At 45.5% G+C, this 70,803-nt stretch overlaps 6 protein-coding genes across 6 annotated transcripts; 2 read left to right on the plus strand and 4 right to left on the minus strand.

Moving 5' to 3' along the window:
• Nucleotides 1–1,934: 1,934 nt before the first annotated feature.
• LOC119391349 (ubiquitin-conjugating enzyme E2 Z) lies at nt 1,935–3,817 on the minus strand. Its single transcript, XM_037659032.1, has 2 exons — nt 3,809–3,817; nt 1,935–2,786 (listed from the first exon to the last, which is right to left on the minus strand). Exons 1-2 carry the CDS (start codon nt 3,815–3,817, stop codon nt 1,935–1,937), a joined length of 861 nt encoding a protein of 286 aa, XP_037514960.1.
• An 848-nt stretch (nt 3,818–4,665) lies between these two features.
• Nucleotides 4,666–5,601, plus strand: LOC119391350 (ubiquitin-conjugating enzyme E2 Z). The gene has a single exon (XM_037659033.1). It carries the CDS (start codon nt 4,666–4,668, stop codon nt 5,599–5,601), a length of 936 nt encoding a protein of 311 aa, XP_037514961.1.
• Nucleotides 5,602–16,919: 11,318 nt separating this feature from the next.
• On the minus strand, nt 16,920–31,948 carry LOC119390320 (transport and Golgi organization 2 homolog). Its single transcript, XM_049414746.1, has 8 exons — nt 31,755–31,948; nt 31,403–31,545; nt 30,348–30,473; nt 24,283–24,397; nt 24,107–24,180; nt 23,627–23,783; nt 20,880–20,987; nt 16,920–17,309 (listed from the first exon to the last, which is right to left on the minus strand). The coding sequence occupies exons 2-8, from the start codon at nt 31,542–31,544 to the stop codon at nt 17,180–17,182; spliced, it is 852 nt and encodes a 283-aa protein (XP_049270703.1). The 5' UTR covers nt 31,545; nt 31,755–31,948; the 3' UTR covers nt 16,920–17,179.
• Nucleotides 31,949–32,283: 335 nt separating this feature from the next.
• Nucleotides 32,284–41,205, plus strand: LOC119390321 (protein HGH1 homolog). The gene is given in 7 exon segments (XM_037657916.2): nt 32,284–32,471; nt 33,286–33,709; nt 34,366–34,487; nt 39,916–39,944; nt 39,946–40,107; nt 40,967–40,979; nt 40,982–41,205. Coding segments are annotated over 7 exon segments (1,056 nt in total). The 5' UTR covers nt 32,284–32,386; the 3' UTR covers nt 41,203–41,205.
• A 1,086-nt stretch (nt 41,206–42,291) lies between these two features.
• LOC119390322 (N-acetylglucosaminyl-phosphatidylinositol de-N-acetylase) lies at nt 42,292–51,271 on the minus strand. Its single transcript, XM_037657917.2, has 7 exons — nt 50,802–51,271; nt 49,549–49,648; nt 48,134–48,224; nt 47,475–47,542; nt 46,937–46,968; nt 46,713–46,843; nt 42,292–42,689 (listed from the first exon to the last, which is right to left on the minus strand). The coding sequence occupies exons 1-7, from the start codon at nt 51,031–51,033 to the stop codon at nt 42,567–42,569; spliced, it is 777 nt and encodes a 258-aa protein (XP_037513845.1). The 5' UTR covers nt 51,034–51,271; the 3' UTR covers nt 42,292–42,566.
• A 397-nt stretch (nt 51,272–51,668) lies between these two features.
• Nucleotides 51,669–58,272, minus strand: LOC119390323 (Fanconi anemia group J protein homolog). Its single transcript, XM_037657918.1, has 4 exons — nt 58,242–58,272; nt 53,273–53,403; nt 53,062–53,126; nt 51,669–52,272 (listed from the first exon to the last, which is right to left on the minus strand). The coding sequence occupies exons 1-4, from the start codon at nt 58,245–58,247 to the stop codon at nt 52,013–52,015; spliced, it is 462 nt and encodes a 153-aa protein (XP_037513846.1). The 5' UTR covers nt 58,248–58,272; the 3' UTR covers nt 51,669–52,012.
• Between the last annotated feature and the right edge of the window lie 12,531 nt (nt 58,273–70,803).

The following is a 70,803-nucleotide window of genomic DNA, read 5'->3' on the forward strand; positions in this document are numbered from 1 at the left end:
AAACAGATACTGATACACACCTGGCAAAATGCATCGCAATACAGATACAAGATGCTCAGAATATCTAAGATAGTATTTAAGGTACATGTATCTTCGATACTTCCCAGCAATAAGCCACCATTTAAACAGTAGTAGCGAGTGGTAATCCAACACTTGTCAACGTTACCAGGCAATCCACCACATGCTAATAGCCTACATGATGCAGTGCTATAGCCAAAAGCCATCAACTAACCACTAATGCAGTGTACTAGAATATACTGCATATTCTCGTACACTGAACCACCACACAGCTAAAATTAGCCCATGCTAGCCAACTCCATCCGACAGTTATCTACCACAAGCCGACATTAGCGATGCGCTAGCCAAAACAAGCCAGTTATTAGCCAAGGTTGTTCAAAGCTGGTCAACTGACGTCAGGCACTATTACACAACACTATATCCAAAATTTTGCCATCTGCTGTTCGTTTTATGCAAGTCAATACAGTACATGTCATGGCGTGTGCTACATCGTTTACGCAGTGTCGTGCATATTGAGATATGTCAGCTTCACAGGTGACTGCTGTGATGTCATTAATGCGGTTGATGACATCACATTAATTACACCATTTTTGTGAGGCATGCATGCACGTTCTGGCATACGCGTTGATGCGTGGCATACCATGTTATTGAACCAACCACGAACGCTTCACGGCGTATATGCGTCATGTTTTTGTCCAATTCACGTCATGATACAGCTAACACGCATGGCGCGAATGTTCGTGTCACGACCCGTCTCTCACGTTTGCCAAGTGCGCATGTCATGGAATGCGCATTCTGGTATATAGCAAGGCAATGAAACGACCACCATGGCATCACGGCATCGACTTTTCGTGTACAATATGACGTACGTGACATGCATCTCATGATATTCGTGCTACAACGTACTAATCTATTCATCATGCACCATGTCATACCATCCATGTCAACTTTGGCATATACCACGTTAACTAAACGACAATGCGAGCACGTAGTCTTAGGCGACTAGATAGATATAGATACGCTCAATGTGCATGCCTTCGGTTCATTGTGGGCGAAGCGCAAAAAACATAGACGGAAAAGAGGAGAACGACACAAGACAGCGCCTGTCTTGTGTCGTTCTCCTGTTTTCCGTCTATGTTTTTTGCGCTTCGCCCACAATGAATCCCCACCATCTAGCCCGATTTTCAGTTTTGTTATGCCTTCGGTTCGCCAAAATATGCTTCGCATTTAAAAAGTACGAGACACTAAATCAACACATCGCTTCCAACAGTTGCTGGAATTCAACTTTCTCTTTCAAATGCAACGTGTATCTTATTCCAATCATTCCAGTGGGTTGGCTCACGAGATTATTGTTGTGTTTAACATTAATTTCACAGGGAAAGCGAAGTTGGCCCAGAGCTAAATGCTTGGAGGATGCCATAATGCTGAAAGACGGGTCTCGTATAAATGACCACACGCTAGGGCAGTCCACGGTAAATATCTTCACGAGAACGGCGGATGATTACACATGCGCTTGCAAGCGTAAAACGCGTTTCTTACCGCTCTTGCTCTTCTTTGAAGCGTAAAGTGCAGAAAGACGTGAGGTATAAGGTGCTGATCGAAGAGAATACACAGCTAACTATGGAAGAAGTTTCTGAGGATGTGGAATGTCGTACACTCGGGTCAATGTTTATGCGTATAGCCTTCAAATTTTTTGTTTTCTAGGGATGGTTGGAGCACGATGTACGCCATTCTCGTCGTTAACAGTGAGAATATATTTGCGAAAATGGACATTCGTACATCGAGTGTCGTCAATGAATTTCGTTTTTGATGGCCGAAATTATCGGTTTACAGGTGGCACGTCCGAGAATGGAAGCGGCCATGCAGCTGCCAGCGCTAGAGGATTAGTACGCAGTGCAGCACAAGGGGCGGGAACATTAATTGCCCGTGCCCACCCTCTCTTGCAGGTCCTGCAGACGCGCCAGTAGCGTCTCGTACTGGTACATGGCGACGCCACCGTCAAATGCGTCGTTCATGAAGGAGCCCGTCAGGGGTAGCCGCTCCTTGACCACTTTCTCGTACTGGCCGTATAACTTCCGAAACTGTTTCAACATCTCGTTCCTCAGAGTGTCCGGGCAAGGGGAAGTACCCTTGAGGCAGTGTTCGACCGCGTCGCATACCGCAACTCTTACAGTTTCGTGCTGCAAGACGGTGTTGTAGCAGATGCCGCTGTTCAGCCACGTCCCTACGGCTGGTAGCACACCGAAAGCCGACCCTTCGGCGATGGGATTCTCTTTGTCCAGCAACGACCTGATAATGGTCAGCACGCTTCCGATGCTGCGGTAGCGTGTCCAAGCAGGCCCGACAGTGTCTGTGCCCAGAAGCGCCAGACAGACCTTGCCGTTTTCGTATAAGCTCGGGTGGAAACGTACCCTACCCGAGTCCGTGGTCATCAGCCTCACCAGCGGCGGCCTCGAAGGGTAGTCCGAAGGACACTTGAGCACGAAGTGGAAGAAGCCTCCTTCGTAGGGCGTGCCGGCGGGTCCCAGAATGAGGGCGTGGATCTTGGTCACGTCGTCGTCCTCGGGCTCGACGAATACTCCGCAAGGCCGGTTCTCCTCCAAGTCCGCTATCTGTCGCACCACAGTCGAGAGGCATTTCTCGGTCGGTTCCTTGTCCGCGTACTGGATCGGGTCCCAGAAGGCTGTCGGAGCCCGCGCTGGCGGCTTTTTCTCTTGCCCGTTTCCGGTCTCTTCGTCGCGCGCTCCGTCATATTTCTCAACAGGCCGCTGACCGATCAAAACATGGCTTTTGCTGTAGATGTAGATTTTGAGCCAATGTCGATGCCGGATGGTAGCTTGATTGTTGTTTATCCCACGGTGCTTACCCACTAGGGGGATGGACAAAGAAGATGGCTATTAAAGAGAAGGCGAACAGCAAATTTATCAAGCAAGGCATGCTAAGTTAAAATTCGTTGACACTATTTGGAAATAAATTGTAGAGACAGGAACTTTTAAAACGAAATTTTTTTTTAACTTCTTGGGGTTTTCCATGCCAATGGCTGCTGCTTTCTTGTCATGAGGCTCTTGACCGATCCCTCACTGATCGTTGAGTGAGTGAGTAACGACTTTATCGATCGAAGGGAAGGGGTGAGGGGTAAGGGAGGCTAAGGCACGTAGGCTATCGAGCCCATTCTTCTTCTTCTTCTTCTTCTTCTTCTTCAGTGGTTATTCAGGAAAGGAAAAAGGCACCCTAATTTCTGTCTGCCTATAGGCGACACGGCGCAGTGCCTTGTAGGAATGGGGGGTAAGGAGGGAATAAAAGAATAGTAGGAAAATAGAGAGAAAAGTGAGAGGAGCACATCCATCCAACGAAGAGAAAAGAGGACAGGAAAAACTGGGAAAACCGTCACGGGAGTTCAGGGACGGGTCCGCGAAACACAGCTAGAGGCACAGTGCACAACATCGACGAAACGGAGAAGGTCCCGACGATGAGCGGCGCACGGCATAGCGGGCGAGGAGTCCGTCACGGGGCGCCGGTCAGCGAGAGGTACGAGGAGTAATCCAGAACATCGCGGCCGGCACGTCCGTCTTGCTTGAAATCCAGCGAGCGAATCCCCCATTCACATCTAACTTCGCCTACAGCAGTGGAAGGTGGAGGAGGGAAGTCAGACTGCGCAGGCGCAGGCGGGACGTTTGATGCTTATGGGCGAGGGACCGCGATGCAGCCCCATTATGTGTCTAGGTGGTGTTGCCCGACGGTGAGCAGCGCTGAGACAGGAGATAGTGCACTGGAGGAAGTGGCGCCTCACGTTGCTCATGCGCTCTGCTGCCCGTCTTGACGTCGGAAGCCGCGTCGGCGCTTCCGTGTCCTCGGCTTACTCAATGGCAAGCCGAGTACGCGAAGAAGGGCACAGAAAGCTAACTTGCCTCTGAAACAGTTTCAGGCTGTTTACTTTTAAAGGTCCATTACCGTCCTCGCCGTCAAGTGACCTAAACTATATCTGACAGAGAAACAGAAAGCCGAACAAAAGATATGCGTTGCATCAAGTGAGAACAAATTCGATATGCTGCGAATCGAAGCTTCGATGTATGTAACAGGGCGTCTTGGATGTGCTGTCATTTTTAAAATGATAACCGCGTATATAAAGAAGATTTTGTGGTATTAAAATAATGTCGAATAAGTGACCGTCGGTATGATTATCGACCGAATTATCGAATCAGAGCAATCAGGGTATTATTCGCCTAGTACTGTACACGGCTTCGCAAGTGGCCGTGTAGACGTTCCTACGGAATAAGCCCAAAGAAAAAGCCCAGAAAGAGAAAATATTTTAACGTTTGCTGTAACATGACTAACGTTCGCAGAGAAATTCGAGAATACATTTAGACCGATAGCTCTACTGCCCCCGGTACAAACCCAGAAAACAACTTTGTGCATGCATTTGACCTTGAATCTCAGCCAACGTCCATTTCCTTCTCTTGCTAATAAAAAGAGGAAGAAGTTGCGTTTTCTTTAAAAGTTTTATTTAAGAATTCCTAGGCGATTTATCTGATTCTTTTCCTTTAAATGTTTCGTGTCCTTCTCTTTATTGATTTAGTAATCATTTATTTTAAATGTACCATCCGCTTCCTGGCCTATCCGTCACCCGTTGTGGGTATGTGCCACAAAATGAATATAATCACCAGCACCAACATCATTGCCATCATCACGAGCACGATCAGTTCGCTGCCCTCAGCACAAACGGTCAACGGAATGCAGCGTCGTCCGCTCGCAGCCGCAGCCGCCATTGCCTCTCCTTCTACTAGCGACGAATCGCGGCGACGTGCAACCGTGTACGGTTTGGAGCCCGCGTTATGCCAGCACGAGCAGCCGTCGGTGCAGTGCCTGCTGAGACTCAACCGTGACCTCGTGAACATCTTCGACGACCCGGCGCCTGGGGTGTTCGTCGAGCCCGAAGAGAACAACATCACCAACGTCCACGCCGTCATCGTGGGTCCCGACAACACGCCGTACGAAGGAGGCTTCTTCCATTTCGTGCTCAAGTGCCTCCCCGACTACCCGGCCAGGCCGCCGCTGGTACGCTTCATGACGACGGATGCCGGAAGGGTGCGCTTCAGCCCGAACCTGTACAGCAGCGGGCTCGTCTCGCTCAGCATCCTGGGCACGTTTCCTGGACCCTCCTGGACTCCGGACATGACCCTCGAGACGGTGCTCGTTTCGATCCAGTCGTTGCTCATCGAGCAGCCTTTGGCCAACGAGCCTGGACTGGGACGCGAGTTTGGAACCTGGCTCGAAAAGACGACCGGCTACAACGCCAGCTTGCGCTTCCAGACCCTCAGGGTCGCTATTTGCGACGTGCTCGAGGACTGCCTCCTGGGAAACTCGTCGTACCCGAAAGTCCTGCAGCAGGCTGTGATGAAACACTTCGTCGAGCAATATTCCAAGTACAAAACTGCAGCCAGCTCCCAGCTCGGTTTGAACCCGAGCCCTCTGACCGGCGTCTTGAAGGGCTCTCAGCAGTACGAAGCGCTACTCGAGCGACTGCAGGACTTATACGGTCGAATACTGCAAAGGAGCTCGAGTCTCACGCTGAGGAAGATGTGACAATGCGACTACAACGGCACCTTGAACTGCTAAGGTTCATGTAGAAGTACCAGCATTCCTTTTTGGAGCATACTGGATACCCATGCGACAGTGCAGGATCAAATGCATCTGGTGCACATCTCGCGCACGACAATTACGCCTGTGTGACAAACTCCAAGGCAGTGAAAACGTTACATTTACTGGCCTTGCACCCACAGAGTTATAAATGCGCTCAGAAGTGTTAACAAACGGCACAGCTGCGTAATTTCTATGCCGACGAAATAGCGCTGGGGTTATCTGCATTCACGTGCATTCTACACTGGCCTCCAGTTACTTGCCCTGTTACGCACGCCTGTCTGTCAAAACATGACAGAACAGCGAAGGGCAGCGAAGCGCGTGCGCATTTAGCAGCAAATGGTATGCTTTTAATTAATTTGACTGCTTTCCGCATTCATACGCATTTCCTGCAGGAAGGACTTTCGGCACGCAGTGGAATAAATTTCAATTCGTCGCCACTAGCTCGCTCTCTCCGAATTGTCGTCCCGAGGTGCTATTCTGTGCATCGGCGAATTCCGCCATATTTCCTCATTCTGATGGCGCCATTTTTAGGCAATGAGAGGTGGCAGCACCACCGTGGACCAACGAGAATGTATACAATTGAGGATTGGGTTCGTCATCAGGGGTCTTGATGAGCAGCACGGTCTCCCACTGCTCCCCATCCTGAATTTTTCGGCCCTGTCGGGGCGCCTATGGGCAGGCCCGAATAATGTGATGTAGGTCCGCCCTTTCTTGACAAAATTTACATTTGGCCGAATATTGTATTGGATGATTGTCCCGGGATTGGATACGTATTGGTGTAGAGGAGGCGCTGTGCCATTCCTGCAGCTTATTGATTGATGTGCGACGGGGAAGCAACCCTCCCCAGTCTGTAGTGGTCAGTATCACCCTGCAGCTAGCTAACCATCCGGTCTTCACTCAGCCCCAGCCGCGGCAGAGAGAAATTTTATTGCGACACATCCCAGCCTATATACATTTTGCTTGGAGGTATTCCTTACCTACCTAGTCTTGCCCAGCACCTTGAGCAGAAGAGAGACGTCAGATGTAGTGCAGAGGCCCTACAACTCTGAGGCAGTCCCGTATGGTTTGTGTGAAAGACGAAATATCCACAGCGAAGGTACATGTGTGTGTGTGTGTGTGTGTGTGTGTGTGTGTGTGTGTGTGTGTGTGTGTGTGTGTGTGTGTGTGTGTGTGTGTGTGTGTGTGTGTGTGTGTGTGTGTGTGTGTGTGTGTGTGTGTGAGTGTGTGTGTGTGTATCACCCTTACTGTCGCAAGGACCCCACCGATGGGTCCTTGCGATGGTAAGGGTGATACACTTTAATTCCTTTCAATTTAGGTCAAAATCATTACATTACAGTTTAATAAAAAGACAAATTAAAGCACCTTCGCACTAATGGTGCCAAGCTGAACGAGGTGTGGAGCTGGGCGGCCTTCTTTGTTTCTCTTTATGTTTCTCTCTCTCTTTCTTCATCTCTTTCCTTATTTTTCTATCCTCTCTATTTTCCTGTGTCCTTCTAGTCTCTGGTTATTTCTATTTCTTTCTTTCTCTTTATATACATTTCTTGCCGTTTCTCACTCCTTCTATACGTTTCTTGCCGTTTCTCGCTCCTTCTATCTTCCTTTCACTTTCTTCCCTTTCTTTCTATTTCTCGCTTCCTCCTCCTTTCTATCTCTTTCTGTCTGTGTATTTCTCTCTATTCGGTTTTCTCTTTCTGTCTTTCTCATTCTGTTTTTCTTCCCTTTCTTTCAATTTCTCCCTTCCTATGCTAAGCTTCACTCTCTCCCCTCCTCCTAACCCTCACTTCCCTTTCCCACCCTCTTGGTAAGCTTTAATATACAAAGCTGTGTTCTGCTAGCGTGCCTGGATAGCCGAGCGGTTACGATGCTCGCCTTCAGATCACGGGTACGCGGGCTCGAATCCCTCCTCAAGAAATCCTTTCGCCAAGAATTTCTCTTTCTTTATTTATCTCTCTCTGTACTCGTTCTCTCACCCATCAGAGTTACTGCAGGCCATGCCGGACAAATCGGAGCACGTGTAATGGGAGCGAAGCAGATGATGACGAAGAGGATGAAGAGAGCGCGTGCCGTTTCATGATGGTGATTATTGCTGTTCACCCGTCACGTACCTATGCTAGTCTTTTAAACACTTCCGCTGTTAAAGAAAGAAAGAATGTCCCCTATGCTTCCCTTGGACCCGCCACGGTGGTCTAGTGGTTATGGTGCTCCACTGCAGACCCGATGGTCGCGGTGGCCGCATTTCGATGGAAGGGAAATGCTAGAGGTTCGTGCACTTAGACTTAAGCGCACGTTAAAGAACACCAGATGGTCAGAATTTCCGGAGCCCTCCACTACTGCGTCCCTAATAATCATATCGGGGTTTTGGAACGTAAAACCCCAACAATTATAATTATGGTTCCCTCGGCTTTAATGTCTGTTTGTTTCGTTAGTTGTGTCTAACAAAGAAACGAGCCCCTCGAACAATTCCCCTTATTTCGTAGCTTACAAATTACGGAGACGCGCTCTAAGGTGACCACCAGTCAGAAAAGTCATGTCACAACGACTGATGATCCAAAGAACCACTGACACCAAAATTACAAACTCGAGATGTTTGTGTTTGATTGTCCTGCATACGTGGGCAATTCTGACCAATTATTAGCCGCGAACGCTGCCCTTAAGACATTTTAATTTGGTGCTAAAGTAAGCCTGACTGCTCATATGAATTGGCAGCACCTTGCGACATCGCCACTAGTATGACGTAGGTTGGGGACCCCGTGACATTCCACGAGTAAAGCGAGGCTACTGTTCTTCGCCCCCCTCGGTCTGTTGTCGGGCTGCTCTCAAGCTGGTTCTGACTGCCTTTTTTTTTTCCTTCTGAGGGGGCGCTCTGCTTGGAACGCAGGCATGTCGCATGCCGTTTTGAAGAACGTGCCTGGTGCCTCTCACCCTAATGGCACCGCAGCACCCACATCGTCTCGTTCTTTCCCGCACGCGGGACCCCAATTCAAACAGCGCGCTCTCAACGTCACCAAACCTTGAGCGCACGTGATCTCATGGCTCCACCGCGGTGGGTCGCTAGTTGATATTAGGCGGGCGTTTTGAAGTGATCAACGCAAAAATTGTTCATAATAAACGACGCTGGCGATAATTACGCGATACATCAGAGCATTTACGATCAATTTGCAGAATTATCAGACACAAATCTACCAATTAAAGCATAAAAGCCAGAAACAAAAATCTGGCCGAGTAAAAAGTCACACGGTTCCGTATTATGAATTTGCCCAAGACGCATCGAAGGTGAAAGCCATCTTGTGCGTTTTCTTCTCAATCAATTGTACTGATCCCTGCCCGTCCCCTGCCCCCGAAAGCATTCTGCACCAAAAATGGTTTTGCAGTGCCCTTCGGGATCGGCCCACTTTTGATGAAGCGACGACGTCATCATGTGACGTCACGGTATGCGACATAAATTTTGGCGTCCTGTGACGTCAAAACATAATTTTTGCATCAGTCGTGTTGACGCAGTGGACGCCGACGGTATAACTTTTCGCGTTTTAGCATCTAAGGCTTTCGCCTTACTAAATAAATATTAATATACAGATCATTCTAACAGCGGACATCGCTCGATCAGTAAGACCAGATAAAACCCCCTCCCTCTATTTACTTTTTCATCAAGAGTATGCCGCTTTTTATCACGCCCAAGAGAGTTGCGCATTATTTGTGGTGCAGTGTCTATTTTTTCTCCGCATACAATATGGTTTTAGGGAAAACACTCCTACAAGTTCGTTTTACCTTGCACTGATAAGGCGTCTTTGCCGCACACTGAATCAATCGAAGGCAAAGCCAACTTTACAAATTACGTTGCCTTTGTGAGCGCGAGAGCATGCCAGAGAGAAGAGGACAGTGTGTGCTGCCACATGTTCGCGCTTTCGAAACAACACGGCGAGCCATCGACTCTGCCACTCTGAAGGCTCCGATTCTCGTCAGAACACCGATTCAAATAAACTTCGTGGGACAGACCTCACTTGGGTGATGGAAATGTATCGATAACCTAAACCTATTTCTTAGGAAATTGAAATGCTGACGGCAGCAGTACTCGGAAAGCTTACTACGTCGGCACTTGCAATCTTCCAACAATTTTAAAGCCCGCCACCCTCCCTTTGAGTCTTTTTATAAAAATTTCCCTAGGGTTAATTACATAGTGTAGGTTTCGGGAGAAGGAAAACAAAAGCGGTTTCTACAGTGGATAGCCGACTGAAGAACACAGAGGGGTTGTATGTGCGTGAAAATACTATAGATCGAGAACTTCTGCTTTATATTGTAGCGGGGTTGCAGCTATGACTATGGTGAGGTGTGCGAAGAAGAGGCAGACGACGTGTCGGAGGTGGTTCAGACCAAACTTTCGTGTGCTGAGGCTATTCGTCTGCCACCACAAGCCCTAACTTGCGTCGCTGTTGAACCCTATCCCAATGTACCGGATGGTGATTACGTGGTTTCTCCTTCTCCCAGTGTTCTACTGGCCCGCAGCGTCTCCTCTCCGTACACAGTTGTAACTGTTACAGCGAACAAGACGTGCCTTCCTCTTCTGAACTTCGGATTCAGCCCTCAAGTCCTACCACAAGGCATTGCTCTTGCTACTCTGTCACCGTCGCACGAGTGCCAGATCTCATCGGTGTCACCTGAACTGCCCGTTGTCGTCTCTCCGAACCCGCATAGAGTCGACGCAGTCACCTCTTCTACACTGCACAACAACATCACCAAGATGATTGCCTCAGAAACTTTTGCCCTCTCATGTTAAAGACCTCACTGATCTCCTTATGATCTACTCTGACATATTTGACTTCGACGGTAGGCCCTTAGGTCAAACCTCGCAAGTCAAGCACCGCATAGATACCGGTGATGCAGCTCCAATTCACAGGCTTCCTTACCGAGTTTCACCATCAGAAACGCCAAGTTATTCAACAGGAGGTCGACAAGATGCTCACAAAAGGCATTATTGAGCCTTCTTCGAGTCCGTGGGCTTCCCCTGTAGTCTTAGTTAAAAAGAAAGACAACACCTGGCGTTCTGCGTGGATTATCGGCATTTAAACAAGATCACCAAAAAGGATGTCTACCCGCTTCCTCGTATCGATGATGCCCTGGACTGCCTTCATGGTGCGACCTATTTTTCTTCGATAGACCTACGCTCTGGTTACTGGCAAATCGCCGTAGACGACCTCGACCGTGAGAAGACTGCCTTTGTAACGCCTGACGGTCTCTACCAATTCAGAGTCATGCCGTTCGGCTTGTGCAATGCGCCGGCCACGTTCGAGCGGATGATGGACACGCTTTTGCGCAGCTTTAAATGGTCTATCTGCCTGTGTTACCTGGACGACGTCATTGTATTTGCCCCCACCTTTGAGTCTCACCTCGACCGACTTTCGTCCATTCTTCAGTGTTTCGTGCGGCTGGGCTACAACTTAATTCATCGAAATGCCACTTTGGCCATCGCCAAGTTGCTATTCTCGGGCATCTCGTTGACTCATCTGGCATCCGACCCGATCCCGACAAAGTTCGCGCTGTCCTCGATTTTCCCGTACCAACTTGTGCCAAAGGACGTTCGAAGTTTTGTGGGCCTATGCTCATATTTCCGACGATTCGTCAGAAACTTCGCAGATATTGCCCGCCCCCTCACTGATCTTCTCAAGAAAGATGTGCCATTTTGGTGGGGTCCTGACCAAGCCAGTGCTTTTTCCCGCCTCATTACGCTGCTCACCACACCGCCGATCCTCGCCCACTTCGACCCGTCTGCTCAAACCGAGGTCCGCACAGACGCTAGTGGTTACGGCATTGGCGCTGTGTTAGCCCAGCGTCAATCCGGTCATGATAGAGTACTTGCGTATGCCAGCCGGCTCCTCTCCCCTGCCGAACGCAATTACTCTATTACTGAGCGCGAGTGCCTGGCGCTTGTATGGGCAGTTGGTAAATCCGCCCTTATTTATATGGTCGACCTTTCACCGTTACCACAGACCACCACGCTCTATGCTAATGAGAACTAACAGACAATAACGTCCCTGCCGGCGGCAAGTCATCTTTTTCGTCCACTTACTTTCTTCACATTTATGTTCTAAATACTACAGATAACACCCCCTATACTTTCCTTGGCGTTATTGTCTGTCAGTTCTCATTAAATATTGTGTCTAACAAAGATAAACGAGCCCTTAGAAAATCATCTCCCTTCCTTCATTCATAGCAAGGGTCTCGATCTGGCAGACTTGCTGCCCTTGAGGTTAGTATGCGAGGATATTGGTCAGCTGCCAGCTCGTAAAAAGATCAAGTGCTACGTGACGCCACCAGGCAAAAACTGAGTGTTCTACACTCGCCGCCATGGCTGCGATTGGCGCTGACTAACACTCCTACGTTTAAATCAACATATATACCCCAAAAAGGGACGGGAGGATGACCGCCGCCGTAGCTCAGTGGTAGAGCATCGGACGCGTTATTCGAAGGTCGCAGGTTCGGTCCCTGCCGGCGGCAAGTCATCTTTTCGTCCACTTTACTTTCTTCACATTTATGTTCTAAATATACAGATACACCCCCTATACTTCTTGGCGTTATTGTCTGTTAGTTCTCATTAATATGTGTCTAACAAAGATAAACGAGCCCTTAGAAAATCATCTCCATTCACTTCACGCTCTATGCTGGCTTTCAGCACTCAAAGATCCACAGGGCGCCTAGCTCGTTGGGCTCTGCGCCTCCAGGAATTCACGTACACAGTGGTCTACAAGTCCGGCCGTCTCCATCAAGACGCCGACTGCCTTTCTCGGTACCCGTTGACGATCCAGACCACGTAACGGATGACACGTCCATCTGTATCTCCTCGCTCTGCTTTCGGCAACATCGGTGACGAGCAACAGCGTGATGCGTCCCTACGAGATCTAATCACCCGCCTGAATACTGACTCGACGGACAGTTCGCTTCGCATGTTCGTCATCATAGACGGTATCTTATACCGCCGGAACATGCGCCCAGTGGGACAGGAACTACTAGTTGTAGTACCCACTCATCTCCGCTCGACCGTACTTCAGCAACTACATGATGTACCAACGGCCGGCCACCTTGGTGTTGCCAGAACGTACGACCGTGTCCGCCGACGCTTTTTCTGGCCCGGCCTCTACCGTTCCGTACATCGTTATGTCGCTTCTTGCGAGTCGTGCCAACGCCGGAAAAGGCCAGCTGTACACCCCGCCGGGCTCCTTCAACCCATAGACATACCTGCTGAGCCTTTTTTTCGTGTCGGCCTCGACCTTCTGGGACCTTTCCCACTTTCTCACAACGGTAACAGATGGGTCGCCGTCGCTACGGATTATTCTACCCGTTTTGCCATTACGAGACCTCTCCCGAGCAGCTGCGCTACAGACGTCGCCGACTTTTTGATACAAGACGTCATCTTACATCACGGCGCTCCTCGTCAACTCATCACGGACCGAGGCCGCTACTTTTTATCCAAGGTAATCGAGGACCTACTTCGCTCTTGTGCAACCAAGCACAAGCTTACAACGGCCTATCATCCCCAAACGAACGGACTCACAGAACGTTTGAATCGCACGATCACTGACATGCTCGCCATGTATGTCTCGACTGATCATCGCGACTGGGACATTGCTCTACCCTTTGTCACTTTCGCTTACAATAGCTCGCGCCACGACACTGCTGGATATTCTCCCTCTTACATTTGTATGGAAGAGAACCGACCTTGCCGTTCGACACGCTCGTACCCATCCCTGACCACATCTCCACCGAATATGCTCGCCACGCTATCAGCACAGCCGAAAAGGCCCGTCAGATCGCCCATCGACGCCTTTCGGACTCTCAACTCAGCCAGAAACATAGATACGACAGTTGCCACCGGAACGTTCGCTTCAGTCCGGGTGACCTCGTTCTCCTGTGGTCTCCGTCTCGGCATGTTGGCCTGGCCGAAAAACTTCTGCCCAAATACTCCGGCCCTACCGTGTGCTACGCCAGGTGACTGAGGTTACCTATGACATCGCCCTCTGGACCCTACGGCGCCCTCTACATCTTCAAACGTCGTCCACGTCGCTCGCCTGAAGCCGTACCTTTCGCCCATCACCTGCTAACAGGCGCCGAGTCGGCGCTTTCGCCGCCGGAGGTCGATGTAGCGGGGTTGCAGCTATGACTATGGTGAGGTGTGCGAAGAAGAGGCAGACGACGTGTCGGTGTGCTGGAAGTAACAACCGCCATCTTGACTGCTGGACCATCCTACACTGTAAATAAGTTATAAATATATTCGCAACATATTCTGAATTTGATGTCGTCGAAACACAAATTTCAGATTTATGACAATCGAAGTCAAATATAGCTGCCCAAGTAACAACAGAGCCTATAACTTCCAACTAGTGTATACTACGAGTAACATGTCAATGGTACAATGTCAATGAAACAGGTTATCAGATACGACTGAATCGTGTGCTTCACCACATTTCAACCACACAGCATGGCTAGAAAAGCCTCTATTTGTCATGCACACGTTCCGTTGAAAACTAATTTATCTTAGCACACATTTAGTTTCACCATAACCATATAAAAATACCAACTTCCTTGGTACAAAGCAAATGAGGTGGAAATTGTCTTGATTATTTCTTCTTTTAGAATTTGCCACAACTTGGCTAATTGCCTGTTAACTCCAGGTTTTCCTTGACCTTATGACACCCCGATTTCTGCTGTAGTTCTCAACTGGCTGCGAACAATGCAACTGCTTTGCTTAAAGGGACACTAAAGGCACATAACAATTTATGTCAGAGTGAAAGCCCAATGTATGGCAACTTCTAAAACGGCAATATTATCAACAGCAGCGCCCTACTTACCGTGAAATTAAGCTAAATGTATCACATGATGAGCGCCACGAGTGGGACATTTTCGAAGTGATCCCGATGACGTATGGAAGTCGGCCTACAATAAATCACTAGTAATCAAACTAGCAGCAGTAAAAAAGAACATTCCGAGCATCAAAAGACGAAATAAAATGCTGTTTGTTCGTTTCCGCTTGATTCATGGAAAACAAAACCTCCGTGGCGTTGCCATGGGGAACGGCGCGCGTGGTTCAAAGGTTCCGTTTTCGCCGAACTGCGCCTCGCCCGTCTCAGTGGTAGTTTCGGTGATCGCGTACTGCCCGTGCGTGTTTTGCGCGCTCGTGAAAGTCGCTCTGACAGAAAGTTCGACAAAATGCCGCATGCGTGATATTGCCGGATGCCCGAATGGTGCACAACGCCAGTGCTGCAGCAAGGAAACCGGTGTGTCTTTTCACTGGGTGCCGCGGAATGAACCCTTACGCTCGAAGTGGCTTAGTGCCATGCCATAGCGCCAGTGTGCTAAACAGTCAAAACCTCTGCGTGTGTGCTCGCTGCACTTTCGTACTGAGGATTACGAGACCAACCGCAACTTGGTGAAGGCTTTGAATGTGCCCATCCGAGCAAGTCTTTGCCGCAGCGCCGTTGTTGCTACTGTATTCCCGCTACTTCCGCTCGGCTGCTACTAGTGTCGGCGGCCGCGCAGTAAAAGCGTGCAACGTTGGGCACGGCAGCAGTGACGTATGGAAGTCGTATTTTCAGGCGGGAGATTTGAAGCGCGCTAACGCGATGCGGACCACTAAAAACGTGATTTTATTTCAAAATAAGCACTTCCTTGGCACAAAAGCAGCACTACGAGGTTTCTGGACCGCTATTTCAACAATCAACGTCGACTTAATATTTGCCTTTAGTGTCCCTAGTAACTGCCTTAAGAGAAGGAAGTCAAAGTATGAAAATGGGAAAAGAGAGAAAAAGAAAACAGTACTTTATAAAACGAGGCAGTGTGCCAACCAAATCCCCTTGGTTTGTAACAGGTATGGCACGCTTAACAGTGCAAAACTGTTGCAAAGAAGATAGTTAGTTAACATTGTTTCATCACATAAGCCAGTAAAGAGCACAGCCGTAAATCGGGACATCTTCAGGTGCAGTACTAATGGCTTCGCCTTAATGAGAACCAACAGACAATCAAGCTAAGGAAAGCATAGGAGACGTTATTTGCAGTAGTTATGATATAAATGTGAAGAAATCAAAGTGGAAGAAAAGGGAACTTGCCGCCAGCAGGCACCGGACCTGCAACCTTCGGATAACGCATCAAACACTCTACCAATCGAGCTACGGCAGCGGTTGTCCTCCCGTCCACTTTATTGAGTATATCTGTGCATTTAAACCTGACACTGTTCAGCACCGTTCATAGACATGGCTGTACCTGTATGACAAAGCGATGCATGAGTACTGTCCATGTTGAGCCATCTTGTTCAATGACTCGGTCTTCGTGACATCTAACTTTGATGGAGAGTGCAACAATAACCACTTCTGCAGTAAAACTGGTTCGACTAACTGAAGTGTAATGAACAAGTTAGGGGAGCATGTACGCTAAGCCATGCTGCCTGGGGAAAAAAAAAAACAAAAAACGCTAATCGGAGGAAATGGCAAGTGTGTGCCGACTTCAGCAACATGGCTCAAATGATGCAGGTTTCCCTACAATGGAACAATGGCGCCACCTGTCATCATGAGGTGTGCCATGTTTTGTCGTATCAGTGACCTATGCATAGCTCCACTATTCTGTTGCAGTGATATTGCAAGTGATATTGCTTGACAACTGTACTCGTGGCTGATGTCATGCTGGACAATAACGTGAAACCACAAACCGATGTGAACTGGCAAATTCTTTCAGAGCTCTATCGTGGTTAATTTGCAGGTCATATTGTGATGCGGACGTGAGCTGTTCCATGACAGCATGTTCATTATTAGAAGAAAAAAACAAAGAACAAAGTTCCCATTTTATGAATATGTGCTGAAACTTCAATGTTATTACATCGGTGTGACGCTATAGATTCAGACTTTTTTTTTTCATATTTTGGGCAAAGTGATATAAACAAAAATCACAAAAAATCCAACTCAATTACAACACAATGCCATTAATTTTCACCGATAATGTTACTTGTGCAGGCTTAGCAGCAAATCTATCACGCCACAGCAAGCTGGCATGGGAATATTGAGATGGTGCCACCACCCACATTTCCTGGCTTAGTGAGTCTTTTCAACGCAAGAGCCCCGTTTGCTATTCCAAGATGATATTCACTTATACAAGCGAAATATATTTTTTTTCCTTAGAGTTTGCTAAAGTGACCGCTTATTTTTTTCTTCACTTCCTCCCATTTGCAGTGCCTTACTTTTGCACTATCCCGACGCAAAGATAGAAAAGAAAAAAGGTGCAACCACTTCTGGTTCAACAATACACATTTATAAAATCTTTAATCACCAGCATAACAGCAAGGATCCATATAAACCCAGGCTCCAAGCTTCACGTATAGCATCTCTTCCCGGAGTATTCGGTAATATCTAAAAAAAGGGAGTCTGCAATTTCACCGTAAAAAGGAGTGAAACACGATACGAATGACTACGTACGCTGCAACACATCCAAGAGAAAAAGAAAAAATGGTGACCAGATTTTGTGTCTAAGAACTAAAAATATCCACAAGTCATGCAATGTCAAAGGTGAAGGTCTTTGTCTCCCACACAATCTTGGATGTTATGTCGATGGGCTCCTTCATAGTCTTCTCGATAAACTCGGCCTTGCCCGCACCGTTCACAAAGAGAACGGTGTGTGTCCTGAACAAATAAAAGGCAAAATAAATGTGTGCAAACTGCACGTTCATCAACACTTTCCCAAATGTTACCAACAACGTACTCACACAGTGTAAACGCACAGCTAACAGAGAAAGTGCAAAAGTAAAAACTTGCAGTGGCACTTAACGCTCCTTAAATGCATTGAATATGGAAGCACTGCGTGTCTGGGTGCGATGACTATATAGACGACCGTGACACGTGGCTTTATCACTTCACATCACCTGTGACGACATCATCATCACCTGGTCAAGCAACTTTTCCTGCAGTCAGGTGGTAACACCAACATTCACAGGACAAATGCTAGGTGTTTTGCTTCATGAGCCATATAATGCTTTAAAATTTTAAAATATTTATATACGTGGTTATCAAAAGTGGCTACATTTGTGCCTAGCTGATGAGGATTTGTGCCTATGACAATCTAAATGGGTGGAGAGCTACAGTGCCATACCTTGTTGGCAAGATGCAACTACTCTAGCAACAAAATTTCTTTAACGTAACAAAAAATTCAGCTCTTCTCTGTGCGTATCTGTGGAAACTGCATTTTCACTGTAATCTACACTTTTCAACGTCATTAAAATTTTACTAATGCTACTTTTTCAGTCATCTCAATCATCCTTTATTCCCACCTGACTTTTTTGACGTGATAAACTTTGCACTCACATTTTCTGAAACCCAAACACTTTTTAAAATTAAGCTACAGCTGACCCACAGGCGGATTTAAAAAAATGATGCACTAGTAAAGCTGAAGACCCAATCCATAAAAAACTGTGGAACCTTTTGTGCTGATATAAGTTTCTTGGTAGTTTTTCTTTAGAAGCAAGAAAACAGTTTGAGCATACAGAATAGAGAAGACCCAATGTGGGTGCCACGTCATTTACATAAGGATAACGTGCTTGTATATTCCAGTAAGTTGTGTAGCAATGCATTCCGCTGCATTTATTTATTATGCCAGAGAAAACACAAAAAGTGCTGCATTCAAATGACCATGATAAATGGCACAATTTGTTATACTCTTTAATCTGTTTAGAGATTCATAAATAAAGAGACATTAGAGAGCCACATGCTCACTACACAGCTCTGATGCAACATATACAATTACAGCATTTCACACTTCGCGAAAAATGCTGTAGAAACTACGTAAGTGGTCACAGAAGTCTCACTTCCCACTTTCTTGCAGTGCAATTGTTCTTTACTAGTGATGCTTACTATGGAATATCTATAACAAGTTATATATTGCAACAACTAATTGTAGATTTAAGCTAACATTAAATTTGTAGTTTTTTGCATGTTTTCATGCTCCCATTGTGCGATGTACATTTCAGTCACAACTACAGCACTCAAATGTGCTGTTTGTCACACAAATGTGTCACTCGCTCATTGATGGTAGGCAGGTTCTGCTCTGTGAAGCTTTCCGTGAAATAAACACATCACATTTGGCAGCATCAAAGGAGGACCCTTAATTTTTGCGATGAATGACATGATGCACAGCTAAATCTTCAATTCCGTAGGTGCATCTGGACACGAATGCGAACGGTGTGCCTTGTAGTGATGCCTACCACACAAGCAACAAGTATGCAAATCATGAGCTTCATCAAATCCTGTCGCAGTCTTTGATTTTACATTCTACGCACCCTTATGTGATGCAACTATTGCACATAAATGATAAGCTTGAAAAATAAAACTTGTCTTTGGATCACTTAGATACTAAAAGTGGCTTTTAACCCCTACAATACTTCAAACTTAATTGTAGCGAATGTGATAACTGCCCAAAGTTTTCTCATGCTGTGCAGGTTTTACAGTTTCCATGGCAAACTTAACCCTTTGAGGGTTTTCGCCGTAAATGTACGGCACTGCCTGTATGTTTAAAATGCGCACCTTTTTTGATCATTTCTCTTGCTTGGCATGTGCTGCCACACTTCGGGAATACGTGGAATTTTTTTTATGCGCCGATGTCTCTCCGGTGTTTTTTTTTGTTTGCTTCCCAAAGCAGCGCACCAGCTATCGCTTGCCCATCCGAGCGCGTTCGTGGTGCAGCTGGTTTAAAACGCGCGCCTTTTTTGATCATTTCTCTTGCTTGGCACGTGCTGCCACGCTTCGGGAATACGTGGAATTTTTTATGCGCCGATGTCTCTCCGTTGTTTTTTTTTTGTTTGCTTCCCAAAGCAGCGCACCAGCTATCGCTTGCCCATCTGAGCGCGTTCGTGGTGCAGCTGGTTTAAAACGCGTGCCTTTTTTGATCATTTCTCTTGCTTGGCATGCGCTGCCAGATTTCGGAATACGTGGAATTTTTTTTCATGCACCGATGTCTCTCCGTTGTTTTCTTTTGTTGTTTGCTTCTCAAAGCGGTGCACCAGCTATCGCTTGCCCATCCGAGTGCGTTCGTGGTGCAGCTGGTTTAAAACGCGTGCCTTTTTTGATCATTTCTCTTGGTTGGCATGTGCTGCCACATTTCGGAATACGTGAGATCTTTTTCATGCACCGATGTCTCTCTGTTTTTTTTTTTTTTGTTTCCCAAAGCAGTGTGCCGGCTATCGCTTGCCCATCCAAACGCGTTCGCGGTGCGGCTGGTTTTAAAATACACGCCTTTTTCGATCATTTCTATTCCTTGGCATGTGCTACCACTCTTCGGGAACACGTGGAATTTTTTTCATGCGCCGATGTCTCTTTGTTGGTTTTTCTTTTTTTTTTTGCTTTCCAAAGTGGCGCGGCAACCTTCACTTGCGCATCAGAACGCACGTACGCGGTGTGGCTGGTTTCGGTTTCGTCCTTCGGGTGGTTATTGCTTCTCGCGCATGCAATGCTGATGGCTGTTTGGTTTCTAATTTTTCAAAGGGTGACCGCTTCTTACTCTCTTATTTATTGCTCCCCAGGGTGCGATTACACTTCAAACCTCATTTGAACAAACTCACATCTGACACGAAAATAACTTCGTTATATCCGAAAATTCGTTATAAACGTCTATTTTTAGCAATCTATGACAAGACTATTCTTCATTTACTTCGTTATAACCGTAAATTCGTTATATCCGTGTTCGCTATATCGAGGTATGAGTGTACATCTGTTTCCGTGCGGCACTGAATTACACAAACGCCGCCGCCGTGGTTGCGTTTCCTGTTTTGTGGAGCACGAACATTTTTCACCGGAAAAGTACTCTGGTGCGCTTATTTTTGTATGTCTCTGAGCTATGTTTAATACAATGCATAATTTTTATTTATAAAAAATCATATAAGTATCTTTTTTACGATTTTGCTTGATGTTACTACGAATAAACCATGTGTATGTAACAACAAAAATGATTTTTTGTCACTTTACAGTCACGAACAAAAATTTCAGACAATGTTTTTCTTAAATAGAATTGTCTGAAGAATTTATTTCAGCTATAGAAAAATTACACATTTTTGGACTGCATTTCGTGAAAAAATTCGACCCTCAAAGTTTGCGAGAGTATTTATCAGGTTATTATCATGAATGCTTAATGTCGCGCTAGCATCATTCCTGTAGGCATAATCCATAATGCCATGACAGAATTGTTTGTTAATTAAGGAGTGGTACCTTGTGCCGTAGTTGTAGTTAGGCAAGATGTACTTCATCTGGTTCATCAGCCGCAGGGTTGACTCGGGCTCTTGTGACTGTTTTCTCATGGCATCATCCACCGGGTAGCTAGAAAATGAAATAAACCGACGCAACTTTTCAACAGGTAACAAAGCCTCGACATGTGAACTTGACAGCTCAACACACTAACTTGAAACAGAAATGCCTAAAATACTATGCCATTCAACTGAAAAATATGAAGTGTTATACCTCTGTCACATGGGCACTTCTGAAAGGCCATCCAGTAGATGGCCATCAAAATGCTACAGCTCAATCAACTAGATGGAGTTGTCGTGCTGCTACATGGCAGCTTTGAATGGCTATTGAGTGGTTCAGGCATTTCTTGCAAAACTGTGTGCCGCTGCGGATCTTTCTTTTGGTAGTTACATCATCACCTAAGCTTAAATAATACAAATCCACTTAAAAGCATAAATACTATGTGTTGTTTTTGTTTAAACATTTCAATAAATTGCTTATTTGTGGTTATGAATGCATATTAAAGGGGTCATGAACCACTTTTCCAAGTAATGATCTAATGACCTCAGTATCGGAGTGTACTGCCTCGCGAATCGATGGCCGCAAAAATTTCTCAAATCCGTCAAGATTCAGCGGAGTTACGGGGGTTTGGCGCACGCTCCCAGCGCTTTTTCTCTTTTCTCGTGCCGACGAGCGCACTGGAAGCTAGACAGGGAGGGATGGCATGGGGGAAAGAAGTTACGTCAGTGCGCGTCATGAAACGCGATCACTCTCCCGCTGTGATTCGCTTGCGGGAGTGCGGCTACCGTGTACTGAGGAGTGCGACGCTGGCAAGTGGCGGCACCCCGCGGCAAGAAGCGCATCTGATCCTGAACGCCGCTCTCGATTTACGTCGGCTATCGGCCAATAAGCATGCTATATCTCTTGCGAAGTAAACGGACAGATCCGCGACGTAAACGGACAGACGCCCCACCCACCGACGAGAGTGAGAACCGGCCTCTGTTTGAAAAGAGGGTGCCTGGGGAAACGGCAACTTCGCGCTCCGCTTGTGGCCATTACGCGGCGCGCACGATTGTAATATTTGGCAGAGCAGTTCATAGCCGTGTCAGCTCTCCGCAGGATGTGTTTTTTCAACAAGCCCAAGGGGTGCTTCATGACCCCTTTAAACTTTTCAGCTATTGAGCAGCCAAACTCTGGCGAGCAATAGTACACAGCAAGACAGTATACAATGAAGACGAGCACGTTGCTGTTGTTGAGAGTATGTGCAGTTCGCACATTTCAAGTGGCGAAAATACTTTATTAAGCAATTCGCAATGTTCACACAAACTGCCTTTAAAGCCTACTCGTTTTTCTAATCATGAGTACGAGCATACTGTGAATGGAAGGGCACATTCGCCCTGTTTCCGCTTCCGTTGCTCAATGGCTATCGAATTTTCGATAGAGTTGTGGAGTACTCCGTTGACTCAACAGACTATGGACTCCTCGGCCTTCGAAATGTCCTATGTAGCAGCTCGTGCTTGACCATTGAGTTAATAGACTATCAGTTGGAAGGCCTTCCAAATGCCCGTGTGACACGGGTATTAAATGAACGAAAGCTTATTTCTTTTAGCCCAGATCCCATCTCAGATACACTCAAAAGAGCGAATAAACAGGAAAAAGAAAATGTGTAAGGATGTCACACAAGTTTAATAAGGATTCTCAGAAGCACGAATCAGAAATGCAACCCCCCCAACATTGCCTGCCTTGTGGATTTGACTGCACTCCAATATTTTAAGGAGAAAGCCTTAAGTGCCTCATCGGACGCTGGCCTGGAAAAATGCGGCATCTGGTACAGAAACTTCTGCAACCTCTCAAGTGTGACCTTAACAAACAAAGTTTGAGCCAGATTCAAATCCATACATTCTGTGTGGCAGCCCAGTGTTCTACCACAAAGCCACACCAGAGCTCCAAACTGCTTTGGAAAAATACCATGAATAGGCCTCATGTCGGGCAAGGAGTCATGTTAACAGACATAATATTGCATGGCAGACGTGTAGAATCGCGCTAGGCATCGCACCATGTGAATTGCATAACGAGTGGGTGGTGTAAAGGTTCCCACCCATTACAATGGGTTCCCCAGCCATAATTCTTCAGTCATCAGCCACAGCATCAACAAAGTGTGCAGCTACATAGGTACGCGTATTGCCTTACAGACGTGTAGCTGATACTCCGCTAAAGTCAGCACACCTTTGGAAAAGACATAGACAGAAGTGCTCACAGGCATTCAAATGGTAAATTTAATGCGAAACGTAAGTACTTGGTTGTTGCGGCTCATTCATCTTACATGAGTGCAGCCAGGCTTTCGCCTTCTGGTGTCAGAAGAGTGAAACACCTGCAACATTTTTAGTTCCTTGTAAGGTGGCTATGACATGTCTTGAATGGAACTCATATGTAGACAACATTATTTCAGCATGTGACACTTATTGTGGCAATGACAGCGAAGTGTGCACTCTCGCTGCAAGGCTTACGAGGTCAAGGCTAAGCCTCCCATGAAATAATCCATTTTCATTCATGTTACTCCATTTGTTCTACATTAAAAAAAAACAATGGCTACAATGCTCACAACAGAAATGCATAAATAACTGTGGAATCAAACACCCGACTTCCAGCACAGCCACTTGACGCTCCGACCGTTAATAAGCATGCGATTGAAGCCTGCGCTTGAAAAGAAAAAAAAGAATGACAAGGCTCACGACGTCGATTCGTCCAGGAAATCGTATATCTTCTTGAGCAGCTGATCCTTTTGAGAGAACCGGTTGTTCTGCCTGATGAGCTCCTCAAATTTCTGTTTGCCGAACTTGACTTTGGCCCAGAACTGTGGGGGTACACTGTTGCCAAACGCGTGGAAACCTGAAAAGAGAAAGAAAGAAGAAAGTCTGGTCAGAACCTAAAGAAAAGTAAACTTAAACATTATATTTTTGCTTGCATCATCACTGCTTTCTTATGTTGCATGCTCTTTTCTATAGACTTGAACAAATACCAACTAACCTCTGGCTACAAATTCAAATGAAGAGACTACAATTCCATTTTTGTAAACTGTTTTATGTCAATAAAAAATTAATGAAATGAAATTGAAACCAACTGGCCCACTGCAGAAGTTTTCTTAACCTTCTGAGAGACATGAGCCAGTAAAGGCAGCCGGCACAAGCTCTCAAAACTCGTGGATCCCTCACCTGGCTCCGTCTGCACCGGTTCGCCCTCTTGGAGGTTGCTGTAGTAACTCATGGAGATCTTCTTCTTAAGAGGCCTGAAACCGAACACAGGACCAACAAAACGCAGCTGAGCATACCGGGGAGGGCATCACGCAGAACCAACACAGCACCAAAGAGGAAAGCACTGCAAAACTTGCTTGGCCTCAATGGCGACGAAGAGAAATCCGTTGAACTCGTCCTTCTCTTTCATCAGTTTGGTCAGGTACGCGTTCCCGTCCATTGTGGACTTTATGAAATCCACAACTAGAAAGCCTGTAAGAAAAGGGAAAAAAAAAAAAGTATGTCAGCTCGACTATTGTGAAACCTGAGGAAGTGCGTAGCATGGGCACCCAGCGATTCCCGTTTGTGGAGTTCCCATTGCTCCGTTTACCAAACTGTCCAATGTTTGAGGTAAGCCTGTAGGGTCTCCCCGGCATGAGTAGAATCTTGTTAGGGAGATTTGCAAACTCAGTGTGCGACATGTGCGCTACTTTTTGCTAAGCTTTATCGACTTCCTGCTTGTACCGGCAGTTAAGATACATGTCCTCTGCAGCGAGTTTCCATAAGCTTGTTTCCCCCTTCAGATGTAGCGCAGTAGAGTAGCCGGTGTGAGGAGAAATCGTGCCCTCTGCAAGGCAGTGGCGCCCCCTCTTGCGTGGCATTGGAGTGATCTGCATGTTTATGAAATGTTTTTATCGATTTTGAGTTAATTATTGCGATTACTTCTTGGTTATTTCTGTTAGTTATATTATTTTGGACCTTGTTCCTTCATTTTAACTTATAAGAATAGACTTCCCTCACTCTCTCCCAACCTCAAAATTGGAGAAGGGGGAGAGAAAGCATGTGCAAAAAGAGGGAAAGAAAGGAAAAGGTAGGAATGAACTATTGAGACAGGCTGGTATGCCAAATGGGGATCCCTGTTGTAGGGGAACCCTCATTTCCTGTTCAACGATTTTTTATGAACATTTATGAGTTTCACATGAAGCCTGCACAGGCCCTTCCGCTAACTACTTTGTTCGCTACAACTCCTTGCTTCCTTATTTCATAACATCACTGGCATCAGACATGGACTACCATGAATGAAAGGTCAGAATAGTTAAACTCCCAAACCAATATTTGCAAACACAGATGTGTTGGCTGGCAAAACTTTTGAATATGGCTAGACATAATCCTAGTGAGCGAAGCTAGACTGAGTACAGCGATTCGAAGTCACATGATTGGTCAGGTATGTGTTATTAGACTGGTTAAACAGGACAGAATTAAGGTTCAGGTGCGTACATAGGCGTTTCCAACTTTACTTCACTCCCAAGCTATCAATGTTTCTCATTCTTCAAGTGTTTTTATACAATTAGCATATGGTGGTCATCTGAATCTGGAGCGATATCCTAATGAACACTGAAATCATCTCTAGGTTCACTGAGCTCGTGCAAGTTTTTTTTTATTATACACACACAGAGAAAAATGGATGCTGACCTATCAGTGCGCTATGTCACAAAAGGAGACATATAAATTCCTTCAACTGCGCAATTTAAGTGCTGTCATTGCACAGAGACAATATGCTGTGAAATAATTACCAGCAGGAAAAAAGTGACCAAAAATGAACCACAACAGCACAAAGAAAACAGTGTGTATGTGTCAGGAAAGGGCCAGCATGTAATTGCACAAGGTTCAAGCAGAACATTTCAAATGACAACTAATTCAAGCTAACGAGACAGCCTATGCACAATTATAAATACTAAACATGTACCAAAGACCACAGCTACGTATAGAGCATATCAAAATCACGTCCACTATTCTATTTTCATAAGCCTTGGCTGATCATTAGTATCAGCTTATCTTTAACTCCACTGTAGCACAAATGCCTCTCCAAGACAGGTCCTATGATCCCAGCCCTGCATCAGCTGAATCCAATCTATGCCGGCAAGCTTAATTAAATATCTCATCCTTTGAACTAACTTACTGCTGCTCAAAACTACATTTCTAGTTTCTTGACAACCATGCTACTGTAATAAACTAATGATTATCTGCTTTATGCATTAAATGACTTGCTTAACTCTCATTCTTTCTTCTTCATCTGAACTACAATGTCATGAAGCTGTGTCTGACCAATGCTGTCATCATCACCTCATACCTTTTCTGTTCGAGTGTTTATGCAAAGTGTACTGAACTGAGGCTTAAAAGACAGTGAACACTGAGCTATAATGAAGAATGCAGCACTATTTCAAGTCCTTTAGTCTATTAATTATTAGGTCTTCTTTCGCTGCAGTAGAATGAAATGCCATCATTCTAGGCTTGTTACCAAGGGAACCTCTGAACCTATGTTGTGTCCCACCGCCTGCGGCTGACTTGTGAAACTATCCCTTTGTTCACTTTTGTAATTTCAACCCCTTCAGCAACACTGCTAACAGTATCGTCCAACAGACAGGCCCAATGAGTTTGATTATTCCAATGTAGTGGAGAAAATGCACAGGTGCACTGTGGGCCCTGCCATTGCGATAGCACTAGATTCGAGCTTGCATAGTTGATGACAGCTGGTCGAGGGTGTCTTTTCGATCACCTGCTAGAGCCTCATCAAATTTAAAAAATAAGGTTTATAAGCATAAATTTATAAGATGTAATTGTGGAAATGGATGGCCCTAAAAAACTAACATTTATTAGCCAAGTCACTAAGTCTACGTCATGGTTACTATGCTCTGGTTTGCCTGCCTGATGGTGCTCATCAAAGCAACTTCTTCCACAGCAGACTCTAAGCACACTGCCTACTGCATAAGAAATGAACCTAATGAAGCTTTAAATCATGAAAGAAGGATGTTCTCAACCAGCTGTCCTAGCTCTTGGCAGTGACCACACAAGCTAGCCTCGTGCCAGATCGATGGCAGTACCCACACAGCTATGTGCATCTTCTGCACTGCATGAAAAGTGATTTCGAAAGCTGGCCACAGGTGGCAAAACAAAACATCTAAGCTCACCGTTGAAATAATAACTCAAAACCCTTAACTCCTCTGTTTTTGAGTAGATGGGGCCACATAAGGCATTACTTGGTAACACGAATACTCTGCAAATGAAAGACACCCAGTTTTCAAGCAGTTCTTTCAAGATGGTTAGCATCAACACATGGATACCAGAAGCAATATTTCACTCGGACTCTTTGCTAAGAAGGTGAAACATAAAATGATGCATTCATTGTCTGCAAGTGTCATTAGCTGTACTTAGATCTGGAATAAATGAATGGCTTTTTTGAAAATTCCGGTCTTACAATTCCAAAAGTCAAGTGGCAATGGACGGTTTGCAAAAATCTGCGAGATGGCTTTCCTGCAATGTTTTATCTCAACCAAGCACTCTCGTTCACAGACTGCTTTTCTCGCTCGTTGTGCTTTCGCCACTCCTAATTCCAGTGAAGGTACACAAACAACATAAACATTCATTTCAAAAATTATTATGGGATCGTCACGCCTCATCGCTGACCCTCAGCTTACGCATGGTGAATAAGGAACCAATCGTTTGGGGGATGCACTTTCACTGAAACTGGGAGCAACAAAAGCACAACAAGTGAGAAAAGCAGTCTGTGAATGAGAGTGCTCGGTTGAAAAAAAAAAAACACGTTGCAGGAAAGCCTGCTTGCGGATTCTTGCAAATCATCCATTACATGCGCAACAAAGTCTCTACGTGTAGTTTTCGACATCGCATTATCGCGCCAGCCAGCATTTGCATTTATTTTTGGCCAGCGTCGCTTTAAATACAGAATTTCAGCATCACGGATAGCAGCAACACTCTAGCGATGCTCCTTGTCGAGCCCTATTCTTATCTGCTCGTTATCAGACCACCGAGAGCTTTCTCCTCGAGTGCGTGAACAATGTTTGCTGACACTTGAGTTCGCACCAGCGTGCTCAGTGCTGAATGAGTAAGAGTAAAGTACACGGAAGTGAAGGAGCAGTACAACCCCCAGTAACAGCACGAGCAGGCCAGATTCCTGCATGACGAGCAGTTTCCAGGGCTTTCAGCCTTTAGCACAGAACAGACAAAAAGACCACCAGGAACCTAATTATAAATGAAGCTGCCTAACGTGCCAGTTTGGAGACGTTTGAACGGCACGACTGAAGCCTAAAAGGCGCGTATTGTAGTAGTGTAAAGTTCGTAAAAGAAACGAAACAGAACCACCTTCTGTTTCATTTCTTTTACGAAATTTGTGCTACTTCAATACACTCAGTAAACACCAACTCGCCCAAGATGAAGTTATCCTAAAAGCGCTTGACAAGACCAGGATGAAAGAAAGACACGAAACGAACTAGAGAGTATATTCTGTGGCTTGCATAACCTATCAAAACACTATTCTGCAATCTTTTGCACACTCCTAGACTGAATCTTAAAGAACACCGCAAGACTAGGACATGAAAGGCGTGAGTGCTTATGTTTTTTGATAGTCAATGCACTTAAATTCATAATCGCGTCCAAATTCCCCAATGAAAGATGTTTAAAAGTTGCAAGCTGCCATCTCCATCATCTGATTCCCCAGAAGAAGGAACTGAATCGGTTCTGAAATTATGAAATGCAAAAGCAATTTTTTTGGTCGGAGCCATTCGAAAGTCCTAAGACAACAGAACAGAACAGAACAACATTTATTTCCAACATTCGGGTGCTGAGGGCTGTGGTCAAAAAAGCTTCTAATGTGCTTGACTGGGACCAGAGAGGCAATTCTGTAGAAGTGTCCAGCAGCTCAATAGATGCATAATTTCACACGTGCACTTAAATGTACTGGAGAATCTACTGAAGAAGTTAAGAATATGATTTCCCACTATTCAAAATTGAGAAACCTGGCACGTCACAATGCTTTGCTGCAGCTAAAAAAATATTTCTTGCAATCAGCTCTGCATGGGAGGTACCCAAAATGGAAGGAAAACCATGAGTGACAATACAGCAGCTAGAAAAACTTCTAAAACAGATTTACAGTCAAAAGTGGTGTTTCATGTAACAAAGACTGCTTGATGCAGAAGGGTGTGGGCATCCATATGTCAAATGAGGTACATTAACAAACATAATTTCGCTTGTCAGTTGATTCTAAAGATAGATGTTGCATGCACTGCACCTTTCCTGTTCTATAACAACATGCAAGTCTTTCGTTCCTGCTGCATTTTTGTGAAGAGCACACAGTTATTTTGGTAACCCACATCTGGTACCAGCTATGAAAAGGATGGGGTCGTAAACATTCTATCTTATGCTAACAATATAATAAATTGTTATACAGCAACGATTAGGTTCACTTATTTGCTTGTGAACCTACTGTGCTTGTACACACTGTTACAACTCTGAAAATTTTCATAACACACAGGCAGCAGCAATTGCAAACATTTATTACAAGAGAAATTCTAGGAGAAACTGAATAAAGTTTTCTAGTTACTGTCTTAGTTGCTGTAAAGGTCACTTTCCTGTCAAGAGACACTTGAACCTCGGCATAATAATGTCAACATAGACTTAAACTACTATCATGGCAAAACAACACTGTGCAAAACATCAAACAAAACTGCTTGATGGTGTGACCTCTCATCACTACAGCCACTAAGACTGCACCAGACTAAACAAAAATGCAGGAACCAAAATCATGCTCACGAAAGACGAAACTAAGAATTAATGTTAACAGTAAGTTTGCAATCTTAGCATGTGAGAGTAGATGCAAAAAACCAGCAATGATGCCAGTCCAGACTAGTAAAAAGTCCGGCGTAAAATTGCAGTGATGTAGGGCAGAATGCCAGGCAGCACTAACATGGTTTATGAATCGTCAAGAAACCCAACGTCGCCTTCATCCCTTTGCTAGACCAAAACACGTGCACTGCTTCATCGTCGTCACCAGCAATGACGTAGTTGTGGCAATATGCAGGGGGCTCTCTTTTTTAGATAATTTGTAAAAGCAGCAAAAAAATGGATCATTTGGCTCTTCCTTCCGTTTTAGGTAGCCAATGCCACAATGCCATTACTGCTCATGTACTCATACTACCCTGCCCCTCTCTCAAGGAATGCGCCAGGTGATTTCTAAGAAAAGAGTGCTCACCCCATTTCTCAGATTTTAAAGTGATGTGGCAATAAACCAGAAGCAAAAGGCAATATCAGTCAATACAGCCTTTTGTGAAAACAGGCAGTGTGAAAACCCACACTTTAATGGCCCTTTCAACCCGTCGCTGATAAGCACTTGAGAGGGAGTCACTGCACGTGTCAAAGACGAAGGGTTCACCTCGGCCACGCTTTGTGGGATCCATGCGATGTGCCGGCTGGAGGATGTTCAGCAGTGCACCGATACGGCCGTCCTTGGACACTGCCATCCACGTGCCCCCTTCGCGACCTTTCTCCTGATCCCGACCTGAAAGATGACCTCAAGTTTTTATTTTGCGTTCGGTTACGGGGGCATCACTGTATGTCTTGCATATGATATGTTCAGACCCAGTGTAGCAAAGATGTGTTTGTGCTAGTCAGAAAGAAGTGAACACCAATTTCCTAGATTGCACAGTAGACTTCAAGAAAGCTATAATACGGTGACTCGCAATGAAGCAGAGGTGAAAGCGAATGCTCCGTTTTGCACAGTTTTTTGAAACGTTGGCTCTGGGCTATATAACTTGACAACTACAGATCCTCTCTGGTGTGTATTTTCCTTCACAATAACAACTTCCCCATTCAAAACTTGATCGTTGATCTGAGGCTCGTCTTATGCACTCTTCCAGTACTTTGACTGCGCGATTTACTGAATATACATGTGCTGAGAAATCGTTCAGTCGAAAAATATGCTATTAACAGTTGCAAAATAAAAGCTTATTCCAAGACTCTAGCAAATACGTGCGATTGTCATGAAAGAAATGACTGTTTATTGAGAACGCTACCGCTTGACAACCGTGCTTGCATCTTAACGAAACCCGGGGATTCTACATACTACGTTAAAGCCTATGATTTTGACGCAGAGGCTACGACAAAATGATGTTACACGTACAGGTAGGGGCAAAGGATTATGGGATGCTGGATCTGTGAAAGAGAGAAGAATACATCGCGATCTAGAGCACGCAGCATGGATTACAATTGTGCTACGCTTGCGAGTGTATTACATGACCAACACACTGATATCGTTCACGCTAATGCTAGGCTCACGTTGCATTTTGGAAAGTGGCTGTGCATATGGCTCGTACATCGGACTAAACAGGACGCAGTTAACGCGGTCAACAGGCAGTCTAAAGCGGCGAAGGACGTTGAGGAAGCTAAAGTAGAGGCTATCCATATTGATGCGAGTTGGTGATGCAGTACCTCCGACAATATTAGGATCGTCCTCCCAGAAAGACGCTGGCTTCGTTGGGCGATGGAAGAACTCGTCCCTGACGTTAACCAGCACCATGCTGAATTCGTCATCGTCCGGGTCGGGATTAGTGTAGACGAACAGCAGGCACATCCTGAAAACGCCGTTAGGGAAGCGGGGTACGATAAATCGCCGACCACGGCACACCACACAGCGATGACTTCGCAACCGCCGCAAAGTGTCACGACAATTGGAAACGGTGGCGGCTAAACGGCCGCCTTTTCAGCGCCCAAAGACAGGGTCACACAAGGCACGCGGTCACATGCCAACATGCGTTTGTTGTCACTGCGACAAGCGTCATACGTGGTAGCCGAGAGGAGAAGACCGCAGCGAGAAAGAATGAAAAGGCCGTGAGGTCCGGCGCGAAATCTGCATTTATCTTCGCGATGCGATCGCCGATACCGCGGGCGTCCACCGTTTAAGTGCGACGAAGGTCGCGCCAAACAATTGTTATCGTTTCACAGACTTCTCGGGACGCTCAAGCTTTTTGGAACAGCTGTGAGTGACAGGAGAGAGAGAATATTAACGAAATAGAGAAACAACACTAGCACTGTTAGCTAGAAATAAAAAAGTAGCTAGCGCCGTAGCGTGGTTCCTCAAAAGCGTTCACAATAAGTTTATTTTGACACAATTAAGGCAATTAATCTAAAATATATCAATCTAATAGACGTTTTAAGCCTCGTAAGTAACTCAAAGACTCGTGAAAATTAATCATTTTGTTGGAGTGTAGGTGTGGTTGTGTGGTCGTGGGGTAATCATTTGTCCTGTGGCTATTTTTGGCGGAAGTGATTAACCGGAAATCGGGCCTCTTTTCATTGCACGTGAATCGCGCATGGCGAACTCTCGATTCCGCCGAGCACGTGTGATCGCTGCAATCGCTGCCTGTGTCAACATTTGCTTCTACTTTGTGTTAATTTAGGTGATCTGCGTCAATCATGTCTGTAGTGAATGAGTTAATTTGCTTCTTGGCCAAAGGCGCGTCGACCGGACCAAAGAATCAAGCCCTTACGTACATCACAGGTCTGTATGCGCCCGCTCCAGGTTTCAGTTTGCCCAGAATGTTCCAATTTCCTAGATCCTTCATCATCACAATGGAGAACTTGATCCTCACGTTGCTTATGTATGGGATTGCATCATTGGAATGCCTATGTAACTGGCCAGTGAATATTCTCACACTCTACCCATTTTTTCTGACCCGAGCTATTCGTGTAACGTAGTCTTATGTAGAGATGATAAGCGAAAGTGATATGGCATGACTGTTATGTCTCACTACATAAACCTCTGCGACACACATTACGATGGACCGTCCACAAATGCGTAAAATTCGTACATTTTGATGTAAAGGTTCTGATGACAATTTAGAGCGAGTGTAAACGTTTGGTGAAAGTATATAGTGCACTTTGTAGCAATTTGCAACGTAATGAATTATCTAGTTACTGTACAGTTAGCCATGCCGTATTTATTCATACAACGAATTCATTTAGGCGCTCAAATTACATCCTGTAGTTATCTGCAGATGGCAAGCATTCCGAAAAAAATTTTTAAAATTGCGAAATTTCTGCCAAACGAAACGCCCGTGTTGTGCATCTCGTTAAACACAGTGTTTTCACCAAAGTGATTGTGCGTAGCAGTCTATTTCACCCAGAGGTAATATATCGGATATCGGAACTTTAGGTAGCGAGAATGTCTAATTTACCATTAGCTCAGTGTTCGTTGACTCTTTATTGCCACCGGTGCACAGAAATGGCAGAAGTAAGACGTGTACAAATGTGCACACCGCGTCACAAAAGGTCAATTGTGTCTTATTACGAGGACCACTAATTGATGCTTACAGGCCTCCCAGATTCGGAAGATGGACGCTCCCTCCTGCTCAAAAACCCGGACATGGTGAAAGCGGTGGCCCTTCTCGTACTACAGGACGAGAACTCAGAGACCATCTCCCGAGCGTACAAGTGCCTGACGAACTTCACGTCGGTGCCAGCCATCTCGGAGCACCTTGTCGAGCACGATTACGGCGGCCTTATGGCCCACTTGGTCGACAGGGTACTCGAAAGCGATGACTCTGTAGCACTGCAATGCGCCGCCATGCTGTCAAACCTCACCAGAGGCAGACAGGGCGCTGAAAAGCTCTGGACGCTGCTGCACTCGACCAACAAGAGCGACGCCCTTCTGGCAGCGCTCTGTTCCAGCGCCAGCGAAAACCGAGACCATCTCAGCTTCGTCTTCTCAAATCTCTCTCAACTTGACGAAGTCCGGAGGTGAGGGAACTGGTGGGAGGAGCGGTTCAGTACATCTGCAGCAGATGCTTTTTTAAGAAGACGTAACCGAACGAAGCTAACCTACAGGGTGGCCTTGCGTCAGTATGCGAAATTTTATTGGCCGATCCCTGGCTCACCTGTTGTCACACAGTGTTACACCTAGAGCTGCGTTTCTGTGCACCCTATAGGGTGTCTTTCTGGTGCACAACAATCTTGCTTGCCTGTGTTTCCTTTCTTGAAAACTCTGCGGTTGCTGCTTTCGTATCAAGAATGCCGTGGCGTTCACACCTGCAGCATGTGCACTGGTAGTGCATGCTGCTTGTGACTGGGAAGTAGCGGTTGTTAAAGCGAGAAAAAGCACACAAGGAAGAAGATAGTTGCTGTGCAGCAGAAATACGTTCCAAGGAATGCAGCTCATTTTATAGTGTGGGGTTAAAATGTAAAAGCAGCAATTAAATGTAAACTGTTTTCAAGAGATGGGCAGTCTTTATACTATAAGCAGTGTAAGGTCATTGAGTTGTGATGCCGCAAAACCATTAGGCCATGTGTTCCACTTTAACGAGCACTAAACTTGCTCCTTTACTAGTTGTTTCCGAACATTGCTGTTGTCGTCTACCTGGAAGCGCTGGGAAACCAAGGGTACACTTCTGGTGCAGGTGGTTACTGGACCAGGCAGCCAGGAGGGTACAGAAATTCTTTCCTTTTCTGACGCTTGAGACTTCTACGATACGAAAGCATGGCACAGCTGCAGTGCTGCGGAACTGCTGTTTCGAAACCGGTATGCATGCAGTTTCACTGTTTATTAATTTTATTAATTTTTTTTTGTTTAGCTGCAAGGTGAAATGCACTTTTTTTTTTAACGGCTGTGTATGAGTGAAAGGTAGTGCCATGCAGCATCTTCTCTTGAATGCATCTATCAACAAGTCTCGAAGTCCCACTGGCCAAGCACTGCATAGAAAAATACATTTCTTAAGACTGACAGTCTTTTACTCTTCAAATAATGGTCGACAATTCATGGACAACGTGAGAGTAAAATTTTTTATATTTAAGCTTTTGCTGAGACTGCATCACTGAAGGCTTTTGTGTCTTGTGATGGATTACACGATTGCATTGGGGGATGGAGGTCTAATTTATTAATAACACCTGAAGTGTCCCGGCTGTTGAGGCATTACATAAGGGTAATATTTCCAAAAAGTACTTTCAGAAGCACTGCAGTCATTAATATTCCTTTAGGCTGTGTTGGCCTTTCTGGCGCAAGAGTGACGAAGCCTCTGATGTGTCAGCCACAAGGTAGTGTTCAGTGAAAAGGTACAGTGAAAGTAATTATTAGGGGTGTGCGAATATTCGAAATTTCGAATATTTTTCGAATAGTGTTTGCTATTCGATTCGACTCGCACTGGAATTTTACTATTTGAACTATTCCAACTTCCCAAGGACAAATACAGTCAATGTCCGATTGAAAGTGACCCCTTCAGATTTTTGGTATGCTTCACCTCATTACACTCTCATATTGCGGCAAAGCTGCGCTACGAGCGCCGTTACGGTTGAACTTTGCCAAGACACAGTCAACGTCCGATTGGAAGTGGTTCCTAGATTTTCAATATGCTTCACGTCGTCACACCCAGGTATTGTGGCAAAGCTGCCTTTCAAGCTCTGCTACGGTCGCAAATGTACTAACTCGAGAAAACGCTGTTTCCAACATGGAGATGAAAGATGTGGCAGAGGTGGCAGCTCAATTAATGCTGTTTTGGGCCTGAAATTTGGGCAGGAAGTCCGAAAAATCGGAAGCCGAAGCTTTTTAGCATCGAAAATTTCAGATGTTCTTGTATATCAACGTCTACGAGGCAGATTTAACACGCCGGACTTGAAGGGAGCACACCCTTGTCTGCCACATCAGTTGGGCTTCCACAGAAGTTGAGAGAGGAGGAGACGCTGTGGAAATGGCATCTTTGCCTATCACGTGTAAAGTGTTGTTGGCAACACTTTGGTTGCACCAAATCATGCACATAAATAAATTTGGCCTCTACATTGCCTCATTCTTGATAAGACAACTATGAAACACCACCCTGCCAGTGCTTCATCAACCTAGCGAAAAGAAACACTTTCATGTTGCTATCTCATAAGAATATGCTTAGAAATCCTCTTCTAACTTTTTTTTCTGCAATTTCACTTCGAAGTATTCAAAAAATTTTCTAGAAATATTAGAGAAATATTCGAAAAATATTCTATTTGATTCGCACTCGCACTTCAATATTCGAATTCGCTTCGCACCCAACATTTTGCTATTCGCACAGCTCTAGTAATTATTCTTTCATTATAAACAGACTAGCTTCAGACAGGTACATAGTGCGCATGAGCAGGTATGGGAGTTTCATACAGACGGTACTACCACTCTCTTATTTTTATTTCTGTCTGACGTACCTAGTTTGTTACTGACTGTGCAATCCAACAATCTATTTTTAACTTGGTACCTACTTTTTAATGGCCTTTGGATGCTACAGTTTCCCTTTATCCAACCTATCTGTTCAACATCTTCATCACATCATCATTCTCGTGCTTCCCTGCAAATTTCACTGGCGCTAACCAACTTACCGAAGCAAGCATGTGACCACCATTTGAGTGCACCCTTTCAAACTATGGCACAGTAGCAGATTACACAGTGCAAATCTTTAACCGAGCCGAAAGTTCAACCTTGGATGAAACACTGACACTCGCGAAACGCTAATTAGTATGATAAAAGAGCTCACTCATTTTGAAAGCATGCAAAGACAGACCTTTTTGCCGTACTTCACGGCGAAGTGTGCGGTCCTGAAATTCCAGGCAGCTGCTCCGAGGAGCTAGTGTCAATACCGTTGTGCAGGAAGCGTCTACTCTGTCTTGCTAGGGTGACGGTGTGTTGTAGTGGATGTCCAATACGTGGACATGTATATATAGGCTCTTAATGATCTTGAGGCATGCATCATTAACCATGCTTTTTTTTTGTGGGCATTGACTTGGCTTATAATGTGTGTCCTCTAGTTTTGCAGCCACAGCTGGCCCTTTTGCTAGACTGCCTCTTCTTCGTTTGCATGCTTAATGGGGCTTGACGACTGTCTCGCGATAGATATTTTTAAAAAGGAATATACTTGATCCTCGAAAAAACAAAAGCAGTTTAATGTATGCCGTAAAATATAGTTTTATGGCAGTGCTACTTCGCTCCTTTTGCTAGGTGTACACAAAGTTGAACAGGTCTCTGTGGCTTTGGCCAAATTGCTGACCTCATAGGCATAGTTAGGTAAGATTTTGAAACATGTAAGAGGCCCAGTCTTGGGCGCTAGCTACTGATTACTAGGTACACATTACCACTAACCAGTTGTCCTTTTTTTAGATAACTTGTCACTGTAACATTGTCACTTCCTACATGGAGATGCAGCGCTGCTGTGTTACAGTTACTAAAATGCACACGGTTGTGCAACAATAACATTTTGTAGCAATGAAAAGGAAAGTAAAAGAAAGAATAAACAGCAGCTATAAACTTCAACAATGAGGTATAAGTATGTGATGCAAACAAGGTAATAAAAAATGAAGGCAGCTTTGCACTAGTGGTGCCAAGCCTGAAGGAAGTGCAGAGTTGGACGGCCTTCTTTGTTTCTTTCTCACTATGTATTTCTTTCTCTTTCTTGCCTTTCTCAATTTCTCATTTCCTCTTTCTTTCTATGCTATGCTTTGCTCTCTCCCCTCACTCTCACTTCCCTTTCCCACCCCCTTGCTGTACTATAGACAAGGCTATGCTATGCTCTGCGCGTGTGCCTGGATAGCCAAGCGGTTATGACGTTTGCCTTTGGATCGCAGCTCTGTGGGTTTGAATGTCACCTCGCCCAAGAAGTTTCTCTTTCTGTACTTGTTCTCTCGCCCGTCAGAGTATTGCATCCCATGCCGGACAAATTAGCGCCCATGTTCTGGCATTGAAGCAGAAGAGGACGAAGAGAGCACGTGCCAGTTCACGACGATGGTTTTCTGTTCGCTGTGCACGGACTAACAGTCGGCTGAAACAGCGCCGCTGTCGAAATAGGACACAGACTTTTTTAAGCATGTGTTTACACACTTTTTGTGTTATGCTTCGCCTTGTCCTCGTAGCGCATGCAAGTTAAATAAGCGAAAGAAGGGGAACTGAAGGGTTCGTCTTTCTTTGTTAGACACTACCTTAATCAGAACCAACAGGCAAGCCAAGGAAAGCACAGGGGACGTTATTTTGTAGTAATTATGATATAAATCTGAAGAAATTAAAGTAGATGAAAAGACAAATTGCCGCCGGCAGGGACCAAACCTGCAAGCTTTGAATAACGGGTCCGATGCTCTGCCATTTGAGCTACAGCGGCGGTTTTTCTCCCGTCTACTTTATTGGGTATATCTGTGCATTAAGACCTGGGAGTGTTAGTCAGCGCTGCTCGCAGCCATGACGGCAAGTGTGGAACACCTTTTTTTTTTTTGCCTGCTGGCGTGACGTAGCACGTGATCTGTTTACGAGCTGGTAGCTGACCGATAGTCCCTCGCATCATCCACTTTAATTGCTTCAGATTTACAACTAGTACTAAATAACATCCCCTGTACTTTCCTTGGCTTGATGGTTCTTGTTAATGCAAGTTGAAATGGCATGTAACAAGGCACAAACTAACTAAAAATGCCACCGTTAATATTTGCCAGAAGTGATGCATGATAGTGAAAGTTGAAAACCAGTGCAGCTCCTTAATAGGCCTATAGAGATAAGCAGAATGCTAAGACTCCTGCAGATTCAATTAAAACCAGACTAGAACAGATATGTGTTAGGTGGCTTATTTGGCATTTATTGAGGATACCAATAAAGATCACCATCGCAGCTTAACTTTAGGCGCACTGTAAAATCAAGCAACAGGAAAACATGGCAGAAAGAAATCTAAATATCCAAGATAAAGTAAACACATAGTGCATTAACGTGAGAATCTTTCGTTTTGTCACCGTGAAAAAGTAAATACATTGCGTATTAATGTGAGGATGTTTCTTTTTTGTCACTGTGGACAAGCAGCAAAGGAAAGGGCAAGACAAATTACATGCTCATAAAAAAAAAACACACAAAAGGTTATGAAACATTTACCATGTTTTTTTGCATTTACTTGTTGCAGACGCTATGCCTTTAGATTGCCAGTTGTGACATCAATGGTTCAACTCCTGGCACACTTCATCAGAAATGGTGTACTTATATTTAGTCAGGTACTAAATTAGAAGTCTGCGGCTTTTCCTCCTCAAAAGCGGATGCACACATGCCTATCCTAATGGGCGTGCACTCAATACTGTTGTCATGAGCGGAATTATTTCTCGAGTTGCAGAGGCGTTCGACTGCTGCGCTTTGGTAATCTGGCTGGGGGCCTCTCTGGACCTATTAAAGAGCCCCTAAGCCACCCAGAGATAGAAAATTTAGTTGTTGTTTTAAAGTTGTGCACAAGTATTCAACAAACACAGAGCTGCGAGAATTTTTTGAAACGGTGCCGTAATAGCGGAGCTACACGCAAATGACGATTCAGAAATGGCCCCTGCTTGCTTCGCGCTTTCCTTTGCTTAGCTCTGTTCATCGGCTTGTCTCTCTTCCCGGCCGAGCGGTCCTCCTCGCCGTGTGAGGAGGAGCGCTCGCATGGTGAGCACGCATACCTGCCGGCAGACAAACAGCTTTTTTTTGTGGGTGACGTGGCAAGCGCGAATGTTGACGTCACGGCCAATGCCGGGGATTACCGAAAGCCCCGGAGAGGATAAAAGATTGTTTCTTGGAATATGTGGAGCGCCAGCTGTGGCTTGTAGCACTACCGCTTTTGGCATTGTTCATCGTGATGGCATTCTGAACTCGATGCGTGCATTTACTTGAAATGTTAAAAATTATCGAAGGTGGTTTAGGGACCCTTCAACCCGACTGTGGTACCGTGAAGGTACTCGGAGCCCTTTACTAAGGGCAGTACGGAAAGACGAGCTAGTTGGCACATATGCATCATGGGCATTTTCAAGTGCAAACTGCAACAAGGACAGTGTTCCCTCACTTGTCCTTGTCCCAGTTCACACTTGAATATTTCAATGATTTACTAAGGGTGTTACTCTGGTACACCAAATCCCATAGTTAGTAAATATTTTTTTTCATTCACAAGCTACGCATTTCTTAAGCTCTGTGCCTTTGTCTTTTTTTCTTTCCCCGCCTGTGCCTACAGACAGTAATGAGTGGCTGCTGAGTCCTGACTGTCGACATTCTTCCCCGATTGCTGTATCCGCTTGTGGGCCCCGAGGAGCTGGATGACGACGAAATGGAGAAGCTGCCCCTGGAGCTACAGTACCTGGGCAGCGACAAGCAGCGAGAAGGGAGCCCGGAGATTCGACAAATGCTCATTGAGGCGATCATGCAGGTACGGTGATTCCTTACGTTAATAAACCTGCAACTTCACATCTTTGCAGTCTATCCAGCAGTCCCCCCAATATCTACACCCATTGCATTATATATTGCAACTGAAGCAGACTTGTCTTGAAGAGACTCGTGGTAGACAGCATCATGGACGTTCTTATCACGGAATTACTTGAGGGAGGCTGCCATGATCAATTCTGAAGGTCCCATTGCAGCCTCTGGCCTTCATGACCCCTTCCTGTATGTATTCTGTAACTGTTGCCATTTGTAACAAAAAAAATTCCTTCCGATTCTGCAGAGTGACTTCTGCAATTGAATAATGACAGCACCAGTTAACATTGTAATGAACTGACATCTTATTGTATGTGCCTCAATTGCAAAGTTAAAGTACAGTGGCAATGAAGTCGCATTTAGTCATCATAAATTTGGAGCCAGTTACAAGAAGTAATCCCTCAAAATCTGTGGCAGAATGTACTCGTGTGCTGGTTTTAACATTTATTGGCATGCAATTTACCATGGGTCTGCTAAATGTTGACTGAAACATTGGCACAGCGTCACCATAGGTATCAAAGTCTTTCTCAGAACTGCCGGTCATCTAAGGATTTTTGCCAAATGAATATCATTTCGATGCTGCCAAATATCATGGCTATCGGATCTCATGAAAGTACTACTGTTATAAACGGTTTGTCTGCGTTTTCAAGTGATACAAATTAAAAGGATGCAGACTTGGGATTACTAGTTGGGTCTCCAATAACAGCAGTTGTTAAAAGTTGTGTCCAATGAGAGTTCGCTATAGTGATGTTATTTTACTGCTGGATACGTTGTTTACGAATCGTCAATTGCTGTTCCCATTTCATTCGCAGCTTTGTGCCACCAAAAATGCCGGGAGCACATCAAGAACTCCGGAGCCTATTACGTGCTACGAGAGCTGCACAAGTCGGAAAGCTGTCGTCCCGTTGTGGTGGCATGTGAAAACCTTGTGGACATCCTAATTAGCGACGAGCCCGAGCCCGGCATGGAGAACCTCAAGGATGTTGACATTCCGGAGCATCTCACAAAAAAATTTGAAGCGTACAATGAAGAACTTCTCAAGGAGTGAATGGTGATCTTTGGTAAAGGTCATTTAAAGATTAGTGACATGACATTTTCAAACTCTCATTTCTTGCATCAAGAAAGTCCCCTAGTTCAAAATTGTAGGTGAAATGCCAGGGAGTATCTAAATAATTTTCTTTATGACAGCGTTTTATCGCACCAATTTTATTTCCCAGGAGGTGTGTGTGTTATGACGCAGAAGGATGGGAGCAGAATATGCATTGTATTGGTTACCACATGACAAGTAATGACGAGTGAGGCAGTGTGAGTGCCGCAATGTAGCGCATCACTGCCTCTTCTGTCGCGACAGATACAACTCCTTGAGAAGAAAAAAAACTGACAACGCCCCTATGTTTGAACACAAGTGTGGGTCTGGCAAAGGCATTGCTGCTAGATAGCTTTATGACCTGGGGATATTTTGCCATTGTTACATTCCCGTTGTTCCTATGGTTTCGACAACTTCTTTGGTGTTCCACTCTTCCACCTTGCCGTGGTAGCTTAAGAGCTATAGCGTTGCACTAGTGAACACGAAGTTGTAGATGCCACAGCAGCTGCATTTTGATGGTTACGGACTGCAGCAACAATTCTATGCGAAGTCTTCGATGCACAAACTCTGGGTGTTAAAAATTACTCTTTAGAGCCAGCACTACGATTTATCTGACAATCAAATTATAATTTATAATTTATGGGATATAAAAACCCCAAATTTTTTTCGATTCCACTCTTGCATAAATACAGGACATAGTACTATGCCCGAGTCAACATCAAAGAGCAAATTTTAACATGGACAGCAGTAAACATCCCTGTGCCAAGATTAAAAAGGGCCAAATGTTTGCCAGGTTGCAACGAAATGCCACAAAGAAAGGCTGACACGCTTCATCAAATTGCAGGCTTCAATCCTCGAAGAACTTGCAGCTTTTGCAACTCTGTTTACTGGAAAGCATGCTTTGTAATAAAATAATTGGATTGAAACGCTCGCTTCGCAAGAAACCATGTGATTGAGCAGTGCACGAGCTTCCCTAGCATCTTCAAACATAGAAACCAACTTCTTTTTTGGAATTAAATGAGGCAACACAAGAAGTTCTTAAGAAACGTGTAAAAAATATTGAGCACTTTATTGTATCATCACCCTCAAACATAGTTGAACATGACACAGCTCAAAACTTCGGAGAGATCGATTCGTGTATATAACGCAATAGCACTAACCTATGGCATCGGCCACCACAAAACGGCGGTGGCAACTTCGGTATCTTGAGTTACTAGTATACTGCGACTAAGTGGGAGGACGCACCCTTGGTACTTGGTTGACTATGGAAAAGGCGCAACGGGACGGAGATACGTTTCCGTGTCTTGCCGGTAAAGACGAGCTCGTCAATTGTCTTTGCTCTGATCGACGGTGACTTCTGACAGTGTGTTGATGACCATGTAGCGAGAGAAGCAGCTGTACAGGTGTCGAAACCACAGCATCTGACTCTTGTGCTTGCCAAGTGCAACCTGCAGAAACCCATAACACGCATTAAGTTCGGCAACAATATGACCAGCAAAGTGTCGCACAAGTGCATGGCAGTGCTGAGTCAGAGCTTCGTGGATGCACGCAATTCACTGCACGACCGACAGTGAACAGCGGCGTATAAATTGGCTTAAAGGGCTCCCGACTTTCCACGCCATGTGACAAATAAATGATAAGGGCTCCCGACTTTCCACGCCATGTGACAGATAAATGATATTGCAGTGCTTAGTGGGAAAAGTTCAAATGTGCCATATTGGCACCAATTCGAATGTGAAGAATTCTGAAACAACTCCAGTACGCCGATACATTTCAAGACTTGCCAGCATTTGTAACAGTAGCTTAATTCAGACCCCGAGACATGTACTACTTCGGACTGCTCCACTACTCCGCAACCATAAAACAGCTACAAAGTGATTGCTCATCACTTTTCTCTGTGATGAGACGTAACAGGCATTCTGATCAGTTATTTCATGTTCCTGTTTAAATTTATTCTGATGGCGCCTCTTCTGTAGCATTGGGGAGTTCCAGTCACTACTATACCGCAATGGAATGCAGAACTGTCCGTTAACAATAGAAGATGAACTGCAGCCCGGAAAGTGAATCAGACTACTGTACTTCTGTGTAATGTCTCCAGCTACTCGACTTTTTCATTCACTGCTATGTACTACATTGTTAAACCACGATGCTTGCTGCCAGACTGTGCAGTGGTGAGCACACACTAGTGTAGGCACCTCTAATGCACCCAATTCCAGCAATGCCATTTATAGAAAGAAACAGACACAGCTTTATGTCCTTGCCGTGGTCAAGGGAGGTGGTATGCAGAGAAATCCAGTATGAGGATCAGCTTCAGAGATTGCAAGTACAGTCGGCACATTGTGTGGGTAGTGTGCGACAGCAATAGGCTCGGAAGTCGCATACCACTTTTCAAAAGTGTTGCATTTATTGGAGGCTCCAATTAGCTTAGTAACTGCAGCGTGACATTCAAAATTCTCTCGCTCTGCATTTCAAATCACAGCACTATTATCGCGTTGTCACTTGATAATATCAATTTCATTAAGCCTCACCAATTTTCCTACATGTGTAGCTATACCAATGGCAGTCTCTGTGCGCAAGCATAGAAAAATTGGATTATTTTAGTTGTACAGCTTAAAAATGGTAGAAGGCTGTAAATTAGACAGATAACCTTGGCGAATACAGATGTGCATTATTCTACATTTAACTACTATGTTACAGTTGGATGATTATATTGTGGCATGCATCATCCTAACTTCCTGTTTACTGCATCAAAATGGCATACTTTATCTGCTCGAGTTCGTAGTTGTGCTATCTTCCACTATCTCGTTCGAGCAATCTTAATGGAAAGGGCATTAGAAAGGGAGGAGATAAGATGTATGCTATCTAGAGCTGTGCGAATAGCAATATTTTGGGTGCGAAGCGAATTCGAATTTTGAAGTATGAGTGCGAATCGAATCGAATATTTTCGAATATTTCTAGAATATTTTTCTAATACTTCGAAGCGAAATTGCAGAAAAGAAATGTTAAGAGAGGATTCTTAAGCATATTCTTATGAGATAGCAACATGAAAGTGTTTCTTTCCGCTAGTTTGATGAAGCACTGGCGGGGTGGTGTTTCATAGTTGTCTTATCAAGAATGAGGCAATGTAGAGGCCGAATTCTATTTATGTACATGATTTTGTGCAACCAAAGTGTTGCCGACAACACTTTACACGTGATAGGCAAAGATGCCATTTCCTCAGTCTCTCCTCCTCTTTCAACCTCTGTGGAAGCCCAATTGATGTGGCAGACAAGGGTGTGCACCCTTCAAGTCCGGAGTTCCAAATCTGCCTTGTAGACGTCGATATATAAGAGCATCTGAAATTTTGGAGGCTAAAAAGCTTCGGCTTCCGATTTTTTGGACTTCCTGCCCAAATTTTAGGTCCAAAACAGCATTAATTGAGCCCCCACCTCTGCCACATCTTTCATCTCCATGTTGGAACCAGCGTTTTCTTGAGTTAATACATTTGCGACCGTAGCGCAGCTTGAAAGGCAGCTTTGCCGCAATATCGGGGTGTGATGAGGTGAAGCATATTGAAAATCTAGGGACCACTTTTAATAGGACGTTGACTGTGCCTTGGCTAAGTTCAACCGTAACAGAGCTTGAAAGGCAGCTTTGCCGCAATACAAGAGTGTAATGAGGTGAAGCATATTGAAAATCTGAAGGGGTCACTTTCAATTGGACAGTGACTGTATTTGTTTTTGGGAAGTTTGAATAGTGAAATTCCAGTGCAAATCGAATCGAATAGCAAACACTATTCGAAAAATATTCGAAATTTCGAATATTCGCACACCCCTAACACTATCTCATCTGGTCAGAGTACCTTTAATGGAAAGTGAAATGCTGCGCGAGGAAAGAATTTGTACACACAATCTCCTGCGGTAGCGGAGTGGAAAGCAACGTCGCAGAAAAGGTTTCCTGTTAGGTCAGTGAGTGAATTCAACTACTTTTTCACACATGAGCCTTGATACTAAAAGAAAAAGGAAAGCTGTGATAATGAAGGGAAATGCTATCGTTTTGATAACCAGCATTTCAATGACTCAGCAGAAACTCCAAGTAGAACAGATATCATGACTAACGCAAACCTATGAATTGCCTGGCAATAAATGAAGCATGCTAGCATGTTCACTGTCAAAGTTCAACATAAGGATAAGCCTCACCTTCAGTGTAAACAGTGCCCACTTTCAGCGATTGCCGATAGACAAATAGTTCAATGACTATGTTGGTGTAACCTTTACAAAATGTGACACGCTAGTGTGAAGCGTGCAGACATGATTTGCGTGTCGCACTGCTAGTTTCTTTTCTAACTTGGTGTGCTTGGTCTCCGCTACCATGTGTCATATTGTATGCTACTGAATAAAGGCAGCCTTTAATTTAGGTACAACTGTGTTCTATTCTGTCAATATCTCACTCAATGCTTTTTCTTTCTTTGATTTGCAATCTTCAATGGCTAGACTGTGACGCTTTCGCTTCTACTTCAAACTGGAATGGCAAGCGGCAAAAATCTCACTTGGCAGCACAAACAAAGTGACTGGGAAGAGTGCTTGGTCATGAGAGCAATAGGTAATTAATTGTGCCATGGGGTGATGTGAAGGTACATTCAAGTAACATGGCTTTACAAAAGGCACTGAAAACGTGCCACAATTAAAGGGACACTGAACGAAATTATTGCCGCCAAGATTTTCAGCCAAACTGAAAGAGTGCTGAAATCGATAGACACAACCTTCACTTCAGCCAGAACCTAGAGGAAAATAATGAATTTAATGCGTTTTTCACAAACTGCTGCCTCCAGTGGCTGCACCGTGCACTAGAGGAGGTGATGTTTTATGCATCGGAAACAGGCATGCCAGCAATGCCAGCTGTCAGCCACGTATCTCAACCTGCTTGGCTCCCACTACGTTTCATAGAACCACTACGAACGGCACCGGTAGTGAACAGTGCCGCCGGCTGGTGTAAAGCCTCTAAATTGTGGGGAACGCCTCAGCGCCTTTGTGGAAGGAGGAGAGTGAGATGCAAAGGAGAGGTGGAGAAAGGGAAGAGGAGGACAGGAAAACGGGCACCCTGCATGCACCGCGGTGAATGTGACGTCACGGCTCACGCTGGCGTGCAACCGCCGTGCGCTGGCAATCCTCGAAAAATACAGTCAACTGTTCAAAAATACGCAAAGTAAACTCTGTTTATCGGAACAGTCGTTTCTTCCGAATAGAATTTCTGTTTTCGTCAGGTTTTCCAATTTTTGTTCAGTATCCCTTTAAGCTTTAAAGCTGCACCATCGTGATATTCATTTCTTCAAAGAAAAAAAAAAGGCACTCAAGAAACGAAGACAAAAACAGTGGGAAGACACACACAGTGCTATGAGTCTTCCCTCTCTTTTTGTATTTTTTCATGGGCTGTTTTCCTTCCAAGAAATGAATACACACCAACTTGCCATTTCTTCGCGAGATCACACTTACTTTTAGGAGGGACACCATGCTCCAGGGCAGCACGTAGGCATGCTCCGAGAGGAGGTAGCTGAGGGGTACGTCGAGCAAGCCAACGTACTTCCTCAACTTGTTCACGGACTCGAGTACGAAAAGTCTGCAGCCTGTGTTTTCGGGGAGGAAAGAAGCAAAATGTGATTAAGGACGCACATCCTGAGAGAGCTTTTCTAATTGACATTGCGCTGTCCCGCACTTACCTGAAGGTGCGAGTTCCTTCTTTAGTATGCCCCTACGAGACAAGAATGACGACACAATCGTTACAAAGACGCGCAAGATCATGAAATACAGCGCAAGCTGAATACTGATAATGGCTTGGGAGTCAACTATGATATGACGTCTACAGATGCCGAAGCAATGGAAAGCAGAGATAAAATGAAAAGCAAGATACAGTAATGGCTCTAGTACTGTAATTCTAGTTTCTTTTCTCCTACTTCGTAAGCAGTTTTAGCAGCACTCTTTATTATCAGAATTAGATGATCATTTACTGTAAGATGAATGATATTACTCATTTTGGAATTGAACTATCACAATATGCCAGCAGATCCCATAACCATGGAAAGCATAAAGATATCAATAAAGATATCAAGTGCAAAATAATGTAACAATTCTAGCATTCAAGTTCTATTTTGTTTTCACAAATGGTCAGTGGTCTGAGTAGTTGATGACAAGAAGGGAACAGAGATTAGTAAAAACATGTGACATCACCAACTTCCTTTCTTTGACATTAATACCTACACAACACCCTTGTGAACAGCTATGTGGTTCAGATGGCCGCTGACTCCAGACTGGTCAAACGTGATGACCTGCAAAACACAAGTATTAGTGCACAAATCTTGCAATGACAAAAGCGAATAAGGTTCTGGCTTTAAAGGGACACTAAAGAGAAACAGTGAATTGGTTTAGATTGATAAAGTGCGCTCGGAGAACTCTTGTGTAGTTTGTTTCACCACTATAGGTTTATTATTAGAGGAGAAAACCAAGTTCAAAGTTTCATTTTTAAATTTCGCGCCGAACTTTGTAATTCGTGACGTAAAAGGTTTCAAAGAGCATTTAACGTATTTTGGTGCCACTGGCTCGACGAAATTTCCACAAACTCGCTATTTCAAGTCTCTGGCCCCCTCAGAGGACAATGTACTTCGATTTAACCGATTAGGAACTACGTAGGCCCAAGCAGGCGCTTTCAAAAATATGTGATGTCACGGCAAATGGTGCGGGAATTCCAAGGTGGCGTTGCCACCTGTATTTTCTTTTTGCGCGTTTTCTCGCTTATTAAGCGTCTTCTCGCAGCAAGCGTGGTGTTTTTAGTATCGTGGAAGACTACTTCACTAATGCGAGAAAAAATCGTTTTGCTCTTTAATGTCCCTTTAAGATTTGCATTGGTTCGCTAGACTTACTGAGTCCACACCGAGGCACTTCACATACTTCTGCACGATCCTGCCGACAAGGTTTGAATTCCACATGCACTCCGGATCATCAGGCATGTTGCTAGAAGAGAAATGAGGAGCGCAATTTGAAATTGCTGAGGCAGTGCCGTTTGGAAGTAGTAATTAATAAGCAGTAAAATGTACAGCCACCAATTAGTGGGCCAAAGGTGGCCTAGGACCCTAAAGCTTTTTTTTTTACATCACCATTTCTGCATTTATACATACTGCGTATTAACTGCATTGATCAGACATATTCTAGTTATGTATACGTGTTTTCTTTATTTGCTATTTTTGCACTGCGAAATGTTGATACTGAATTCCAGTGTCTCCGTAGGCAAAATAATTGAATGAGCTGAAGTAAATCTTTTATAAATATTGTCATTACGAATGCAGCTGCAGCACCATGCATATCTCCTAGCACAGCCACGCCACTATACCCAATAAACCAGCACAAATTTAGTTCTCATAAAAAAATAAAAAAGCACACTATAGCCTGCCATCTGTGCTCGGAAACACAGTTTCTGAAAATATGATACAGAAGTTTGCCCCTAGGACGTCATGGTAGCGAGTGAACATAATCGGCTGGCAAATTTATCTTTGAGTTGTTCAGCAGCGGTGCCTTTGTGGCTTGTTGGACAGAGGTGTTGTAGACAACCCAGTGCACCAAGATGGGATTGGAAAAAATGTGAGACGAGCATAGGATGCCCGGAATTATTGAATTTTTGGCTTTTCTGGCATATTGTAGTCAATTTGAAGGTTTGGTTAAAGCAAGTTCCAAATTTCAGAGGTGGTTAAATGGCCCTGTAATATTAGTTGTCTTTTTTTTTTTTTTTGATCCACAAGAGACAAATGTCAACTAAAGCTTTGAAAGAATAATACTGTCACTGACTTAAGCCCTGACACAAAATGTTGAAGGCGAGATCAGTTGTCAGACCCCCCAACTTGTCATAACCCCTAAACTTTCGTGTAGCTTTCAGAGAGCTCGCTGATCCAAAAGGAGAAAGTGCTTACAGTATGCGGTGAATCCCTGTAACTCCGCTCGTGAGGTCATTCGATAAGTACTTGGAAAAGCGTTGCAGGGCCCATTTAAGTGTTTTTCCACAGTGTATGTTCAGAACCTCTCCACACACTTGTGTTGACCAAAAAACGGTATGGTCACTTAGTGCAAGACAACGAAAAAAGGGAGGGAAGAGGAGCACCATTGCTCCTCCCCCCCCCCCTTTTTTTTCGTCGTTTTGCTCTAAGCGACCATAGCGTTTTTTGGTCTACACAAGTAATACGAACCAACTAGCCCAACAGCAGGTATCCGGTACTTCTGTGCTCTCCACACAGCTTTTACACAGCCACTTCCGTGACCACTGTCAGATGAATTCGATGACACGAACCTGTGTTGTACTATGACCAAGTTTTCACTGGGGATTCCCAAAGAAAGACAGCTACTGCGCAGCTCTTCCTTCCGTTCGCTACCTTGCCGGTAGTAGTTGCCTGCAAGCAAGTGCCCACACTGTGTTAAGTAATGCCAGTCGTGCACACATTCTACAGTGTACAGTAAAGGCACACTGCAGTCAACTCCTCACATCACACTGAAACAGCCATGTTTGGGCACCAACATGGTGGGATACGAACTTTGTGATGTCACGTTAGTGTTATCAGCACATCGCACGCCGGTTCTTTCGCTACTTATGCACAGAGGCCCAATAACGTTCCAGCGACATCGTTATCACACTGAAGCAGGTCAATCACTGCGTTATTATACTACCTTGACGCCGTCTAAGCCACCACGGTGTGCGTCCATGACATCTCTTGCAAGCTATCAATAGACAGGCTGCGAATCTAAAGATGAGTAAGGCGTAGCACAGCAAAGCACCTAGTTGTGCATGTGACTGGCCTAAAGAAGTAAATTAAACTGGCTCTGTACTTCGCTATCTTACTCCTTGAATAAGAATAAACTTGCTTCAAAGTATAAAAAAACATACTGGCATGGGGTTTTCGAGTAGTCAATGAAAATGTTGACATGAAGTCAAAACCATAATACTGGTAAGGAATCTAGCACCCTGTATAACCAAAAAACTCATTTCTATCAAGTAATCACAGCATTTGTCAAAAGAAAAATACCTAGTTAAAAAAGCCCTGAGCCACCTTTTTTTTTTTTTCGCAGTTTTAAAAACGCCTAGTAGTAAGTAAAGTGCAAAAAAAAAAGGTCTAGCCGCTTTAATGCATTTTATCAGGCGCACAAGCGATCTTGTTAGCTGAGGCAAGACTCACTCCTGCAGTCATTCAAACGCATGTAAACGCGATTTCCGGAAACATACACGCACACACATCCAGCTAAGCCCGGTAGGCAATGCGATCGGCGACGCTTCTAACTTGAACCTGTCAGCTGTTACGCACAGTGCTAAGCTTAGCTCAGATTTCGCAAGCTTACTAATTTGTAAAGTATTCGCGTCAGCACTTTTGGACAGGTTCCAGAACCACGTTCGCTCAGACATTCCTGCGTATTTTGAGGCCGGCATTCCGGAGCTAGGAGAGAAAAAAAAAAAGTCACTGCACGCAAACCTCTCACGCACGCACGCACGCACACACACACACACCACGTAGAGACATCACAGCGTAGCACAACGCCGCTCCGGCGGCTCACCGTTGGAAAGGCACAGGAGGTAGAGCTCGCACTTCCGTTGAAGCAACCCGAGCACCGTCGGACCGAAGAACATGCACTCATCGTCCGGATGCGCTATTACCAGCAGCACCCTACCCACTGCACCGATGTTCTTGCGCGTCCTCAGCCGACACACGTTGCATACGAACAGGTAAAAGAGAAGCAGCACCGACACAACGAAAACGGTGAACGATAACCACCAGCCATACTCCATGGTTGACGCCGGGCACGGGACAGCTTCTACCTCCGTCCTTCAGTCGTCGAAAGAAGGCGAGACCTGAACGCTACGTTCATCGTTCGCTAGGCTACGTGGAGTGATATACTTAACCGGCAATTGCCAGTGTGGGCTTCGTGGCACGCAAGCATCGGTTTGCCACAACCGCAGCGTAAAAAAAGTGCCGACAGCGCTTTCAAAGCGAAGCATTTGGCGAGAAAAAACACGCCGCGAGAAAGGGCTCCGGCTCGGTTTCAAAAATGGCCGTCGCTCAATCAGCCAGACTCGAGAGCGGTTGCGAGCCAAACCTAGCGAAACGCAAGACACGATTTATCAAACATGGCGGCCACGACGCATTTCCGGTTTCTGCAGCGTAGAAATGCGTAGCCTTTGAGATGTGAATTAATGTTTGACCATTTAGTGCGCGGTGCATACGCTACGGCGCACGGAGTGCGCCAAGATCATGAATTGCTTGACGCAAGAATGCAATAGATTACATTTATTTTTAATGCGTCTAGTTTTGTTCTGATAAGAACTCCGATGTGCGGGTCAAATTTGTATAAATTAATGGTGTGATATTTATATCACCATTTGACGCGGATTGTGCTACAGCCGTGAATTCCTCGACACAAAAATGCAGTAATAACCGTTTATTAATAAAAAAATGCCTCCAGTATTCGAAATAGGCCGTTTGGAATCGACATACAAGATAAATTTGTATAAATTAATGGTCAAAAATTTATACAACGATTTCATGCACTTGTAAAATCCACTTTAAAAATGTCATTTAAAAAACAGCTAAATTAACTAATAGCAAATCTTCTCATTGCAAACATTCCCAATGTACAAATATCTACATTCTGGGCAAACTATGCACACCCGTTGGTCCGAGTCAATTCCAACAAAGATCTAGTCACTGTTGCAGCCACAAATGGACACGATAACAACATGACCACGGCCTGGTCCCGTGAAGACCCCATCAAGATGGGCTTGACGTGAACATTTCTTCACAGCTGTCATCAGAGAGTTCGATCGGCTCCGTTTGGTCGACAGACATGCCTGATGTATCTCCTGCCGGTAACATGCTACAGTCATAAGGGCCTGTCCCACGTGGTTCCGCTTTACAACGCGGAGAGGACAACTTCTTCATTTTGCCCTCCATAAATGTTTTCAGGGAATCCATTGCTTCATTGTAGTACCGAAAGCACTGAAACTGTTCCCGAATCCATTTTGACAGAGCTGGAACAGAGAGTAAAAAGCATTGTCAGCTACGTGTAAAAAAATGTTTCTACAGTAGAACCCCTCTAACTTGTTTATCACAGGACCGTGGAAAATACTACACTGTAGCCTGGAAACGCATAAAGCGAACGTGCCATTCAAATTGGGAAAAAGTGCTGCTAAATAATAAAACAAACTCATTGCCCCCAGCTCTACCTCAGAAAAATTTATTCTATAGTTTACGGCATAGAGGGGTACTGACACCAATTATCGAAGCTGGCTTTACTTCACCATACAAAACTCCTGCATACAGAGAGAGCTCTGAGTGACTGCGAAGCTCAGGAAATGCTTATATTTTATTTAGACATTAAAGACAATTTTCACGTGGCGCATCTATTGACATCGATATTAGCATGACGTCAGGCTACAGTATCTATTCTAGTGACTTCACGCACTAGTATGGCTAGTTGTGATGACGTCAGGTACCAAAACATACAAGATGGCTGCTTGTGTGTCACCAACGAATCCACGCAGCGGGGCGGCCGTGGAAATGTCACAGTATCTTGTGTGAGGACGGGACGAGAAGCTCATACCATGTTGTGATGCAAGGGTACAGTAGAAACCGAAACTAGCCTTTAAAAACGTGTAACTAATTTTTCATGGTGCACTGCATGCTTAACAGTACATTTTCTAGGCTTTGAGGACTTGGTCTTTCATTTGACGCAAAAAAAAAAAAAAAAACTTAAAATTTTCGTGTCAGTACCCCTTTAACAGTGCTTTTCTTTTATGATAAACCCATTGGCTTGTTACCTTTCTGAAACTTTGGTTGCTGCGAAAAGCGGTGGTCTATTATAATCAAGGCACCCCAGTCGTCCCTGCAGAAACAAGAAAAGTAGGAAACGGTGAGGGAAGGACAGATTGCAAACACCTTAACTTAAAAAAATAACTGTTGCAGTTGGTAATTAGTGGTGGTACTTGCACGAGCAACAACGTCTACACAAACCGGAGTACAGAAAGTTACCTGTGTCGAATGCATCTCCCCAGGGCCTGATTAAGGGCACGGAACGCCTGCGTCTCGTACCAAGAATTTCCACCCATCACTGGTCTGCCAGACTTGAGCTGCTGGTCGTTGTACTTGCGTTTCAGGTCAACCTAATGTTAAAAAGAGGAGCAGGCACCAATAACAAACCCTGCACACCTTAGGCAAAGCAAGAAAATGAAACACTGTGCAGTGTGCAATCTTTACGTTATGCAGTGTCTCGGACAGATACAACTAAAAAACAAGTTCAGCTTACAAGAAACTCAGGTGCATTAAGCGAATACATAATGCGGAGAACTAGAGCAACACGTTAGTGTTTTGTGGTGTGGTAAGCGTGACCCAAAAATTCAGCTTTCATGAGCGAAATAATCACATGGATGTAGAACACGGGTGGTAGCGGAGGAAAATGAGGTAAAAGTCAGCATCGCATAGCCCAGTTTACGATAGGTAGATTGTGGCTCGCTACTGATGATACTGGAGCGAATTGTCATGCCACATTTCAATGTCATATTTCCACGATCTAGGCTAACCAGGAGGCTAGCGGATTGCAGTGTGAGCGCAAATTAATACAGAACTACAAGCACACGATGTTCCTGTGTATGTCCTCATGCTAGCGTTTTCGTGGTGCAGCAAAATGCATCACTAAGGCAATAGCGCTCACAGTCATGATCCAAGGAGACGATGAAGATCGTGCGTGGGATAAAAAACAATTAATGCAGGACAACCCACACCTATCAAGATTGCAAAAAGAAGTGCAGCCCTTACACAGGTGCATACAGCCATCTTTGCAGTCCACTCAAACATACTTTGCCTCACTTTTGTGCAGATTTAGACTGAAAAATTGTGTGTTGGGCTCTGCAACAATGACAGAAAAGCTTGCAGGTAAGACAATGCAACAAAGATTAACAACACACTTTACATCAATTAGGAGCCGTATAATCGTAATGACTGCATAACTTAATTTTCCCTAGATTGGAAGTCCCCATTACCATTGCTATTGGCTACGCCGAAAGCAATGACAGCGTAATGAGAAAAGTAAAGGAAGCATTGGATAATGATGAAGCGTGGCCATGGGTGGTTTGGCAGTTGAGCCACATGAGTACATGACGCGAAGCAACCAGAGCAGGCACGGTACAGTAAGACATTGTTAATATGTGCCCACTTTATGCATATTTACGGCTTAACCGTACTCACTATCAAAACGTAGTTGCAATGAACTCCTGAATGTGTCTCCTTAGAGCATAATGCACTTGCTGAATGCTTAAACCGTAATGTGTCGTAATGTGCCTACCGATTGGTGCATACTGCAATCCATTTTTATTGCATAAAGGTGCCTCAAAACACGAAGTGTCAACACCAAAATGTGCCACAAGAAGTCTTCTTTCTTTTCGCCAAGTGTTGAGGCGTGTCGACCAATGATACCGACATCATCACGGCTAAAGCGATGCCTTTGCAGATAACTATTAAAGGAGCACCGACACAAAATTTCGAAGGCGAGATAACCTGTGGGATGGATCTGTGTGGACACACACGCATCATCTACAAAATGTCAATGGATAATATAGCCTAGAACATATTTAAAATCACGTTTAAAGTGCGCGTCGTGCCACTCCACGCGAAACGCGCCTTTGGTGTTCTTGTAAACAACCAACCGCCACCTGCGTCACGAGTTTGCGTTGGCTGCCACGATTGTTACGGGCGCTCTCTCCCACTTTCTCCTAGCAGACCTTTTCAACGGAAAGAAGGGGAGACTTGCACGGGAGTATAAAGGCTGGTGTCCTCGCATCGGCAGTGCATCTCAAGGGGGTCACGCATATTTACAACGCCTCAGAGGGCATTGTAGCAGCACCCAGGAAGGCTTTGTTGAAAAGAGTTGTCGACGCGGTGCTCATGTGCACGTGGTTTTGTGTGCTCACGTGGCCAGCTATGTTTACATAGCCACCACTCTGGGTCCCGCCTCCCTTGGCGCTCTCTGAAACCGAAGCTGCGACTGGGCGCTATAAAACAGTCTCCAAATAAGTAACAGTCGCGCGCTCGAGCTTTCCAGCCGTGATAAGTGGGTCGTTGACTACTTATCGCAACAGAAAAAACAAGATTCAAAGTTTTGGTGTCAGTGCTCCTTTAAAAAAGCAGGAAGGTGTTGCGGCAGCCACCGAAGAATGCACGAGTGCAACTCATCACCGACAACCTTATCCCAATAGGTGTCTTCAGCTACTTGCTTGGCACTTCTGCAAGCGTTCCTAATGCTTTGTGTTGGTGACAGCCCAAACACACTGCTCTGCTGCTCAGTGCCGCCTCTAGTATGGTGTTGCTATAGGTGTCGAGGTAATGCAAGGAGCACATCGCTTGCAGAAACGAAAATCAGCTAGACCTAATAAAATACCTGTTATGCCAGTGCACGATAAGGTGCAGAGCAGGTACGAACACTTCCATGGGAAATGCATGCGTGTGGCCCAGCAAGCGCTCTGGCAGTGACCATGTGACCTTAGTAGGCAACACGGTGCATGCAACCAGCTTGGAATGATTAGCTTCACATGGCAGCAGATAACTGCATTTCCAAGAAATGCTGCCTGTTTTTGCTCAGTAGCAGATCACTGCACATATGCACATACACACATAGGAGAAAGCCAGACAAGTCTGTCTGCTCCTAGCTTCTCCGAAATTCTCCATAAATTGGCATCACCACGGCATTGTACATTATCGCAATGGTGGTGACGCAATGTGCAAGAGAGCTGGAATTCTTTCTGGTCTTTGATAAAACAAAATAAAAGGCCTCGCAGAGGGCACTTTCGGCAACATTTACGTTTTCGTAGATAGCGGTGGCAGACGACAGTAGATGCAAATTTGTGCTTGGCGCTTACTGCGTACTACTACCATTCAGTGCACAGTTATGCGACGTTCTTGGCAGGTGCAGATCAACAAGGTTTGCTGTACAGTGATACATTACGTGATGGGTAGCAAGTGGACCACGTGTAAGGGAATGCGTGCCAAAATGAGTGCCGAATGGACAGGCAGTGGTGGAACATGGTACAGGGGTTTGGGAGCAGACCTGGGAGCAGGCAAAAGTGCCTTTTGTAGCAGGCTTGGAGCATTCAGAAAGATGTCTTGGAGCAGCCAGAAAGACCTTTTCAAGCTAGTTTGGAGCAGTCAGAAAGACCGTTCAGAGCAGATGTAGCACCGTTTCACAGCAATTGTGAAGCATCATTTGTCCACTGCTGCATTTGGCAACACTAAGCTAAATTGTGCAATAGCCTTATTTAGCTATGTACACACGTTAATGTTGTCCTTTTCGTTCTGTTTTATATAGTTCCTCTCTCAATGGCTGCAGTCGTGCTAGGTAGTACAATGGCTGGGGGAATATACAGTAGACTCTCAATAAACGAAACTCTCTTAAATGAAATTGCTGCTTAAATGGAACAACTGCCTCTAACATGATTGGTTTTGTGCTTGAATTCTGCACCCCTTTTCATCTCTCAGTAAACGAAACTCCTGTTAAATGAAACATATTTTCCTGGTCCCTTCAGCTTTCGTTTAACAGGAGTCTACTGTACTTGTACCCTGGAAGTTTTCTTTTAGGTTAAACCTCTCAAGAACAGCAAAATAATTTCGGTGTTTTGTTATTTTGGTGCTGTGCAGTATTGGACACAAAAGACCATTCCTCTCAATTAAAGTTTAGTTTTTCATACAAGCCACTTTGATGTAATGAGCTTAAAAAGCACATGCAAAAAAAAAAACAATAAAGACAGTGCTTGGTCCCAACACTTGTGAAACCTCCGTCCTATGTTAATTTTTTTTTCTTCCGTGGTGCGTAGTGACTACTGAGCCAACCTCCACAGCCAATCACAGCCTTGATGAAACCGAAACTACAACCGTTCCTGTCAAACCGAAAACACCATGTTTCAGGCACATTTCCGGGCACGGAGCGTGATGGCTGTCGCACCTTGCGGCTAAATTTGGATGCTGTGGCGCAGTACGGCACTAATAAATGAGTATGGCGCAACAGGAGTGGTTCGGCGCACGATGGCGCAGGCAAACAAGTTTGGCACACAATGGTGCAGCTGTTCCGCCCCTGGAGAGGCTGACGGTGTACTGTACAATTTACACAGAAATGCTGCTGGCCATCAAAAGGCCTGGGACATAAACCAAGGAAAGTTATTCATTAATAGTAGTGGGCTTGTGCGAATATAGTACATTTTAGGTTCAAAGGAAATTTGAAGCGAATAGGGATTTGGTCGAAAAATTTCGAATTGAATTCGAATAGTATATGTATATCATATTATAAAGAAAAATGTGCATATTTGTAATGACCCAACTAACCTGCACAATATTTTTTTCATATTGAAACAAGGCTAGTTAGTTAATTCAGTTTTTATGGCACAAAAGCAACTAAGGCTATGCTGCACCAGTCATAAGGTGTTGAGTAATGAACAGTGAAATGATGCAAACAAGGCATGTGCAAATGCCATTCTTCTTGGTTCAAAGGAAGTGCAAGCAACTTTGAATAGTATCAGGATTTGACTTTCGGTAGAATGCGAGTGATAACCTGTGAAATATTATATGTTTTAAAATTTACTATACTTAGAGCATATAAGCCGGTATAACAAGCTTTTAAACTTCAAAAATGATGAGTCGATGTGAGGGTAATATGTTCATTTAACCTTGAAGTGGGGCTTCACGGCAGTGCAGATTTTCCCTGGAAAGGTGTACTCACAGTATAGCACCCCTCCACTGCGGTGAAACCACCTTTACAGGGGGTTACATGCGGACTAATATACACTTATTTGTTCATTTCGAATACTTCGAAATTTCCAATAATTTAAACTCGAATCGAAGCGAATTCGAATACTGTAATATTCGTTCGAATATTTCAAGTGCTCAAATATTCGCACAAGCCTAGTTAATAGCTTTCTTTGGTTTCGTTGAAACAAAAAATAAACAAACCATGTCTTACCTGCATATCCTTTACGTTAGGAAATGGAATTCCAATCTGTAACAATAAACCGTAGCACAGCTTAGGCCTGAGATTGTGAGGACAGCGCCTTTGCTAATAATCTGCATTCAAAAGCTTACATAGAAAATAAGAGTGAAACGTAACTCTTTTAACTCAATCATCTTTGAACGCAAGGCTAAGGAAGCAATGTGAAAATCATCAAAGAAAAGCAGAGCAACCAGTGAAATAATGAACAGGAAGCTGTAGAAGTTTACAAACCGAAAGGTTCTAAGTCAAAAAAATATTAATAAAGAACAGCTGCCGTACAGCTTAAAATTTACAGACCTGAAAACTCGAGCCCACATATGTTTTGGGTGAACTACAACAGGTTCACTTATGTTAGCGAACAGCGTAGGATTGCAACACGAAATTCCAAGTTCATGAACATATACCAGATCACTTTACTTTAAAAAAAAATTTTTCCTGACTTACAACTTATACAGCGCCAATTCTTATGCCAGCATTGTGCAAGCATTCTAGCTGCAGTCTCAGGATTTGCTGTTGCCATTAGAAAATTGTCCCAAAGATACAGGGCACACCATTCTCAATACTGAACAAAGGAAATGCTATCACATACTAGTTTTCAGTTCTTTCTATTACTGGAAGAAGCTCAAAAGGATTCCACAGACGAGGAGAAGCTTTGTCAGTGTTGCACCTTATTCACATTTGCCACATTTCATAAAAATACGTTTTGACTGATGAACAAGCTCAAGAAATAATGACTGTTTCACAAGAAACATTATGGCATAAAGAGGCTGGCATTTAGAGTACATATCTTGTGCTTGTTCATCAATCTGTTCTCTGCAGTGAACATCTGCGAAGAGTGAACTCGTAGTTCAGTAAGAACAACATAGCATCACTCAACACACTTCAAGTGAAGTGTGTTGAGTGATGCTATGTTGTCAGTAATTTGTCACTGCCCCAGCCTAATTATTACTTAACCGATTTGACAACATACAAAATGTACAGTACAATGTTTTCACTGCTATTTCCATCTTTTTTTTTTCTTTGTAGAGTGTCCCCGATGAAAACTTCGTACAGTAAAAGCTCGTTAATTCGGATTTCTAGGGACCGGAAAAAATGTCCGAATTATCGAATGGTCGAAATAAACACAATAAATGCAAGAGTTTTTTCAGCATACCTTTACTTTACATGGTAATCGCGGATGCGTCTCTGTTTTCGAGCAGAAATTCACGCGGACACAATTTTTCTGAGCCCTTCAAGATGCTCAGCAGCTCGCATGCTGTCTGCAGTGCCAAACAAAATTCTTTAAGGACGACGAGGGCCTCCGCGGCTTCCTTCACAGTACGAGGGGCCTGTGTGGCTCATAGTGTGGCTGCTGCTCTTCAGGCTCTTCGTTCTCGGATTCGTCGCCATGCATCACTTCCCTGACGATTTGCTCATCAGTCAGAGAGCCGGCAGTGGCAACGCCATCAATGCCGATATAATCGTCGAGTGTCACTGCATCAGGCATAACACTTCCGAAATCCTGCCCGTCATCGGCACCGTCGTTCGGCGACACTTCGGCCACTGCGGCATCGCTGGAGTCGGGTACAACAAAGCCACTGTGCCTGAAACAGTTGGCAATGGCGTGCGCAGGCGTGTTCTGCCACACATACGCGAAGAATGCTAACTGCGCTCAGGAGACTCGCGTCGTATTGTTTGCCGACGTCATGGTACAGGAGCTACTTCTTGCCGGGAGAGCCCATTTTTCAGGGCACGCAAAATTTCTACTTTGGTGGTGAAGTCCTTGGCCTCGTACTTGGGCCGCTTCGCCGGCGTTGCCATCGGCGGAGAGTGCGTTCACACGAGAAGTCAGCACAAAAGCACCAGCAACGATCAAGCTAAAGGAGCCGTACTGAATTGTTCCTCGATAAAACGGCGTTCAACGATGCAGCACACCAACGGGAACAAAGCAACAAAAATGACACCGCGCAAACCCACACGCCCCACACGCTATCACGCGCGAAGAAAAGGCGTTCAACCAGTCTCAAGTCAAGCCAAGCCGATAATTGATGTCCATGGCGATGCTGCGTTTGAGGCTTCACTCTTGTTCCGAATGGTTCTTTTGTCGTTTTCGAGCCTCGCCAGCGGCCCGAAAGTCGCCGAATTATCCGATTTGCGGTCAAATCTGTCCGAAATAACGAGCGCCCAGTCTCATAGAGTGATGCATGTATTTACAGGGACCAGATGACGTGTCCGAATTAACCGATTTTCCGAATTAACTAGAGTCGAATTAACGAGCTTTTACTGTATTACGCTAGCGCAAGGAAGTCCACGGACGAACTAACATTTACTAATAACGCTACATACGTGTTACTTGTTAGGGATGATTATCTATAGGCAGCTCTACTTCGATAGCTTGTGGTCGTGTTGGCGTGTACCGTACGTGTAATGAAACGCCACGCACTTTCCGCTTTTTCCGCGCCTCAACGAGCAGGTACGTACTACAGAGCGGTTCCCCGACATGCTGGCACGTAGTCGCTCCGATTGATCGCACTCGCACTGAGGATCACACGACAAATCAGTCGATACGACACGAGGAATCACAGGCACGGATCGGGACAGCAAGGAGAGCCACTGGCTGGGAGTGAGAGCCAGTGAGAGCGTCGCTGGCGTCGGCGGCACAAATACACTCAGTTTCGTTGACGTCACTGTTACTAGCGTATCGTCACTCAGTATGGTATGATTGGAATCTATCACACCTGTTACGTAGCACTAGTGTCGATGTCGCAGCGTGATCAATCTTCCGTTGAGCTTTCGTACGCTGTTTGCCCTCGAAATAAAATTACTTCCACGCGACGGACACCATTCAAATTTGGCCAAGGAGACCTATGCATACCGAGCAATCGAATGAAGGGCACATCTCGACTTTTAAATTTGATGTCAGTGCTCCTTTATGAAGCTGGTGATAATCGACACAGCCTAACGTCGAAAAAAGAAATCTGACGTCACCATTGCATAGTGTCCCAAGAAGCACCCAGAGTACGATAATGGAAAAAACGCCAGCAAGGCAGACTAGAGGCTTCCGGCACCCGACGAGCACACGCAGCTGCTTAAGTTTGCAGAAGGGCGCATTAAGATGTTGATTACTGTTTACTTATGTCATGAGGAAGGGGCACGAGGCACTTGCCGAAGGATGGAAAGTTTCGATGCGCGCGATGGTATGCACCTCTGCCACGTCCACGTACGGGAGTGGTTGGAGGGGGGTTCGTGGCACGCGGCCCGAGCCGTGGCGAAAACCCAAGGAGAGAGAACGGGGATTGTCTGTGGGGCACCGTTCGAAGAAGGTCGAAGAAGCCCGCAGCAGTGCGGGCAGCACCTGTTCGTACCTGCGCGGTAGTGTACGTTCGTATCAAACGTTGCTGGGTGAAAATTGCTTCGCAACAACTGTACTCTAGCACAATCAGTCTTGGGCAGTAACAAGTTACTCGTAATGCGTTACCGGTAACTAGTTACTTTTTTCAGTAACGTGTAACTGTAACTAGTTGCTTTTAAGTTAGATGCATCGTAACTGTAACACTGTTACTTTTTTACACAGTAACTGTAACGGGAAATAGCGTTACAGATACTTTCCCATTTCCTCTCCATCTTTCACCTTTCCACAACACCGCTTCCCTCGCAGTTTGGGTGGGGAGGTCGCTAAGACTAAGTTCACATCAGTTTTTTTTTGTTTTTTTCGACATATATATCTTTTGGTCACTTGAGCTGTTAGCTCTGCTCTTGGTGTACCGGTGAATCATCAGGATGCCAAGTTTTTCGTCCGAGGCTCCGAGCTAATCGTGTTTGACAGGCGGCTAGAAAGCAGCAGACTGCAAAATGGTCGAGAGCCAGAAATACCGTGAACTAGCGAAGCAATTTTTAAAACCGCTTTAAAACCCCCAACTTCGTTCGCGAGCCAGCGTCATCGCATTGTTTAGGTCAAAGCTATGTCCAGTTGTCCAGCAGCGTTCAACAAGCTCAGTCTTAGAACATGTTGCATGAGTTGCTTTAGCAATATCCCGTTTTGACGACCCTTTCCTGCCCGTTTCGCCGATGTTAAGTCACGTTGCAATCCCCGCATCGTGCTTGTAGATTTTCATGAACACATGTTCCACGAAGAGCTTTGCGGCTAGCAAACGCAGAGCCCTCCGAACAGGGTCTGATACACCTTGAAACATAGGAAACAGACACAATGGATGTTGTCAATGGACGTTTCACCAACGGTGCATGAACAAATAAACACTGATGCAACAAAATGAGGCGTACACAAAGAAGGCTAGTGTTGGGCCACCTTTTAGGTTTCCTTCGTCTAGGGTTTTACAACGTGCAATTTTGACTACCCGCGCATGCCTTCGTATGTATTCATTAAATAAATCCTATCATTTGGTTTGTGATCTATTACATATTTTGTACAGTAATGGAAAGTAACTATGTTACTTTTTCAGACTAACTGTAACAGGTTACTTTTTGAACTTCTGTAACTGTAACTGTAACACTGTTACTTTTTACTGGTAATGCGCCCATGACTGAGCCCAATGCAGGCTAACGGGCCTTGGCAGGGTCTACAGAAAAGTTCTCATCACCCGGAAATTCGTACCTGCCATGATTGTATCACCGAGGTTTAACTGTAGTTGTTATTATGGTTATCTGTGGCTGTTGCAATTGGTTTATTGCTGTACATCCAAACTTGCTTTAGCCAGTCGTGCATGTATATAAGTGATGACCAGAAGTGCTGCCATCGCTGATGACACCGCACAGGAAAGCAAGCCCCAACCATCACCTGTGATAACCCCAAGCTAGATATTAGATTTCGTGGCTAATCATCAATTTACTGTTATCAAACCTGTCACACAGCCACTGATCACCGTCGAGCCCGATCCTATGGCATTAGATCATGATCAAAGTGGTAGCCATTATATGCTGTCATCTCCATCACATGAATGATTGCTACCATGTCGGAGTGGAAATTCTCCACGTTGATCAAAAAATATTATCGGAGTTGGGCTCAACTGAAATTACCCATCTGTCGTCGGTGTGGCATAGGCACATCAATCAAGCCCAGCACTGACACGGGTACAACCACCCGGTTTTTAGTAGGTTGATTTTATTCGACATGACGGTACAACTGACAGCCTCATTAAGTATCAATATATTGGACTTAGACTGAGCAAAGCATTATGGAAAGCACGAAAACACGTTCAATACCGATTCAAAATGCTCATTTTGCGGAAGAATATTGCCCCGGGCGTTTCTTATTATCACTTTTGCTGCATTCGGTTTTCGCCCACAAAGACTGTCAGCAACATTCAGTGCAAACCGCGCCTCATTTTTTCGAGAAGCTTCCAGATTATTGTAGATCGTTTTGTAAGATTGCGCGCAAGACACGAACACTTAAGCTTATTCTAGAGTTTGCACGGCAACCAGCGATAACGCTGGAATATTCAATGACACATGTATAAATACCGACAAGCTTCACCGCTTGTCAGTTTTTCGACAGCCGACGCCCAGTTCGCCGCTACCAGTGTACAGCGTGTATTGCTGTAGTTTGAGTTTTCATTTCCCGGCCACAAGTTCGGCCAAATAAAGTTTCCTCTTGACCATGCCAGCTGTTGTCTTTATCGACGACACGATCCCGTGACCTCTGGTGGAGGTGCTGTTCAGTCATGTACCGGACGCCCCCGTCAAGCCGTGAACCCAGCCCACAGCGCGGAGAAGACATCGACGCCAACCACGACCAGCGAGCTAGCCGTAGGCAACAAGGTCTACCACCGGAGTACAGGCCTCTACCCGACAAGACTCGGAAGACCAAGGCCAGGACCACGACTGCGGCAACGATGACAGCCACTGTGCCACCACCCGTGATCGTGATGCAGCAGCCAAGGGAGCCGCCGATCTTTCGGGGATCATCATGTGAGGACCCATAGACGTGGCTCGAGTCATACGAGAGGACTGCGGCCTTCAACAACTGGGACATCAGCGACAAGTTACGCTATGTGTACTTCACTTTGGAAGACAGCGCCAGGACGTGGTTCGAGAACAGGGACTCTACCCTGACAACGTGGGACATCTTCCGGACCAGCTTCCCCGCAGCGTTCACAAGCGTCGTGCGAAAGGAAAGGGCTGCCGCATTACTGGACACATGGGTCCAACTCCCGAACGAAAAATTGACGATCTTTGCGGAAGAAATGACCAGGCTTTTCCGCCACACCGACCCTAACATGACCGAGGAGAAGAAGGTTCGTTTCCTCATGTGAGGAGTAAGGCAAGAGCTCTTCGCTGGGCTCATGCGGAACCCACTCGAGGCAGTCCAAGAATTGTCTACGAGGCCACAACATTCGAGAGCACGTTGGAAATGCGCACCCGGCAATACAACCGCCGCTTGATCAAAGACAGCGCAGCGGTTCAAGCTATCGGCTCCGACGATCTGCACGAGACCATAAGGGCCGTAGTGTGCGAAGAACTTCGTCGAATGTTCCCGTCGTGCCAGCCTCAAGATGCCTCGATTGCAGACATCGTCTGACAAAAAATCCAGCAGTCGCTGCGCGTCCCTGAGTCAGCGCAGCCGCAAGCAATGAGCTATGCCGCTGTTTTCAGCCCAACGCCCCCCCCCCCCCTCCCCCCATCCTCGCCGACGTCAAGACGCTGTGCCAACCCAGCAATTCTGCCACGAGGCACCACCGCCGGCACCACAGACGTCATATCGGCCGCCAGCGATACATGCCGAAGAAGACAGACATTTGGCGCGTGCCTGACAACAGCCCGCTCTGCTACCACTGCGGGGAGGCCGGCCACATGTACCGCCGCTGCCAGTACCGACAGATGGGGCTACGCGGATTCGCCGTCAATGCACCACGCCCGCAGCCAGGCAAACGGCCTCGCGACATCGATGACTATCTCACCGGAACACAGTGGCAAGAACGACGACCTTCCCGCTCGCCGTCGCCCGGCCGCTACATGCCACGGCACCGCCGGCAGTACACTGGCCCAAACCGGAGCCGGTCACCTAGCCCGTATCCGGAAACTAAGGGCAGCAACCGATGGAGATGCGGTTGCTGTACAATGAAATGCCGAAGATCCTCCGCGGTCGCCGCCGCCGCCAACGCATCGAGACCTGCAGAACACGACGCGAAGCAGACGAAGCCCTGCCGACGAAACCTCATGGACCGAAGAAGACCTGACGACGCAGCATGGAAGCACCGGAACAAATCTACACAGCCATGATCCTACGGCACGACCTAACCGCAACGCAAGGCGACGGACTAGCGACTTCGACGTTCTCATCGACGGCCACAACGTCACCGCTGTCGTCGACACAGGGGCCGACTATTCCGTCGTGAGTGGGCCATTCGCCACCAAGCTGAAGAAAGTAAAGACCGCTTGGAGTGGACCCGAAACCCGGACAGCTGGAGGCCACCTGATAACACCGATTGGTGTCTGTACAGCGACAGTCACCATCAATAACCGAACTTATCCTGCGAGCTTTGTAATCCTACAAAACTGCTCCAGGGATGTGATACTTGGAATGGGCTCCCTAAGTGACCATGGCGCCATCATCGACCTGAGGTCTGAGTCGATAACACTAACCTCAGACAAAGCGCTCCCGCCCCACGCGACGCCAGGGAACCATGCACTGAATGTGATAGAAGAGCGGGTGACCGTTCCACCGCGCTACAGCGTCATTATTTCTGTCGACACCGAAAAATCTGCGAACCTTGAAGGAGTCATCGAGGGCGATCAGCACCTGAATCGTCAAATTTGCGTCGCAAGTATAGCCGAGCTGCGTGACAGCAAAACAAAGGTAGTGCTGACAAACTTCAGCCATGAATATACACCAGAGAACGCCTGTCTCGCACCCAGGCTGCTGGCGCGCCGAACGGATACTCTCGCACCAAGACTGCCAAGGCGCGCGCGGGTTGCACCAAGTAAACAGGGCAAGCTGCAGTTCTGAGACTTTAAAGTGCGAAAAAGTACCCGTTCACGCTGCTTCAGCGTATAAGAGCTCGTCTGGGCACTACTGCGTCGTCTTTGGATGCCAAAACAAGCAGTGCAACAGGAGGATATTACTTGGCGTTGTCTGCGACGATCACGACGCGCCACGGGAATAGTGCCGGTGCGGTGTTTTCAGCTTCGCCCCAAGTGGATAACTGCGATTCGAGCATAAAAACTAGGAGCCAAGTGAAAATGCGCGAGTAAGTACACTAAGTGTGTGTATTCTGCAGTGTGATGCCCACCTATTTTATTTTACGAACCTAATTTGCGTGACACGCAGCTGGGTTGAAAGCATGCGTGAGCTTCGTGTGGGGGTGCACTTCATACCTTTGAGCATTTCCTTTGACGAAAATGTAGTGCAAGTAGTGCTTTCAAGCACAAGCAATCAGCATGCTTTGCCACTTTCAACGTAGTATTAGGCTTTAGTTCTTTTGATGGCATCTACACCTTCAAGATCTCGTCTTCAAAAGGTAATAAATGGTATGGTGTTCCTCAACAGCTGGCCAGAATCTCGTGCTTTAATTTCAGTGTTTGATGTCCCCAGATTTATTTTGACGCAACGCATCCAGCTGGACATAATACATATATTGTCACGTAAGTAAACAGTACTCGCGCCACTGTCCTTTATGTCGCAGGCGCAGCGCTAGCTCGAGCTTAATCGGCTTAACTAATAGCACAGTTTCGGTTGTAAAGCATAATCGTTACAAAATTAAAATCGCGCAGATAGCTTCCAAAAGGGATCGATGAACGATACTGCAGGCGATACTCCCTGATATCAAGGAATTATACCAGCCGAAAACAGACGAACACAGGAAACGGTGAAGGAGACAGGAAAGCGGCTAGACTACCAACTCTTTTAATCACCAAAGCGAGGCTCAAATATATACACTCCTGCGGTCACATGGTCATATCACTATCGCTCTTTACATCAACCGAACTAACCATATAGGCATAAACACAAAACATGGCATGCTATTACTGTGTGTCATCTTCGCATCCTCATTTCCTTCTCGAGATTACAAAAAAGATTGCAGGAAATCTTGTTCCATTCTGCGCAATGCCACAGAGCTATCACTGACAACATTCTTCGCCCTTCAATGCGCAGAATGGAACAAGAATGGAACAAGCATCAGCAGCAGAAAGTTTGACAAAATGCCGCATGCATGTGATGTTGCCGGATGCCCAAATGGTGCACGCCGCCAGTGCACGCCAGTGTGCAGTAAAGGCAGGCAATGTTGGGCACGGCAACAGTGACGTGAGAACGACCACTCTCAGGCGGGTGATTTGAAGTGCGCTAACGAGATGCGGACCACTAAAACGTGATTTTATTTCAAAATAAGCACTTCCTTGGCACAAAAGTAGCACTACGAGGTTTCTGGACCGCTATTTCAACAATCAACGTCGACATAATATTTGCCTTTAGTGTCCCTTTACAGACAGTTAAACATTAAAATGGACGAGACACTAGTGGGCATGCTATATTCCCTAAATCTTGATAGGTACTCTCATTGCTGATATTCCACAAATGCAGTGCAACTGCATTTGTGGATTGTTTTCTCTTTTCCTAAGTAAACCTACAGGAGTACTTTATAAACAAAATAAGTTTAGTTAAAAATACCATGTAAATGTGGGAAGGCTTCCAAACGCTGACAAACTCAGTAGAACATATAATAGCGCGTCTCTTCCGTTGCGCACTACAAGAGCGCTAGGTGCCCAATGAAGTTTCCGAAAGTAGCCACTCACAACCTGCCTATTTTATTCGAACTAGAAAACAAGCACTTTCAGCTCGCCCTAATACCACCAGCACTTCAAGCTATGCTGAATGTCAAAATATGCAAAGAACAAAAAAATAAATGCCCTGCATGACAGCTGCTGGGGGGAACCTGCTTCGGAAACGTACGCATTTTATTTCAACATTTAACGGCTCCGTCGTCGTTAAAGTTATTGTCCCTGTAGTTTGATCATCGATGAGCATCTTAGGCAACAAATGTTAGTAATTTAGTGGTTCAAGCGAGCACTGAGTTCGGTTTCAGGCGCCCGCAATATTCGCGAGAGAGAGCGGCTCGTCTGCTATCGCTGCTCCTTGGACCCCTCGAGAGGGCGCGCTTGTAGTTGTCGCTACCTATAAAAAATAGAGGGACCTTAGCTCGCTCCATTCCGACGTGTGCTCTAGTATGATAGGAGACCGCTAGAGGCGCAGCTGTGCTCGCTTTCGTATACTCCGACGCGTGCTCTCTAGAGCGCAGAGCGACCCTAGTGTGACGTTTTCAAGCTTATGCCGGCTTCTATGCAGTGGTCAGGCTTGGCGGTGGCTACTTGAAATATAGGACCTGTTGAAAGTGCCTTCAACATTTTTTTTGTGCAATTACTTATGCACAGTTTATTTCAAGAATGGAACTTTGTGTGAAATGTATTTTCGTTGAGAGTTTAACACAGCATACTCGGAGAGTTCAGCTGTTGTGTGCCGCCGCAGCGACATCGTCTCATCTCAACTTGTTGCCGGCGCGCGATGAACCACGCGAGCAACGTACAGTTCTTGTTTCTGGAACGTTCAAACCACGAAAAAACAGGCGCTGACAAGGGACGAGTACTGAAAACACCCCAAGGTAATGCTCGCTGAAAGCTTCAGCGTATAAAATGCTGCGCGCATCCACTGAGAATTCAATACTAGAAGCCACCATTTATGTCACTGAAATGCTAGACTTCACCACCAACAGACGGTGATAAGGCGTGTTCGTTCATTCCAGGCATGTCAGGAGCGCCGTTGAGCACCGTCACGTCGACGTGACGGTGCTCACTTTTCCGGTTTTGCTCAACAGCCAATCAGAGTACCCCAAAGGCGATACTTTTGCGATTGTCGCCTTTTGCCATCGTTTGAGAATACGGCCCCTAGCAACTCTTAGCAAAACTTAGAAAAGCTTAGGCAAGCCAAGACCAGCTAGGTGCCCACCACCTCTGCTGTGACCCAGCCTTGTGATTGAAGAAATGTCACGTTGCGCTTTATCAGGCGTCCCGGTAGGCGCGCAGATGAAGCGAGGCGAACGAGCAGGCTGGCAGGTAAACAAAGATGCAGTACTCTTAAACACGCGTTCCCGCGGTCTCAAAAATTTTGACCGCTGCTGTACTTATCATTTGTCGCATGCGACCGTTTAGTGCGTAGTTTTTAAAGTGTGTCCCCAGCATGTATGTTTTAATGAAGTCAGTATCACTTACTAGCAACGTGTCATTGAGGAAATAGAACATTACGACAATACAGATTTAGCGGACTCAGTAGCGCTGATAAGACGACATGCAAAAACGCCTCTTCCTGAAGCGTCAAGATATACTCACTGCTAGTGTCGAGCTTTGGGGTGTTGCCTGGTGATGTGGCCCAGTTTACCTTCATTTCCTGGAAAAGAATGATTTCTGTTGAGATCAACAAGCAACAACATTGCAACACGTGCATCGACCAACACACGTAATTGTTGGCGCCAGCAGCCCGCTCCTCCCAGCGACTGTATAAGGAAGCGGAGCTCCTTTCATCGTTACACTCGACCTAATGAAGCCCAGGAAGGTGTTTTCAAACTGACATAAATGGAAAGGAGTTATAGAGGAAGAAAACTGCCGTCCGCAGGCCGTGACCAAGCTGTACAACCTTCGGAAAACGCGTCCGACGCACTCCTATCATCCATCCACATTATTGGCTATTGCTGTGCGTGTAATCCTTATGTGTGTGCGTACACAGAGGGTTTCGAAAACTGGGAGGACTCTTCAAGAGTGGAACGCGACAGCGTAATCGGAACCCACCTTCTCAATCGCTAGCCTCGCTCCGCTACTCGGCCTACAGCAAGAAATGGAATGTCTGTGCGCCTATCAATAGACCGATCTCACCACGAGTTGCACTACACCGCCGCTGCCGCAGTGCATGCCGGTACATACAGTGCTCAGTACGTTCAGCTGCGTTCAGCTAGTGCATCGGCGAGCTGCATTGATGACATTTAGCGGCCGTATTTCGATGAATCGTGATGGTTGGGTTCACGTGCTGTGCGCTGGGATGCTACAATAGAAGCCTGAAGCAAATGGACTCGGATTTTATGCGTTTTCAAAGGACGTCAAGCTCCGACAGGAATGTGTGCGACCTGCAGTCAACGAAGTCGGACAGAGTGGCAACTACCGCGCACTTTCAACGTGTTGTTCAACGTGTTTGTGAACTCCGTGTGTATAAAGCGTGGTAGTTTAGCAGTGCCCTATTGCGTCATAACTAGCTTTCTGCACGACCGATGGGCCGATCAGCGACCGCAAAACTTCGTGCAACGTGTGCTCGATCCCTTTGCCTGGGCGATCGTCGCGAGCGGCGGCAGACTGGATAAAACATGTTTTCCGGGCAAAACAGAGATCACTTAAGTATACAGCGATGCCTAAACCGACCTCTCACCAAGAGCGATGACGACTTTCAGTGTAATGCTTGAATGAGACCTGTGATGACACAAACCAAGCCTATAACTGCATACTGTGCGTGTACAGCTCGCGCCATGGAGTGCACGGTGAAAACTTGGCCGTGCAAGCATAGCAG

Source organism: Rhipicephalus sanguineus, chromosome 4 (genome assembly GCF_013339695.2).
Source record: "Rhipicephalus sanguineus isolate Rsan-2018 chromosome 4, BIME_Rsan_1.4, whole genome shotgun sequence".
NCBI classification, from domain to species: Eukaryota; Metazoa; Arthropoda; class Arachnida; order Ixodida; family Ixodidae; genus Rhipicephalus; species Rhipicephalus sanguineus.

What these genes read in the sequence shown, in the direction of transcription:
- LOC119391350 (XM_037659033.1), top strand. Translation starts at nt 4,666, where the DNA reads ATGAATATAATCACCAGCACCAACATCATTGCCATCATCACGAGCACG.
- LOC119390320 (XM_049414746.1), bottom strand. Translation starts at nt 31,544, where the DNA reads ATGTGCCTGCTGTTCGTCTACACTAATCCCGACCCGGACGATGACGAA. An exon ending in TCCCACAAAGCGTGGCCGAG is followed by an intron (nt 24,398 to 30,347) that starts GTGAACCCTTCG and finishes CTTTTCTTACAG; the next exon opens with GCTTTCTAGTTGTGGATTTC. An exon ending in TTCCTGGACGAATCGACGTC is followed by an intron (nt 20,988 to 23,626) that starts GTGAGCCTTGTC and finishes TTCATTTTCTAG; the next exon opens with CTACCCGGTGGATGATGCCA.
- LOC119390322 (XM_037657917.2), bottom strand. Translation starts at nt 51,033, where the DNA reads ATGGAGTATGGCTGGTGGTTATCGTTCACCGTTTTCGTTGTGTCGGTG. An exon ending in TTGGTCATAGTACAACACAG is followed by an intron (nt 48,225 to 49,548) that starts GTTCGTGTCATC and finishes TTTCTCTTCTAG; the next exon opens with CAACATGCCTGATGATCCGG. An exon ending in AGTGCCTCGGTGTGGACTCA is followed by an intron (nt 47,543 to 48,133) that starts GTAAGTCTAGCG and finishes TGTGTTTTGCAG; the next exon opens with GTCATCACGTTTGACCAGTC.
- LOC119390323 (XM_037657918.1), bottom strand. An exon ending in GGGAGATGCATTCGACACAG is followed by an intron (nt 53,127 to 53,272) that starts GTAACTTTCTGT and finishes TTGTTTCTGCAG; the next exon opens with GGACGACTGGGGTGCCTTGA. An exon ending in GCAACCAAAGTTTCAGAAAG is followed by an intron (nt 52,273 to 53,061) that starts GTAACAAGCCAA and finishes TCTCTGTTCCAG; the next exon opens with CTCTGTCAAAATGGATTCGG.